The sequence below is a fragment of the Ursus arctos genome, unplaced genomic scaffold (genome assembly GCF_023065955.2).
Source record: "Ursus arctos isolate Adak ecotype North America unplaced genomic scaffold, UrsArc2.0 scaffold_12, whole genome shotgun sequence".
NCBI lineage: Eukaryota > Metazoa > Chordata > Mammalia > Carnivora > Ursidae > Ursus > Ursus arctos.
The window spans coordinates 11,013,868-11,085,544 of NW_026622786.1; the positions used below are offsets into that span (position 1 = coordinate 11,013,868).

A 71,677-nucleotide genomic window follows, 5' to 3' on the forward strand; every position below is an offset into this window, starting at 1 on the left:
CTACGTGGCCAGTCCACCGCCTCCGAGGAACTTAGGATGAGCGAGAGACTTACCTTTTAGTCTTCAGCCTCCTTATTCACAAACAGATGATACCTACCCATTGAGCCCGGAAGATGCCCTGCCCAGGACCGGAACCACAGCACGCACTCAAGAAACAGTGCGATTATTATGTTGGTGGCGGTGCTGTTATTGCAACTGGTGACCTTTAAGGAGAAAATAGCAGTTCGGTACTGGAAAGGGGAGGGGAGGGGAAGAAGATGGGAACCAGATTGCAGGAAGTCAAGGGGAGCCAAAGAAACGGTGGGTGTAGATCACTTTGCTGAGGAATTTGATAGTGGAAGGAAGTTGAGAAATCCGGTGACTGGGCAGCAGGAGGGCCGACAGTTTCTTTGAGAGAGAAGAGGCAAGCGAATGTTCATAAGTACCCTGTAGAGATGAAGACATGGAAGATCCTAGAGACACCAGGGGCAGGGCCCAGGAGCAGGCAGGGATGCCCCCCCCCCCCCCCCCCGCCACCATGAGAAGACAGAGACCCTGACTCTTGTCCGCACCCTGGGCTGCCTTTGTTCCCTCACCAGCCTCCCCACGAGGGCGGGGGGCAGAGATCTCTCGCCAGGCCTCTTTCAGAGAGGGTGGTAGAAAGCCAGAGCCAGGTTCCGGGCCTGACCCTGGCCATTTGTACTTGGCGGAGCCCTTGTCCCTCCCGGGGCCCCTGTGTTCTCCTGTATCAATGAGGCGGCAGGAGCGATCATCTCTGATTCTGTGGCCACGTCGTCTCAGTCAGCATTATAAAACGTTTTCTCTCCTGAAGTTTTTCTCCACTCTGATTAGAAGGAAGGAAAAAAAAAAAAACCCGACTTGGAGCTGCAGCTACCACTTCCCCCAGCAACTGGGACAATATTTCTGTTGCCCACGTCTTGCGAGCAGATTCGGCAATTCCATCAGTGCTGGCAGATCGCTGCCGAGCCTCCCGGTGTTTTAAATAGCCTGTGCACTTTGTCCTGGCTTCTGGAACGAAGCAAGGGAGAGGCAGGAGCTTCGTGCTCAGCTCAGTGTCGCTGTTGATGAGGCCTCGATGGCTGCAGCTTCCCGGAGCCTCAGAAATAACAATTGCTGCGCACCACAGTCTGTCCTCCGAGGCAGCAAATGCATCCACTGCTGGTTATTTTGATACCCTAGATAAAAAGCTCTTTCGAGAAAATCGAGTACAGAAAAACATTCTTATCCTCTGCTTGTCTGCACCATTCCTTCCACCCGCTGTCCCTTCAGCGGTTTTGCATTTCCTGTAGCGGGTCAGGCCTTCAAGTCCTTGTCTCAGTGACCCAAGAGAAGGACATTTCCTTGGGGGCCCTTCATGCAAGTGGAAGAGGCAAGAGAAGACACACCGGGTTGCGGCTTCTGGGCCAAGACCGGCCTGATCGGCAACCTGCCGGAAACCACTGCAGTGTGAACGGGTTGTCTGGCAGCCGCAGATAGCTCTGACCACTGTTGGATTCAGCAAGCATTTACTGAGCACCTACTGTGTGCCAGGAGCTGTGCTAGGACCTGGGGAGATTGTGATAAACACAGGTAGGGCCTAATAATCCAGCTCCCACAAGAGCACGAGCTCTGATCAGGGCGGTCTCACAGTCAGGGCATGGGACACAGTAGGCGCTCAAGAAGTAATCTTTGGAGTGTTTATTTGTTTGTCATTTCTGTGTTCTTATTTACTTGAGATCCTTAAAGTTCAGGGACAGAAACGGAGCTAGTCAGGGATGGAAAGAGCTCTTATTAAACCAACATGTGCCATCAGAATATAATCAACAATTTGGGGGGTAGGGCATCTAGGCTTATATTCTGCTTACATCATTTTACATTTCCCTCTTACACACCACATGAAAGAGAACCACAAGTGCCCCAAATCCCTTTGTCCTTCTGGGTGACGCCGCGAGTTTGCACACAAAAGCTCTGCGTTCAACAACCAAATTCTGTTATTCTACAATGTTCAACCTCATCCCTAAATTTGCAGGCAGCTATTAGGTAAGACTTAGGGCTGGTGCTTTCCAACAAGTTTCTACAGGACCCGATTGATGAATGAATTTGTCCTATTGTCTGGAAATCCCTTTGTTTATTTGACAATGCTAAATTTCCTCATGCATCACCCAGACTCTGATGCTACCTCTGCAGAAAGGCCATTTATGGTGTCCCCAGTTGTCAGCCCCCACCCTCGAAGTGTGTTCAGCCCCCAGTGTGTATCTGAACAACTCAGAAGCGGAAGAACCTTTGCTGGGAAATAACGAGGTCATCCCAAATCTAAGACTGACTTTCCATTCTGGGGCTTTCTTCCTACTTCATCCTTCTCAGTGCGCATCAATGGAGTGAACTTAGGTATCGGGGCAAAGGTACAAACAGAAAGAAGGGAAGGACTCAGGCCGATATGTCTCAAGTGAGTTGGAAGTGCCTAAGCAGAGCCTGACTTTGCTCAAGTGACCTGCACTGGGGGTAAAGGGCCACTCTTGGACTTAGAACAGGAAGTCCACCCCTGTGTCTCCCTAAATCCCAGTACCTGAAGGTGACCTTCACCTGAATTGTGCAGGCATGGTTTCATCAGAAAGGGGGTCTCTGCCTCTCTCTGTCTCTCTCCCTACATCTGTTCCTCCTTGTGGCATCGGAAACAGGGTAGGGGGTTCAGCATACAATTTATTCAAGGATGAAGTGAAGACATCTGAAGAGCTCCACCCCAGAGGGAGTTGAGGTGTGAATTTTCAAAGACCTACGGATCTCCCAGAACCTTACAATTAATGATGTGCACTTTTTTTTTAAGATTTTATTTATTTATTTGACAGAGACAGCCATCGAGAGAGGAAACACAAGCAGGGGGAGTGGGAGAGGAAGAAGCAGTCTCATAGCGGAGCCTGACATGGGGCTCTATCCCAGGACCCCAGGATCACGCCCTGAGCCGAAGGCAGACGCTTAAGGACTGAGCCACCCAGGCGCCCCTAATGATGTGCACTTGGTGAAAAATCTGCCTTGCTAGTTTGGGGCTGGGGTGGGAAAGGGCAGGCCACGGGTCCAGAGGAGCTTCCCTGTCAGGCTCTGAATCCAGGAACCCAAGAAATCTTGGAAAGACAGCCCAGAGATCCAGCTTGACTTGAAGTCTGCACTGTGAGGGTAAAAAGGAATTTGTTTAGGGCCTAAGGCAGGGCATCAGGCTCTTTCTGCCTAGATCAGTTTAGAGTGACAAACTCCTGCAAAACTGTAGAAAGCTGCAGACCCTCTACCCAGAAAAATGCACGCATCCAACACAGACATACAAATTCGCCTACAATGTCAGAGGGTCAGTGACCCGCAAGGAAGCTTCTGGAACCCAGGCCCTTAAGTTGAAGTCCTGAGTTTAGGTCCTGCCGCCTAAGTACTCCAGCTCTTGTCCCCGCATCTTGTCCCCGCATCAACTCGCTCCTGCCCCGGGGGCCTATTAGCTGGTTCTGGTTCTCAGAGCCGCCGCCTTCCCCTGAATTGGAGGAGACCCGGCACCTGCATCTCGCCAAGCTCCCCTGGGTGCTCTTTTCTCCCGGGGCGATGGGTGGCGTCCCAAGCCGAAAGCTCTCTAGGTCTTCTCTCTCGCTGCTAGGAGCGGAGGCACCCAAAGCCTTGGGCACCGAGCGTGACGTCGGGCGGACCCCCAAAGCGCTGGCTGCAGGCAACGCTCCAGGCAAGGGTAGGGAGGTGCGGGGAGCTCCGGACAACTCCTCCCACAACGGAGTCCGGAGCCCGCACCCCCTCCTGGTGCCCTAGAAAATCCCCGTCCAGGCTTTGCTCGCGCTGCCCCTCCGACCTCCGTGCGTTTGCCTTTGACCTCTGGAGGTTTGAACCCTCCCAATCCTCCCGGGAGCCATCGACCTCTAGCACCCAGGACCCCCTACAGCCGGGCATCTCCGCCCACCAGAGCAGGTGCGGGGCCGGGGCTGGGGAGGGTTGCAGTGGGGGGAAGGATTTGGAGTGAGTGACTCAGGAGTCCGGGAGGAGGGGCTAAGAATTCAAGAAGCTTGTGTTAGAGCAGCTCGGCGCTCATGCACAGCAGAGAGCGCTGGGAGCCGGAGGGGAGCGCAGCGGTGAGTCAGGCTACCCCGAGCCGAGCCCGGAGAGGGGCGCAGCGCGGGCAGGGGCGCGGGCTAGCGCGGCTGGGCTCCCTGGGAGAGAGTGCATGGATCCCGGTCTGGCGAGATCTCCGGGCACCCCTGAGTCTCCCGCGGGCTGAAGTGCAGCTGTGAGAGGAGTGTCCCGAATGGGTGCGGGAGCGCGGGAGCCTGGGCAGGCGGGCGAGTCGAGGGGAGCAGCGCTCTCTCTCTTTGGTCGCAGAGTTCCCGGTCTCCCGATGTCCCCAAGTCCGGGGAGGCAAACCTGGAGCCTGCAGTAGCCGCACGGCGCTGCCAGGGACTGCTAGTTCGAGGGCTGGAAGGGGACAGCGCGAGAGTAAGGGAGCGCGAAAGAGCTTGGAGAGAGGGATGCGCGGGCTGCGGGCGCGCCGGGGCGGGAGGAATGGTGGTCTGCACCGCGGAGGGCCAGCGCGCAGCGCGCTCGGGCTAGTGTGTGCGCCGAATCCGGAAAGTGCTACGCCGCCCCCAGGTAAGGGGAAGAACCCGGCAGGGTGCGCTAGAAGTGTTGCAGAGAATCGGGTAAGGGTCTTCGGGCCCCTCTGCGCGTTGCTGGAGGGCTGGGAGACTCGAGTGAGGGCCCAGGGACTCGACAGAGGAAGCCTGCGCACCAGGGGACCTCCAAGGAGCGGCGCTGGACCGAGGTCGCCAAGGCTCAGCCCTGCTACCTGGGTCACACGCCTCACCTCCAGCAGTCTGCTGCCAGGTGTAGGAGAAGCCGGCGTGGAGGGGTGGGGCGGGCAGCGCCATGTGTCCAGGCGGCAAGGATTGAGGCGAGGCAGAGAGAGGATCCAGGGGTCAGGAATGGGCATCTTTGAGCCAACGTAAACAAGTGGCTTAGCTCTGTTTGATTACAACTCTCCTTCTTTCAAAAAAATCTCTGAGATTCTCCTGGAAGGTGTTTTCTGCTTGAACTTTCTCTTCCCTTGTGACTTGAGAGATTAAAAAAGATCCTGCTTGCTGGGCTGGTTTTTCCAAGTTGTTCCAGGTTGGAAGTTGTAACAGTTTGAAGGATAATTTATGGGTGTTTCATGCATTAAAGTGTATTACAGCAAAGCCTTTTGGGTGCTGTGGGTATTAAGGAAAACTTAGTGCACGTTCCCAGCTGGAAACCAAAATAGTGCTCTCCTGGGTGTCTCTGCCCCATCTGTCATCCGAGGCCAATGGAAATCCTGGAGAAAAGGCACTTGATTAATTGTCCTGGCTCCATCCTCTGGGCGCACCCACTGCCAGTGCCAGCCCCTTCCTCCCCTACACGTGCATGGCCAGCTGCATTCTGCAAATTCAGACATAGTGGTGGAAGGCCCACCAGTAACATCTTTGCAGGGTCTTCAGACTCTGGAAGCTGTCAATTCAGCTGCTGGAGGGGAAATACTTCTCCCTCTCCGAGCAGTGCAGAAAGGGCAGTAGCACTTGGGTCCTGCCAGCCCTTCTTGCACAGTGTTTACAGTTTTGTTTTGGGTTTGTTTTTTTTTTTCTTACTGAGCGTCTGAAACTTTTTCCTTCTGCAGAGGAAAGTCTACATTAGATCTGGATGGGCTCCTTCTGTGGGTCTTATTCTGGAATAAGTCATATGTCAGCCTGGGCAACCCAAATGTCGATCCATGATGGGCAGTGTTCCCAGAGATTCAGAGGGGACTGCGGGACTGGGCAACGATGGTGGGGAGGAGTGATCTGGGGGCTGGGACTGGTGCTGCTGGCATTGACTCACAGAAGTGCGTGTTCCTGTATTTGGGTCCTTGGAGGGGGTGGGGTTAAGGTCACATGCTGCCAAACTCCTCCTCCTTTTCCCAACATTTTTATGCAGGTGAGAAAAAGGGCAGCCTTGAAGGGGAAAATGTTAGGAGGCACCACAACCGGGAAACCAAGGTCTCTGGGGCGTGGGGATACATGTCTTGGTGGAACTGTAGGAGCACCTCAGAGGATTTGTAACCAGCTGCTAGGACCACGCCTTCCCTGGGCAGCCATCTTACCCTGAAGCAGCCTAGGCCTGCTAGCGAATCGGGAAAACTGGGTCCATTCAGGACAGTCATCCTAGTCTTGGTGACTCTTTCTGTACCCTCAGCCTTTCTCAAAAGAGTGAGGTTCTTGCCTCCTCCTGTGGCCCACCCCACATCTTCCCCAGCTGGGGGGGGGGGGTGTCAGACGGAGGCCTGACACTCTTGTTCCATGGCGAAATCTGTGCTGTGGCCAGGAAGGGGGCCCCAGCTGCCGACATCAGCAGGGAGGGTAGGGCATGGCAGGGCAGGGCTGGAGCCTGAGGGAAGTTTCTCATCATTACTGAGATTAAATTGATGAGAAAATCTCACCTCTTCACTTGGAAACAAGTGCTGAGCACTACTGCAGAGCACTCACTGATGGCCCTGTTGCAGCCGTAACTGCATTGGAGCTGCAGAGAAATTACAGGGAGACAGGCTACTGCTCTCCCCACTGTGCCCGGAGCAGGGGCGAGGCCAGGGCCGCAAACAGACATCAGTGCAAGACCAGGGACCAGAGCCCCAGCCATTTATCTTCTCCCAGTAAGAACTTGGAAGGACTTCCGCGTCCCGAGCAGGCCTCAGAGACCTTTGCTGGCAGCAGATACTCTGCTCTCAGGGGCCAGTGGAAGGTTTGCTGAGGATTCCCTTAAAATCTCTGGGTATCTCTGAGCAAACAACCCCTGTTCCCAGAGGAGTTCTCTTTCTTTGATTGGCACTTCTGATCTTGCAAATCATCAGCTAAACCATCAGCTCTCAGGCTTAGCCAGTCTTGAGAAATCAACTCTGTGATGGACCAATTCCACTCAACAGTGTGTGGTGGCGCCAGGCAAATGAATGTAGATGGAAGACCCTTCCCCAACCCATTCCCAGGGACCTTGCTTGTTGACAGTGGGCAGACGGTTCACATTCTGACGTTAAAGGGCAGTAACACCGGGATGGTCCTGAGGCAGAAATGCAGCTGGAGAAGCCCAGGCATTGGCCATTCGGTTGGGTGTGCAGGAGGATGGAATTGTCCTTCCTCGGAGCCTAGGAGCCAAGGAGGAGGCTTGGAGCCAAGGAGGATAGACCTTCAGCCACAATGATTGGCCAAGACCAGAATAATGACAACATACAATAAAGAAGAGTTTCTCATGCTTCCTCGTGTTTTCATTATTCTTCTATTGGCTGCTTACATGTTTTTGAGGCGCTTCTATAGACTGCTGGCCTCAGACTTTGACATCGTAGAATTGGATCGAAGCATTGAGATGGTCCCTTACATTTTTCTGCTGTACTTTGGGCAAATGTTCCGTGGTAGTTTCCTGAGTTGAGAGACAGGAGAGAGAAAAATCTTCGTGACCTTGAACCAGTCGTTAAACTTGTCAGACTTCACTTTTCCAATCTATAGGACTGTTGTATTGAATTAATAGTGTTTTCCAATGCAGCTGTTGGCATTTGGGGGCAATTCTTGGTTAAGTGTGACCTACTTAACTAATGCAGGAAGTTTAATACCCCTACCTTGCCTCCTAAGTGCCAGAAAGCATGGTGATAACCAAAAATGCACCCCCTGCCCCCACACATGGCTAAATGCCTATTAAAAGGATAATGCTGTCCCCAGTCAAACCTCCTTTGGAAATTACCGATAAGGGCCTTTTTTCTAGGCCCTACTGTCAGGGCATCAATTATTGAATCATTGAAACGGGGCTTCAGAAGTCCAGCCCTGGGCTGCATCTCCAAGAACCAGCATACCAGGCTCCAGGAGGCCACTGGCAGGAACCTCAGTGCTGTGGTCCCGCCAGGCATCACTCTTTGCCTTTTGTCAATGGAGTGTGACTACCAATGACCCACATGAAAAGAAACCCAGAAAGAGTGGGAGGAAGGGACAGGTGGTATTAGAGCATGGCAGCTTTCTTTCTTGGCCATATGCTCTTAAAAACACCGGCAGACTGCTTGCCCCGGGTGTCCACAGCTCTGGGAGGGAATCCTTCCCTCCTTTACTAAATGGATCGCGCTTTGGCCCCGGGAGGTCCCTTCCCTGAATGAGAGCACGTAGAAGCAGAACTCTCTCCAGCACTGCCCTCACTTAAATCAACATGGGGACGTGTTGATATCAAATTAATACAACTGTGCCCAAGCTGTGAGAATAAATGGGAATCCGAAATGGGACATTTGATTGCAAAAAGCCAGCAAGCAGTGGGATGCGGGCAAGGTGGCTTGTGTACTGGATTTATTCTCAAGAACAGTTTACATCATACTTAACCCTGCCCCAAGCTCTCACCATAGGACAAAAGATGGAAGCGATTCATTATTCCTAGTGCCAAGGGCCAAGATGAGGGCTATCTTTGGAGGGTATTATAGAAACACCTGCCTGCTACACACCCCTAAGTAGCAGGAGAGAGAACACTCCCGAAGCCGGAGGGCTGGCAGAGTTCAGAGTTGATTCCTAATGAGGGGGAAGAAAAGGACATAGGAAACTTCAGGAGATTCCCTAACGAGGCTCAGAACAGTCTGGTGATGCAATCTGTCAGGTGGGACCAGCAACAGTGCTTTTGAAGTTGCCCAAGAGTTGGGCCAACCTCCTTCACGTGCAGAGAGGCTTTTCCTTTGTAGTAGCATTAGTCAGAGTCAGACAGTCAGGGTTTCCCTGAGAATTGACCACGAGGCTAAGCAGATGAGACGTTTTGGCACCACCCGGCATGGCTTGTGCAGGTGGAGAGCCCGCAAGTGCAAGGACCTGGCTCCCAAGTAAGTGGGAGTGAACGGCCCCAGCTGTACCCAGAAGCCATTCCACGTCGAGGGCAGTTACGATCCACGACTACTGGACTCGTTTCCTGATAACCACAAAGTATTTGCTCTTCGGTACAGATGGGCTGATTTTCCCATCCCATTTCCTTTGGCTGTTCCTTCAAGTAGCCCGGGTTGGTGACATTATCCTGTGTCTGCCTACCGCATGCTCTTCCCAAGTGAGCCCGAGGAGGACCGACCGTCTGGTGGAAGCCGTGAGAGCTCAGCCCAGGCTGGGGGGCGAGGGAGGGCCTGTGTCACCTCCTCCTGGATCTGAGGCACGGTTGAAGTGACTTGCATTTCAGTCTGGGGAATTGCTGTCCCGTGTTTGGCCCCGAGCACATCTGGCGCGGTGGCGGACGCACTGGGCTACCACCTCATCCATGTCAATAACCAGAGGTGGACCCCCTGCCGTGTGTGGGAGATGCCAGGAGATGCAGGGTCCCTTTTGGACAGTGATTTTGAAGTTGGAGCCATGCTGGGCTCTCACTGCCTAACAGATGCTGGGCTAGGTGGCTGAGGGGAAGGGGGTGATCACCCAGCAGGAGGGCATCTCTCGTATGGGCTCCTCCGCGGTGAAACAGGAGGAACAGGAGTACCTGCTGCGTTGGCTGTCGTGCGTGCTGAGTGGGACACACACCAGCACAGGCCTGGCACACAGGAGGCCCTCCGCAGGCGTGAGTTCCCCTTCTCGTGTTCTCCCTCAGTATGGGGAGGTCTCCCTTCATGCTTTTCCACTTCCGATCACACGATCTCATCTTTGCACTTTTTATATCTCTGCATATATAAAACTTGGCCTCACTGGGAGACGAAATCTTTTTGGTAGCATCAAAGGCTTCTCTAGGAATTTACCCACCTATACTTGGACCTTCTGTAATTAACATTCTCATTTTGATAGAATTTTAGCCAAACACTTCTTTTCCGAATGATCTTTGCCTCATAATATCTGGGTGAAAGGAGACGCGTGGAGAGTCTCCAGCGGCAAACTTCTCCTAAGACTTTTACTTCAGCAGTGTTATGCAGAGCTCTCTAAATAAGGCATTTCTTGAGAATGGCCATTTGTACTGGCAGCTTTAAGAGTGTTTTGGTTCCTTACCCCACATACCAACACCTCCTCCTCCAACCACTTGTGTCTTTAGGATTTCATGTATCTTATCAAGTTTACAAGAGAAGAAGGGGGAAGTGGATTTTCTATAACAGCAGGGCAGTTGTGCTCCCCGTACCCAGGGTCTGTGGCTGAGCAGCTTTGTCTGAACCACATATAACCTGCGGCTAAAGGGGGACAGTCCCCACCCCACTGGGGGAGGTAGGTCCCCCAGATATCAGGCCACCAGATTCATTTTCCTTCTCCCAAGTGAGCGTCTTTATTGACATGCTAGCCGGGGAACTGGGCACTGGGGTTGGGGGGAGTGGCTCATGACAAAGGTAGGTCATGATCCCACCCAAGGAGCTTGCTCAGGAGTCAAAATTAAAATGGCTTTACGGGCTCATCGGCTAATGTAAGTGGAGTAAGTGCAGAGGCTGGTGGGGACCACAGTAAACTACAGAGAGTATGCCCCATTGAAAGGGGACAGGCCACCTGTTGCTCTGCAGGATGATATGTCCAGTGTGGCCAGATCTCCCAACTTTTCAAGGAAAGTCAAAACTTGGAGCCTGAATGTGTGATTTCTCCACTTCACAAACATCCATGCAGACCAAACAGAATGTGTCCGCAGGCTTGTTTATCTTCTCGTTTAGATTAACACAGTTGGAGCAGTGGAGAGCAGCATCAGAAGGGGGACAAGTGGAAGAAGTGCTAATGTGGTGGCTGTAAGAGCCACAGGAAGGGAGAGGTCTGAGTGATGTGGTACACTCCAGGGAGGCTTCCTGGAGGTGGCATGTCCTGCAGGCGGGCAGGGTTTGTTAGAAGAAGCCCTGGCACAAAATCAGACAGCACTGGCTTCAGATCCATGCTCCACCTCTTCTTGGTTCTATGACCATGTTCCTTAATCCCTGTATGCCTCAGTTTCCTCATCTGTAAAAAGGAATCCTAATGTCAATCGCAGAGGGCAGTCGTGAGGTGAGAGAAGAGAATGCTGGAAAGTCCAAACTTAGCCCAGAACCTGTGAGTGTCCCGGAAGTCTGAGCTCTGCTCGTAATGCTGGGAGTGGGGTGTCGGGGTGGGGGATTGGGCCAGCCCAAAGGGCCTTCAGAATGCAGGGCCACAAGCATGAAGGAGAAGGATCCCTTGCTGAGCTCTATGGATGGTTGCTTTTCAAGAACTCGGATCTCATGTTGCTTTTTCTGCCCCAGGAAAGGGACAGAAGGTGTCGGTTATCTTTCTCCTCTTCTGCCCTCCTCCTCCTTCTCCCCAAGGCCTGTGGCCACGTGCCTACTTGTTCTCAGTCAGGATCCCACCCTTTTCAAAACCTGACCCGGGCCACAGCAGAAAAACACAACTCTACTCAGGAAGAAGGAAAAGTACTCCAGGAGGCTGTATAGACACGCACGGCAAATATTCAAGGAATTCTTAGGAATAAAAAAAAAAAAATTTGTAAATCTGGATTTTTGCATGAGGCCATCACAGGAACATGTTTTCTCAATTAGTGTGCACATTGCTCGGAGTGAAGTCACCGAGTCCACGGCTCGTCGGGGCTGACTCGCGCTGAGCCATCTGATCTGGACTTCGCTTTCCATGACCTAAATCTGATTCAACCAACCCTGTCACTCTCCCTAGCTGTCGAAACAGAATTGTCCCCGAAATCCTAAACCAGGGTGAAGACATGCACACTCCCCTAGAAAGCATTCTAATTTTAGATCCTAGGTGTATTCACAAAAACCTGAGCAAAGCAACAGTACTCTTGATGGTGGGTGAATGGATTCCGCACAACACCTTGCCTGTTTCCTTTCCTTTGACATTGTGAGATGGCCAGCGTGCATTGCCCCATGAGAGTGGATGAGTCCTTTAGGTTCTAAAAGCAGAGAAAAGAGTTTCTTTTGCAAACATGCATCAAATGCTTTTAAAATATTGTATTAGTTGGTGCTTGAGATCAGCGGTTATGTTTTCTGGATGGTTTCCTGGACTGACTCTTTTCCAAGCAAACGGCTTTGTCAGATATTTGTAATTTCTGAAATATTTGATTAATGATGACCCCTCCACCAGAGGGATGGTCCAGAGTACACAATTAGCAGCATGCCTCAGAAGCAAACATGCTGCCCAGCATCCAGCAAGATCAAGCAGGAAGTTGAAAAACATTTCAAGTCAACCGCCATAGAGTAGAGAAAAGGAAAGTGTTTTTCAAAGTACAGATTGAGACCCATTAGGGGAATGTGAAACTAATTTAGGGGTACAACTCTCTCTCTCTCTCTCTTTTAATGCAAGAGATTAGAATAAAATTGTTAAAAATCAGAATGCGTCGCATGTAGCAAAGGGAAAGTATTCATGAAACTTGTTTTCATTGTATATATGCTTACCCTGCATATGTGCAAACCGGATCATGATGGAAAATGAATTTTTTCACCGTGAGTCATTGAAAAAGGTTAAAAGCCTGGTATAGACGACAGCATGGTTTAGGAAAGGGCATAGCTCCAAAGCCAGACAAACTGGGAGTTCAGTTCCCAGTTGTGTGATCTTAGGTGACCTAAGTGCGCACAGCATCACTGTCCTTCTCCGTGAGGTCACATGGGTTCCGTCTTCACAGGGCCGTTGTGTAGATTAAATGACAAAGTTGTAGGAAGTGCCTGACACCGAAGGGGTCCTCTGTAGGTGAGAGCTGCTATTAGCATCTGCCTTCTCCTTCCTCCTCCTCCTTCACCTCCTCCTCCTCCTCCTTCTTAATCACTACTCAGCCTCATCAGAACTATGACTTCTTCCCTAAATGTGATTATCCCTGAGTTTTGCTGTTTCTCTGGCAAACCAAGCAAAGAGACAGCAACAATCATCTCCTGTCTTCGTTCCCAGCTCCTGTATCACCTTTCTCCCATTTCATGCTTGCAAAGTCATCTTCCGGTGATTCTGTTCCCCACTCGGGACCATGACATCATTGTCCGAGGGGCACAAGACATCCTTCTCTGTCACCAGGAACTGTCAGAGGGGTATCACTGCCTTGCCTGGCCTTGTGACCAAGATAAATGCTTTGGTCCTAGTGTGGGTGCAGTGACTCTGGAAGGAGCTTCTGTTCCCACAAATCACATCCTTCCCCTTTAGTATATTTTTATAAGGGCAGCAGAGCTAAGATGCCATTAAAATGTTGACATTGTCAAAATTCTAAAGAAGGTCCTGCCCAGAGCAGAGAGCCTAACATTTTCTCATGAGCGAGGCTCCAGGCTGGCCCAATGCGGGGGGTTAAACTTTGTCTCCTGGTATAAACAGCTTAAAGTCTCCTTATGTGGACACTGGAGTGGCCACCTTCAGGCAAACCAAACCCTAATCCTAACTCCACCCTCGCCCCAGCCCACAATCTGTCACTGACCCCAGACCTTCCCTTCCCAGCGGAGGCTACATGTACATGACGGTCCGTGACCCACACCACGATTCTGGTTTGGGGCCACAAAGTGACATGTCCCAATTTTCTTGAGAGCCTCGCTAAAGCAGCCCTGAGGACAGATCAGTGATGACAAACTGCCTGCCTCTTTGTTCACTTGGAACTTTCGCCTTCCCCCCTCATCTGTGTGTCTCCACGCTCCCCTGGGGCTCATTCCAATGCTCTCCTCATAAAATGCCCTCCCACTGGGCCCCATTTTCACCACTAAGACTCAGAGAGGATTATTAGTGACATCTCCTCAAATGCTGAGTTCCTGTCCAGACCAAAGATTTAACGTTCCTTTCTGGGCACTTAAGACATCTCTATTTGAGGTTTCAGGGCAGTGGGGCAGAAGGGGAGAAAAAGGACCTGGTTCTAGGGATAATTTTCATCTCTCTAAGAGTATTCTTCTCTCCTCTCCGCCACCCATTCTGCTATTCCCTATGAAATTAATGTCACCAGGTCAGTTGCACGTTGTAACTAACGTTTATAACAGAGGGACGTTTGTGCACCAAACCCAGCTCCCTTCCCCCAAGCAGGTGGGTTATCTTGAGCCAAGCGCTGGAGTTGAGAGGGCTGCAAGCAAGGCAGCCAAGAGCCCATTGAAATACATCACCGTTGCACCTGGTTTTGTTGTTGTCGTTTTCATTTTTGAGGAAAAATGCTGGCTGACTTTTTCTGTGCCCAAAAGGGGGGAAAAAGAGCATATTTCCACCCTTTCTGAAACTTGCAATGACAAATGGAATCAATTGTCCCAGGACATGACACACCACCAAGAATGTTTCTTAGGCATGAAATGAATTACCTTTCTTTTCATCTGGGTTCAAGAGCGTTGTGTCTGTCCTTTCCTGGGGAAAGTGTGAACACCCAGAAATGTTTTCATTTTCTTCTTTGAGGAGGTCAGACACCAAAGCCTGACTCCAGACTTCACGCCCACGTGTCAGCATCTCTGTATCTTGGAAATGAAAGAAAATATTTGGGAGGGGGAAGGGCTTTTAAGTGTTGTTGTTTTGAATTTTTCTGAAACAGAGCGGGACATGTCAGGAAGTGGAGGGCTTAATAAAGCAAAACTACGTTTCAGAGGTTCTTTTTAAAGGATCTTTACAGTTAAGCAAAAGAAGAATTCAAATTGGCTCGTACACAGAATGTCCACCTCCTAATCATTTCAACTTCTGAAACGATTATGGACCTATTACAGAATTCTGACTGGCAAACTCATGCTTGGGAAAATTCCACAAACCTGTCTGTCGTTTATTTCTTTCAGGGATTGGGAGAATTGTTATATAAGGAAGAAAAAATGGTTAAGTCGGACAGGAAAGACTTATTTCACCTCAGTCATACTGAGATTCAGGAGATCAGGGATTTACCCTTGGCTCGGCCTTCTCCTAGCTGTGTAACTTGGGCAAATCACAGAACCTCTCTGAGCCTCCAAGTCTTAATCTGATAAAATGAGAGTAATGATATTGCCCCTGTGTACCGGATAGGGCTGCGTTGAATATGGTTGCCCACTGGGGTAAGCACCTCGGCCATGGGGATAAAAGTTAAAACGTGAGACATAAAAGTAGCCCGAGAGTCCAGGTACCTGTGTTGGCTCTGCCCTTGGTTGGGTGGGGGGACCCTGCCAGTCACTTGCCCTGCGTGAGTGATCCTAGCTCCCTCCTGCCCATACCAAATGCAGCGGCAGACGTGAAAGCATTTCACATAAGCCTGGGCAAAAATGAGCTGTTCCTGCCACGATGGGAACAAAGCCCGTGCCAGGCATGGAGCGGGCCCCTCATGCAAGAGGCCAAGGGCACTGTGGAAAAAGTGTGAATGTGGAATCAGACTCTCCAGGGTTCCAGGTCCAGGAGTGGGGCTAAAAACATGTGTGATCGACGGTGACTTACTGTAGCTCTTCAATTTTCAGTTTCGTCTGCTGAAAATGGGACTAACAGCACTTCTTAGTAAGGATTAAACACGGTGACTTCTGCTGAGTTGTTTGCTTGCCCCAACCTGGGTTTGTAGGGGTCGTTGACACTGAACACAAATGGCTGTGTCTAAGGAGCTGCCCGACTGGTGACTGGGCCGATGGAGTTACCGGGCCAAATGCCTCAGGGACTTCATGTCCCTTCTCCTTTCTCTGTTGCCCTGGCTGGCTTTGCCTTCTCCTGACTCTAAATGTTGGAGTGCCCTGGAGCTCAGTCCAGGCTCCTTCCCGTTCTGTATCACTCTCTTCTGAGATATCTCATCCTCCCAGGTGTTAAATACCACTTCTGGGTGTCTGTTTCCAATGCAGACCTCTCCCCTGGGCTCCCAGCTCTTAGGGGCTACCGTCACGTCCTCTTGGATATCACAAACTTAGGTCTTACTTTAGTCTTCCCCATTTTAGATAATGACATCATTATCCCCACAGTTGTCTGGACCACAAATCTAGAAATCATCCTTGATTCTGTCTTCCTTGTCACCTTTCACTTCCCATGCACCAGCGAGTCTTGATTTCAACATAAATTCTAGATCCAAGCACTGCTCACCATCCCGCCACTGCCTGGTCGAGACTGCTGTCACCTTTCCCCCAGACTACTACAGGAACCTCCTTATGCAGCCCCTTGCCTCCATTCTTCTTCCTTCACAGCTTTTTAGCCCAGCTGTGGTCAGAGCACCCTTTTAAAGATGCCTGGGGTGCCTGGGTGGCTCAGTCAGTTAAGCATCCCACTCTTGGTTTCAGCTCAGGTCATGGTCTCTGGTCATAGGATGGAGCCCCACATTAGGCTCTGCACTCAGTGGGGAGTATGCTTGAGATTCTCTCCCTCTCCCTCTCCCTCTCCCCCTCCCCCTGCTCATGCTTTCTCTATAAAACAAACAAATAAAATCTTTAAAAAAATGGCGATGTCAATCACATTATTTCTCAAGCCTCAACCTTCCACTGGCTTCACACTATGGACTCATAGTCTTGCCATGGCCCTATTTCAGTGGTTCTTAATTGGGAGTGATTTCCCCTCAGGGGACATTTGGCAACATCTGGAGACAGATTTTAATTGTCACAAGGGAGGGTGGGGGTGTGACACTGGCATCTAGTGAGTGGAATCCCAGGATGCAGCTAAATATCCTACATTCACAGCATGGTCCCCCACAACAAAGAATTATCTGGCTCAAAATGTCAGTAGGGTTGAAACCCTAATGGGAGAAACCCTGCCTTCTTATGATCTGGATCCCGACCCTCTCTCTGACACCCTGCATCACTCCTCTCCTTGCCTGCTGTGTGGCAGCCACACTGACCTTCCTGCTATATCTTCAGCACGCTAATCTGGTTACTGCCTCAGGGCCTTTGCACTTGCTATTTCCTCTATTTGAATAACTTATGGCCACAGATCTTCTTTGCATGGTTCACTTTTCATAATTTAGGTCTGGTCAGATGTGACCTCTTCATTGCCCTAACTTATTATTTTTTTAAAGATTTTATGTATTTATTTATTTGACAGAGAGAGAGAGAGCATAAGCAGGGGGAGTGGCAGGCAGAGGGAGAAGCAGGCAGAGGGAGAAGCAGGTTCACTACTGAGCAGGGAGCCTGATGTAGGGCTTGATCCCAGGACCCTGGGATCATGACCCGAGCTGAAAGCAGATACTTAACTGACTGAGCTACCCCGACGCCCCTTGATTGCCCTAATTTAAAATCTATTTTACCCCCCACCAAACCCTGCCACCAGTAGGCTGTGGTCTCTTACCATGCTTTATTTATTTCCCAGTACTTAGTTCTAGTATTTGTTTGTGTCTGTATTATCAGCTTCCTCCACAGGAACATAAGAATGAGGGCAGGAACTTTGTTGAGTTCATCATGTGCGCCTCACATAATAGGAGCTCAATAGGTGTTTGTTGAGTGAATGAAGTTGATGAGTATGGCACAGACATGGATTATGACAGAAGGTTAGGAAAGGACATCAGTGGGATCCTGCATTTCAGGGAAGGCTTCCTGGAGGAGGCGTGACATGGGCTGCACTGCAAGTTTGTGGAGTCCCCTTCAGCTAAGGGGCCCCAGATGGAGCAGGGCTCTGGAGGCTTGGCCTCCTGTGGTAAATGTACAGGGGAGCTGTTGTAGTCCAGAGCTGGATGTGAACTTTAATATTCAATAGGACAGAGAGCAAGGCTGGAGGGCTCTGAGATGTGTAACTGAGGATAGGAATCAGGGAAGGGAGGTGAGTGGGAGAAAAACAGGAGCAAGAGGGAGAAATCTAAGCTCAAGTTGGTTCTGGTCAGAAGCAGAGCCCAGGATAGAGAGAGGGAAGAGTAGCCAACTCCAGGGAAAAATCTCTGGGTCAGCTCATCCTGAAGGGCCACTGGTCTTTCCTGGAGAAGGAACTGGGTTGGAGGGGGTCTTCTACCATCATTTTCCAGGGGCCCAGTGAGGGGCTGAGTAGGACCTAGAGCACTGGGAAGGCCAGTGAGGGGTGAAATCAAGCATCCCACACAGCCTGGCAGAGACTGGGACCTGAACAGACACACTGACCTGTGTTGAGTTGATACTACATGAGGGAATTATGCAAATTGTGGTTCCAAGATAGTCTTCAGTGTCAAACATCGGTCCTATGCTCCAGTTAAGAAAAGTAATTTCCATAATGTCACATGTGATGATGTAAAGTCAGTCTGTGTTTAGCACATGGCAAGTGATGAGTAGATGTTCCCCGCATCCCCAGATCAGCCCCCTGTGCCACCTCACAATAAGGATGTTGATGTCCAGTTCTTGAGGCAGGGGTGGGGGGTCAGTTCAGACCATGGATCACTTTCTAAGGTCTCAGAATGCCAAGGTAGTGGATCATGGAGTCTCCCGTGGGAGGGAAGTGCCTGGTCCCAAATATACAGCTCTGGTCGTCCCACCATCCCCAAGTGACACAGGATGGTCAGGGTCTGTGCCCTCACAGCTACCTCAGGACACTTACTCATAACTCTGGTTCCTTTTGCTGCCTGGATACTTCTGAGGATATGACTACAGGGGATTAGCTGGCCAACACCTCATTTTATTAGTCTGTTAAATGTAGGTTTAAAGTAATACACCTCAGATGGAGACAGCTTATTCCAGCCTACCGAAAATATCATTATGAACGTTTACAAGGTCTAAAGGATGATGTAATGGTGATGAAATTCAGATGTGTCGCATTACCCTAATGTCTAATTTAGCCCTGACTCAGTCCACAGAAATATGTATTTCCCCACAGACGTGGTCTCATAGCTTCCTTGTAGGGCGAAGGTGATGAGGTTGTCTGTCACATCGCCTCAGAAGTCGTGAAACAGCCGAGTGACCCTCCCTTCCTTGCTCCCTCAGAGAACCTGTCTGCCAACTTGTCACTGGGACCCCTTCCTTCATTAGGTCCCTTCCCGGTATACAGAGGTTTGACGCTTTCAGACTTCTCCATCAAAAGATGACCTCTGACCCTTCATCATACTGAGAAATACATGGTTGATAAGGGCTCAGACTGATGCTTATCCTAGGTGCAAATGCTTTTAGCAGCCATCACATTCACTCCATCAGAAGGCAGCCAGCCACTCACAGAACAACAGAGCGAGCAAAAGGCTGGCCTCGGGCCTTCCTTCCTAATTATTGTGTGACTTTATTTATTTTGTTTGTGTGATTTTAAGGACATCATATAAACTCCCTTTGATTCTCAGTTTCCTCAACTGTAAAATTGGGATAATAATAATAATAATAACAATACCTGCTCTATAAAGTAGTGGTTAAATGACAGAATGTATGTAACCACACAGTATTGGGCACATAAAAGCTTTTCAAACAGCAGATACTCTTTTTTTTTTTTTAAGATTTTATTTATTTATTTATTTATTTATTTATTTGAGAGAGCACAAGTGGGAGGCAGAGGCAGAGGGAGAAGTAGACTCCCTGCTGAGCAGGGAGCCCAACGGGGGTCTATCTCAGGACTCTGGGATCATGACCTGAGCCGAAGGCAGACGCTTAACCGACTGAGCCACCCAGGCGCCCCTCAAACAGCAGATATTCTCGTTGAATTATTAAAATCTTGGAAAGTTAAATTCCAGGTATCAGTCAGGGACTCCTGGAAATATTTTCGAGCTTAAGGTCTTTGTACAGTGAGAGAGAAAGGGAATGGAGTTTAAATCCCTTGACAAGGAAGACGACGGTGTCACAGTGTCAGTGTGATCTATCGCTCATTTGTAGCGTGAGCCTCAGTTAAGCCATCTGCGAGATGGGGGTAGTAATGCTTACAGAATGGCTAACAGAGCACCTGGCGCATAAGCCTCAAAGAGTTTAGTGCTGTTGTTATCGTAATCACAATCTGTTTTCCCCATACGACTTCCTCCACCAACGCTTTCCTCGGGTCCAGCTTCTACACACACAGGAACAGCCTGATTTCCTCAGCTCTATTCCAGAATTTAGACCAGGACAGCTCTCCCCCACCTCTCAGGGTCTGTTCCTGTCATGGGGCATTTGCAGCCAGCTAAAAATCACTCCCACAGATTTCTGGGATCCACTCCTCACTGCCTCCATGTGGCTTTGTCCCATGGAAAGGCAATGGCATGCTAGGTACAGACAGGGAACAACCCCTTTCCCTTCCTACCAAGGGCCTGGAGGTGGTCCTATCTGGCTCTCACCTCTCATTCCTGGGATGGTCACAAAAGCAAGGGAGCCTTGGCCCCTAAAATGAATGCATTCAGCAACTAGCAAAGGGAAAAGTGGCTCCGAACTTAGCTTTTGCCATCGGCTCCGCCAGAATGTGCTGGAGCCAGACAGAAAAGAAACCCCAGAGACAAGCGTCTTCTACGTTTCTTAGACTCTGGGGAGAAGTAAATTTTAAGTTGTCTCATTTATGATCAAAACTACCAAAATGAGTAAAATGTTCTGAAGATGTTTCTATCCATGTGTCCCTAAGCAAGCATGTCAACATGGAAGGAATTTTGTTCCCACCAAAACTGGTAATGAAGACTAATTCTTACGACCAAGGTGAGGTCTGTCTCGAAGCTAAGTATTCAGCAGGTGTCCATCCCTGAGCTCTCGCTGTGTGCCCTGTGCTGTTCTGGGCTTTTGTGGGCAGCAGGGATACTTACAACCGAGTCCTGCCCACAGGCACTTATGAGCTGATTGGCACTTCTTAGTTCCCTTTTTAATTCCAAGGAAGCTTTTAGCCTTTTGGGAAAAGAATGACAGAGATGAATCTAATACCACAGAGCTGGCTGTCAGACGGATTCTTCTATGACCCAGTAGCCTTGAACATGAAAAGGAAACAAAAACATTTCATCATAAGATTTTTTTTTCTTCCCTTCCTCTCTCTCTCTCTCTCTCACACACAGACACACACAGGCATGCACACACTCATGTGAACACGTATAGACACGTGCATACATCACACACACACACACACACACAAAGTGGACACATTGCTGAGATGGCTGCAAACATCTGAAAATGCACTACCCTTCTGAAGTCTTGCAGTGTTTGTTTTATATATATATATACACACATACATATAAAACATATCATATATATCAATATAAACATATCATTATAAATATATCATATATATGATATATATATGAATGGGAAAAAAAGGAAAGAAAACCAAAAGGCTAGAGAATGAATCCTCTAGAGGATGATCACAGTGGCTCGAGCAAAGCCTAGGTTGGGCCTCAGCTCCTTTCTTTCTTTCACTCGTCCGCAGCTGTTTCTTATGCGCTAACTTTGTGCCAGGCGCTGTGCTGGGCACTGGTGATCCAGGGGGGCACAATTGTACACAGTGCCCTCCCTCGCAGGGCTCACAGCCTAGCCAGGGAGACGGTGATCAACAGTCACACAAAGGAATGGGAGTTTCTACTCCGGTAAGAGATCCACATGCCATTAGAGAGGACGCCTTAGCAGGGCAGGAAAGGTTGCGGCAGGCATTTGGGTTCGTTTGAGATCTGCAAAGTAGGCAGGGGCTGAAGGGGAGATGCTCCCAAGATAAAGGACAGTCCTCTTGCCCTGTCCAGGAAAATTCTTCGATCCGTGGTATGGCTGGGGCTGGCTCACAACAGGCTCACACCTGCTCCCCAGTAAGCTTCTCTTCCTGGCTCACACTCAGTGAGGTCACACTGGTAGTTTCCAGTTGGCCCTGGTGGGAGTATTCACTCAACCGAAAGCAGTAGGTGCTACAAATCGGGACTCCGCTCCCTTCGGAGAGCCAATTTTACCAACAGACCATGGGCTCCGTATATCCCACCTGCTTCCTAGCTGTGGGTAGCACAGACCCTGCCCTTCTGGCCAAATGCCCGATCCCCTTCCTGAGAAACTCCTTGAAGAGCCTATTCCCAGAAAGGCACTGTCAACAAGTTACTTGGGCCTTAGGGCTGTTTACTTCAGACCCTGGGCCATCTGGCTTCTCCTGGGATCCAGGACATCCCAGCAAGTTAATAGCAAGCAAGTAGCAAGCAAGAAAGAGCCCATTCTTGCGGTCTTCGTCACCCCCCTGCCATCTAATGATATTTTATCAACCACCCACGCGGGCCCAGCACTGTATGAGACACTTGGCTGGGCAGATTTCAAGTCAGGCTTTGACCCCTCAGGAATTCGGAGCCTGGCTGAGGCTGCTGGGCTGACATTGTTCTTCCTTAACATAACTTGGGCTGCTCAGGGCACAAGAACCAGGGGCTGAAGGGGATTAGGGGATGGCACCACTGCTCCTTTTCCCAGTGTTTCTGGGCACAGGAAACACTGAGTGAGTGGAGGTCAGCGTTCACCATATATATGACTTAGTCAAGCTTCTAGAACAACCGATGCTGCTATCCTTGCACCCCCACTGCCAATTCTCTGAGGAGAGTGGCCAGAAGAAAAAGTGAGTTCTGGGTCCTTACAAAGACCAGCAGAAAGCAAGGACGGGTGGGCATCTCGGAGACAGGATTTGCAGGGGAAGCACCTCGTTTCCAGGGCACATGTGCATGTGCGCGCATGCACGTGTATGGCGTCCGCTGTGCAGACAGAACACGAGGGAGCAAGCAGTGGCTGTGGATGGTGGTGCAGGTGCACGTGAGGTAGGCAGGCAGGGCTGTGAGATGGAGAATCCCAAAGGAAGAGAGTAGCTGTGGGGTCTGGTTGGGGAAAGAAGCTGGGCACTGGAGATGGAGAGAATCCCTTTCCGGCTGCTCCCTTCCAGTTCCGGGGCAGGGGCCAGTGGCTACCACAGTTGGCCCCTGCTGGGGAAGCACCCCATATGCTATGGAAGTTCATTTATTTACCACCTGGACCTCCAATCTGCTTTGAAAGCTGGGCAACACCAGGAAGCCTCCCAGCCAGGATTCACTGTGAAATCTGGGCATGAATAGGCGTGATTCAGGGGGTCCTGTGAAGCCCCCCAGCATCATCTGCCCCTAGCCCCACTCCAGGCACCACCGCTTGGGTTGGCAGTGAGTCTCCAGGAGGCTTCTGTTAAAAGCAAAACCAAAAGTGATCACGGCAGCATTACCACCTACTAACGCCTAGTGTCAGAATCGCTTCTAGATCCTCCGGCTGCACGCCGAGGGTGGCGGGGAGGGATGTGCGGAGGGAGAGAGGTCTCCCAGGGAGAGAGGGTGTGGGTGGGAGGCCAGCAGGGGGGCTGCCGGGCTGGTGGGGAAGTGCTGCTGCCAGAGCCGTTGCGTTGGTCGGTGCTGTGTGTTCAGAGTACGAAGGAGACCATGAAGGGGAGGGTGGCCAGAGATCACAGAAACGGTGGGAAAGGAGGTTGGCTCCAGGGAAGCCGCCCCCAGTAATGCAGGAAAGTGGGGGGGCGGATGTGAAGCCCCCGGCTGCCCTGCAGAGAAGCTACATCCCCTTCCCTGTGCCTTTCGTGACACTGCCTTGGGTCCCCAGGGGCTCTACCGGCCTTCTGGCAATGTGCGGTAATCTGAGGGTCCCGGCCTGGGTGCTGTGAGTCAGTGAGAAAGTCCGCAGTGGACCCCTGACGAGTCATGGGTGGTGGGGACAGTGGACAGACTCTGGTGTGGTTGTGCAGGTTGTGTACTGGGGTGTCTAGCCATGGGGATGAGTGGGGGGGACTCTGCCAACGCAGCCTTCCCACTGGCAGGGGGCTGCGTCTGCCTGAGCGAAGGGCACCCTCGGCTAATGCACACAGCAGCTCCCTATGATCCGGCTGAGAAGAGGGAAGGCAGGAGGCATGGGGGACAGAGGAGAGGCCCCCTTTGTGAGAGGGAAAGGTGAGGACCAGTGTTGCCCACTTAATGACTCCTGGAGCCCACGCATGTTTTATCAGTTGACTCCCCCGAGATGCACACTGTCTAGAGGCGAAGGGAGTCTCTCCTTATTAACATCGAAGTAATTAACGTGTTGATGTTATGATGCTCATTGTCTAAATATTGTTAAATAAAACATCTTATTGCTGATAATTATCCAGAGATCACAGAGAACATGGGGCTCCTGCCAGCGGCAGGGATGCATTTCCAGCTATACAACGAGCACCGAGTGTTGGCTCTGCTGCCAGAGTCACCTGACTGGGGTCTCCTGACTGGCTCCGCTGGGTGGCAGCTCCTTGACAGTCCCAGGTGAAGAGTGCTCAGATAAAGTGCGAATTATTCTCCGTGGTCAGATCCCAAAGTATGTGGGTGACAAACACAGTGACATTGTTTCCTTGAGTGAGTCTTGTTTTCCATACGTGGGAGGAATTCCAGACTTGAGAATTCTGCATCCAGACTTCATAGATTTTTTTTTTCCTATTGAGACAACACAACTAATGATAAAGAGCAATACTAGCCTGGCTTCTGAGCTCCAGAAGGCTCTGGGTCAAAACCTGACCTCCACAGGGATTGGACCGGACCCAACAGCAACTACCGTCTTCTCTTGTCAAGCTGGACCACAGGCTCCACGAGACCAACTTTCCGTTGGCTTCTGGAGTGTGGAAATAGAGCAGATGTGCCTGCCTACTAATGTGCTGTAGGATGGAACCACTCTCCAGGCTTATTGAAATCAGATGTCCAGCCCTCAGAGCTGCCCTGCAAACAGATGGTGCCTCCACGCAAGCGCCATCATGTTGGAAAATTACAAGAGCCATGCCTCCCTCTCCTCACTGTCGTGTGAAACTCCGTTTTTACCAACTGGGCAAGAGAGAAGGGCCTTCTCTTCTCTGTTGCACACTCTGAGGGCACAAGTCTGGGTCGAAAAAAAGTACTTCTAGATAGCTAAAGTAGTACAAAAAAATTGAATACCACAGACAGTTCTAGAAGGATGTGCTCTAAATGTTAATATTAGTTATCTCTGAGTAGTTAGGATTAGAACAAAAAACAAGATGGCATATCTGGAATTTTGCATACTTGTTTGAGAAAATTCCACTCAATCCCCAAAGAATTTTCCAAGGTTTCCTGAGGTTATGAGGAAATCTTTTTCTTTAAATGCAATATCCTTCAAGATAAGTTTATCTTGAAATTCTAGCTAGGTAATAAACTATTTCAATTGCTCTAAGGTTTAGAAGTTTAATCTAAGTCGTATTGACTTTCTTTGAGATTTTCTGGGTTAAAATTATGTAATCTGGGTAGAACATTAAGTTGGTGTGAGTTTGTTGGTTAGCTGGTTGATTTTTGAGGTTTACCTTAGCAAATATATAATATATATGCAGCCTCAGTTTCCTCCTCTGTGAACAAAGCAGACAACTGCACCCATAGAACTCTTATGAGCATTAAGCGAGATCATCTATTTCAAGTATTTACAATCCACAGCATATACCAGATTTTTTATGAATTTTAGCTGTTGTTAGCCATTTATATGAAAATAAACAATTTATTTGAATGAAATGAATACACATATTTCACTTTCCTTTTCTTTTAAAGATAACACCAAGAACCACAGAAAATAAGTGGGCAAAAGAGCAGATATCGAGTGTCTTCTTTTCTGAATTCGTCTCATTTGAAATAGACGTGAGTGTAAACAAATATCCAGGGCCCAGCTCAAGCCCTCCAGCCTCATGTAATGCTTCATGTGGTGAGGCTGGTATTTAGCACCACAAGGAATCTTACAGATGATCAGTCCAGATCATTTTACAGATGAGGAAGCTGAGCCCAGAGGTGGGATGACTTACCTGACATCACAGACCGGACCCCGGGGCCCCGATGGTTGGTGCATCCCTCCCTCTAACAGACGGTCTCTCGGGTTCTCTACCGGCTGATCGTAGAATGACACTGACTCCGCCCTGTGCCTTATACCACTAGTAATATCACACAGTAGGCGCCACAGCTCTGGGCGTGTAGTAGGTACTTGGTAAATGCTTTGCTAATCCAATTCAATAATGGTTTTTGGCCTCTGATGTGCCAGGTACGTGCTCCGCAGTGTAAGGGATAGGAAGCTAAATAGACGGTCTCTGCTTTCAGGAAGCTTCCAGAGGCTTACCAGGGGAGGCAGGGCAGGGGTTAAGGAGGGTCTCAGAGAGGGGAGACTTGTTTAATTTCCTCTACAGAAGATTGAAGGTCAGAAGTCAAGTCACATAATAAACGTCAGTGAAGTAGTTCTTCAGGCTCCTTATCCCAGAAAGGTTCCAAAGCTAGATATTTCCAAAATGTATACTTACAGCACTTGACCTCCTCCTTTAACTCCAGATTTCTGTGTCAGCTGCCTACTCAGACGTTCCACTTGTGTGTTCCATAGGGATCTCAAATTTAACATGTCCAAACCTGAACTTTTGATTCTGCCCTTGAAACCTGCCCCTTCCCCTATATTCTGCACCCAGGTGGAAGCTAAAACCTTGGAGTCATCCTTGATTCTCCTCCACCTCACAGCCCAGTAGGGAATTTATTTGCCTCTCTCCTTCCATATATGTCGCTCAGAGTGTCCTCTCGTCTCCCATACATCGCTATCCTAGCCCTGACTGTCACCACCTCTCACCCAGATTATGACAGGTGCCACCTGAGCGGTCTTCCTGCTTCTGCTCTTGCTGTCCATGGTGCAGGCTCAGTGCTCCTTTAAAAATAAATCAGCTCTTGTTGCTTTCCTGCTCAAACTCTTCTAATGGGTCCTTTTTTCCTTTAGCATAAAGTCCAAAGCCTCACAAGTGTCCATAAAGTTCTAGGAAAGCTGGCCATGGTTGGGTCTCAGAGCTCATCCTCTGCACTCTCCTGGGCGAGCACTCTGCCCCAGCACGCTCACTGTTTTCTACCAAGCACACTCCTGCCTCAGGACCTTGACACTGGCCATCTTCTCTACCTAATGTTCTTCCCACATTTCTTCATAGCTCTCTCCCATACTTCACGCAGGCCTCTCTGTAAGAGAAAGACCTCATCAGGAAGACCTTCCCTTGACCAAACTAGCACTTCCCCGACTTACAGTTCCCAAGCCTTGCCACACTTTGCTTTTTCCAGCACTTACCACCGACTGACATATTCTTGGCTATTTTTTTTCCCTTAGTTCTCTGCCTAACCCTACTAGAATTTAAGCTCCCTGAGAGCAGAGAACTTTTCCACTCTGTTCACTACTGTATCCCCGTATCCGGAGCAGTGCCTTGCCACATATTAGGTGCTCATTATATATTTGCTGTGTAAGTGATTCAACAATATACTTGATTCTGTGTTTCTGTTTAGTTGTTTGCATACTTCTCTTACGACCCCGACTAGACCAGCCTTATTCCCCTCTGTTATTCCTGTAGTTCCAAGCATGGCGCACCTGCACGGAACAGGTGCTCATTACACATTTGTTGAATTAATTGAACAATTGCCAACCAACTAGCCACAAATTATGTGACTTAAATCCAGTTCGTGTCATCTACAAGAGGCTTTTTTGCCCAAAGGCTTTGTTCATTTTCCTGAGAGATGGTCCCAGTGTTTCATTAGAACTTGGGCAGCAACTCTGGGGGGAAGGCACACACAAACGGGGCTTTGTGTGATGGAGAAAACAGGGAGGTGCAGACACAGCCCAGCTCTCTGCAGCGACCTTTGGCCAGGCCCGTGCATTCAGAGCCAAGCTCTGGGGAAAGCAGCAGAAGCAAATGTGACCAAAGGGGCTGATTAGACCTGAGCCACGAGGGTCACGGGGTCCGTGTTGGAGGGGAAGGGTAAACCACACGGCCGCCGCAGCACCATGCAGACAGACCTCGGTGAGTCAGACGCACCAGGCTTTGCGCTCCTGTCTTATTCCGCTACCCTTCCACAGAAACTGACAACTTGGTTCCTGGGCTTTGAAGTCACGTGCGTTCCTTTGCGGGGAAGGGACGGGGGCCTTTCTGTAATGCCGCCCTCAGGACCCATACCCAGAGGCCCTCGTGTCGGTGAGGCTGTGCTAAGGCCCCTTCCCAACAACCAGAGCCTTTGGAAGGCATCCAGAAACAAAATTCAGGATTATACGTTGGGATAGAACATGACACAATGTACTAGGAATCATTTTACAAATTTATCTTAAAATCAAAGCTACTTGCGAAAATGGATTTCGCACTGCCTCAACTGTATCCTCAGGCTCAAATGTTTAAATAGAAATAATTCACAAAATGTGTCACTGTCTGCTTGTGTTTTCTCCTGGTGGGAGCAGAATGTTACTCAGCCCTCCGGTTCCCCATCAATTATTTTTAAACTGCTTTGTCTTTTAATAAAAACCCTTTGGGATCTGGACGGCTTGTTTCGAAAATTGACGAGAAAAGGAAAAACAACTATACATTTGAAAGGTATATGAAAGGGAAAAAAGGAAAATCTTTTAATAAGGTAAAGAAACTTAATATGCTATGTATTTTTACTTTTACCTTTTTAGTGGATTGGTGCCTGTAAGTGATCCTTATAATTGGAAACTGTGCAAGGAAACCCACCGAAATCAAAGCAAGTGCAGATTTGCAGGAAAACAAGCAGCAGCTGCTCCAGATCATCTCGGGCTCTGAGGCCAGCAATCTGCTGAGAATTTATCAAGCCCAATTGAGCAGTTCAGGGCAGAAGACATTTACAAAATAAAAGTACAAGCCCATTGGGAATATTAAGAATAGATTCATCCAAATTTTTGAAAAATGTGCATCCAGGGCTCAAGCCGTTAACAACAAACCAAAGCAGGACTCAAGAAACCAGGGCTGCTGAGGCCACTTACAAAAGCTCCTTAAGGGCAACATAAAAAATACCCTGGTCTACCCTTTACACAGGCCTGGCTTAGAGAGACAAGACTTCCTTTTTCCTCTCTCTAGAAAATCTCCAAATCCTAATTTTTGAGGTTCCATCGTACTAGTTATCAAAGCAGTGGGCAATTCAAGAAGCCATTTTCTTCGGATAGCGTAGACTGTTCTTGAAGTGGATTTTTTGGTCTATTGATCCAAAGTTATGTTACCAAATCTTCAGCTAAAAGAATGTTTCCATGATCAAGTAAGTTTGACCTCACATAAGTGAATCCTTCCAGAGATTCCCAGTGCATATTGGCACGTGGAATACTTTGATAAAGAAAGCTGTTTCCAGCCCAACAATTCTGAAATGCATTTGACCATGGAACCCTTGTTTGACCAAAACTCTTTGGACATCCTGGGGGTGGGAAACACTGGTTTAGACATTCCTGGGACTTCAAGGCCAAGGTTAAGGTCCGCTTCTTATTCAGATCATCCATTCGCTTCCTAAGCGTATGTTAATTTAGTGGATTCTCCAGGTCAGGCTCTGTCTGGACACTGAGACAGATACAGAGATGAAAGTGTCTAGGTCCCTCCACTCTGGTAGCTGTCAGTGTAATGGGAAAGATAAATATCAACAATTTCTTGTGATACAGTCTTCTCTGAACCGCATTGCTGTTGACAGTCTATCCAACACAATTTAGAACCCAAGTTACGCGCTAAAGATTTCCTGTGCACGGGTCTTATCTCCTCCCCTATGTTGTTTATTGTTTGAAGGCAAAGCTCATACTTTATCCTTGTCTAGTATTTGTGGTACTGAGCATGGAATTGGACACAGTAGACCCACTATTCAGTGAACACTAGTTAGTTGATTAAAGACTAAACCAAATGAAAACAACAAAGGCTAAACTAGATGATCCCTTAGTCCTTTTAAGTTTTGCAAAGTGTCTAAGAGTCTTTGTCAAATATTTGTACAACCCTATGTCTACAAAATTACGGTGAACCATAAGAATATTGAATAATTCATGGCTCTCGTTTTCCAGAAGCTGTCTTAATGCCGTAGAAGTAACAAAATTAATGTGCCCTACCCCTCCAAATACGCAAGCCACAGCAAACTAAAGCAATTTACTCTCGGCTTATATAGACATCGCTTAAGTGTTAAAATTTAGTGATTTGACCTTGTAATCGGAAAACAGCCAAGTTTCTGATTTTATGTATGGGAATCCTAAGACTCAAGTGAATGTGTAGCTATTCATCGTAGAATTTAATACAGATTAGGGTTAGCCACAATTGGTAACACTTGGGGAGCTGTTAATTTCTTGCTGGCAATTTCACTGTAAACTCCCTTCATAAATTTTAGATTTAAACTTGGCATTGTCGTCTAGATTTTATGCACATTTATTTGATTTACATATGCTGAGTGGTTCCTAATTGTATGATCAGTCAACAGACAGCCCCTCAGATGCTTTATGCATTTCAGAATTGTTTAGAACTCCAGAAATTTCATTTCATAAGTGAGCAAGGAAGTGAATGTAGTGGGGTAAGTTACATTGGCATCTATTAGGATACGGCACAGCGTCTCAACCTCAACACATTTTGGCCCAGATGATTCTTTGTTGTGGTAGGTGGTCTTGTGCATATAGGATGTGTAACAGCATTCATGGCCTCTACCCACGAGATGTCAGTAGCAACCTCCCCCCTTCCCCCATTATGACACCAGAAATATCTCCCTGGGTTGCCAAATGCCCCCTGGGTGTGGGGTTGTGGGGTCAAAACCATCCCTGCTTGAGAACCACGGATGATAAAAGGATCCCCAGTTGTTAAAATCAGTTCTAGATGTTTTTTTAATTCTGTGGATTATCAATTAGGATGTGCCCAGAGAATGGAAGCTAATGCTCCCTGTGCTTTGGAACTAGATAATTCTTTTTTCTAGCCTGTGTGGCTTAGGACAAGTTACCTAACCTCTCTGAGTCTCAGTTCCCTTGTCTGTCTGATGAGTGTAAGTGAGCAGCCACCGAAAAGCCCCCAGTATAATACCTAGCAAGTGGCAGGTTTATTAAATGTTAGTAGCTCCCTTCCTCTTCCAGCCACTGCTCCTCCTCCTCCTCCTCTTACCCCAAGCCTAGGGTGAACACAACCAAATGGTGCGTACAACAAATAGCTTGGTGGTTTGTTTCCAGTTTTTTCCTTCCATAGAACAGATAATCAGGAGCTGACACTTTATCCAAACCTTATGTGAGCCTCGGAGGATGGAACCGCCTAAGTCAACAATAACTAAAGGAGAATCTGAGTCCTCAACCCTTTGCATTCATGCCCAAGAACCGCCAAATATAGGGAGTGTGTCCACACACATTGGAACCATTCATGTGTTTCTTATTCTCTGTTCAACGTGATAAAACTATAGCTTGAGTAAAGAAAGAGGCTGCTCTTGGGTTGAGCATGCCCCCGACCGACGCCCACCTACCCAAAGCCATAGAATGAGCCTGGGGCCTTAGTCAGCGACACTGACTGGACCACTGCACGATGAAGAAGCCCAAATTAGGCACCACGGGGGCAACACTGACATGGGAGCGTGTCTGCTATTGCCTAACACCTGAGGGGTTCACAGAAAGAACATATGGAAAGGTTTATGGACTTTCTTTTCATTATAAAGGCATTAAAACAACATTACAAACCATTTGCAATATGGGGGAGAAAAGAAGGAGATCACCCAGAGTTCTAACACTCAGTACAACTGTTTTCATTTTATGTATTTACTTCCAGGCCTGGTCTGTCCACATGGGATTTCCCTTGGATGCAGTGATTTCATGCACTGCCTTCTCTAACCTGCCCCCCTCATTTCACACTAGATACCCAAACGTCCCCTCTGTTCTTATTGTCTTCACAGTTCTCCTAGATACTGACTACAGAGAAATTCTTGAAAAAAGATTCTGCACAATGTAGCTAATTACCCCATTACCGAAGAATACTTCGCTTCTGATTCTGCAGTTATAAATCATTTAGAAAAAAAAAGTTATGAATATAGCTTTTTCCCTTTCAGGATCACTTTCTTAGGATCAAGTTTCAAAAGTGGGGTTTCATGGGTAAAATCTCTGAACACTTCTACAGCTTTAAATGTAATATTGTCAAAGTTTTGCAATACATCATTCTGATTATAAAAGTGATCAGCGACTCACTGCAAAATATTTAGAAAACGTAGGAAAGTATAAAAAATAAAAATCGCACGTAATCCCTTTAACTCAACCGCTGCTCACATGTGCTGGATTTCCTTCTAGCGGTTTTTCCCGTGTCTGTCTTTAACATGTGCGTCTATTTAAAATTAGTTTTATTATAATAACAAAACCGGGCTTTCTAGAGGAGCAGTTACATATGTTACTAGCCTCAACTAAGACAGATGAGTAATTCAAGTGTATATGGAAGGGGTCTTGTCTGAGTGTGAAGGAAGCTCAGGGGCTACCCTAATTGCTTCAGTACACCTGAAGACTTCCCCCCATCACCCACCTTCTGTTAAAGGCCATCTCTCTGCCCTTCCTGCCAACAGGACCCTTTTCTAGCATTCCTCATTCCTATCAGAGCCTGGCTGCTTTCATGCGGGGGCTGTGTTCTAAAGTCAGCATGCAAGAGATCTGTGAAGTGTGGCCAGATGGACTTTCAAAAACCCCTAAGGAAGGCACCTGACTGGCTCAGTCAATTGGTGACTGCCTTCAGCTCAGGTCATGATCTCAGAGTCCTGGGACTGAGCCCCATGTTGGGCTCCCAACTCAGTGGGGACTCTGCTTCTCTCTCTCCCCCTGCTCATACTCTCTCTCTCTCAGATAAATAAATGAAATCTTAAAAAAAAAAAAAACCCTAAGGAAGACCCCACGTTGGAGAATAACATAATGCCCCCAATAAGTACAACCAGCTAGTTTTTCTCCAGTGTGAGAACAGATGGGTCTTTCTCTGGTTGAGCACCAGGTGAAGTCGTGGGCTTGCAAAGGGGACATGCCATTTAAAACATACCAAACCCTGACAGTAAATTCACGCACAGGCTCACAGAATGAAAGGTCAGTGGGAACTAATGCTGGTAGAAGAATGGTCTCCATCTCGTGTGCTCACCTGGTGGAATGATGTGAAGAATCACCGTCACTATTAAATCGTTATCCATTCTCTCTCCTTCTTTCCTTCCTCCTCCCTCCCTCCCTCTTGTAGTCATTCAGATTGCTTATAACGAAATCCACACAGGTTTAATGCTTTTGTAAGGAGAAGCCATTACAGTTATTCAGCCTGACTTGAACATGGGATTCTAGCTCAGTGGGCCACCCATCCCTTTGTCTGGCTGTCAGGAGCAACCTCGCGTGGAGGTAGGACCTGCTTCTCCTCCAGTTCTGCCCATTCATCCCAACTGTGTCTCCTGGAGCAATGGAGAGCAGCTCTTCTCCCTCTCCCCTCGAAAGCCTTCCTGAATTTGTAATATCTCCCATTCATCCAGTCACTTTTGTTCTGGAGTGGTTTCCAGATGCCTCGCCTTCCTGGTTTGCCTTTAATGCTTACCGTGTGGAGAAGGGAAGGGCTGCGGTCCCCTCCATTCGCAGACTGCCTGAGCCCAGAAACAGGGAAACAGCAGGGCACCAGCGGAATGGTGGAAGCACACCCCCAAGCCAGTCTCTTCTGCAGCTCGAGCTCCAGCAGCCTGCCTTCCAGATTTATGGATGGCACCTGGGGAAGCAATGATGCAAGCCAATGTGAAATCCAAGTACATCATCATTTATCTGTGTTTGGATTTGGTTTGGGGTTTTATTAATGACAGAGGATTTGATTAAACAAAGTTTACACTATAACCAACTCCAGCTGGATCTAAGCATCAATGGGAAGCCCCAATTCCCCTGATATTGTCCTTTTGTCCTTTTCCCTCACAATTTCTCTTCCAAGTCATTTTCTCTGAATCTGATAATGGTGAGGTCATTCAATCTCATTTATTTTAAGGGCCAGTCTGGCACTCCCAGCACGGCAGCTCTGTGATGAAGGATTTTGTGTTGAAGATGTTGTGTACCCTGGGATGTGGCCTTATCCTAACCTATGGAATGAAATCACTGTGTCATTCTGCCAAGGCAATGTTATCACTGGGTTTGGGCTCAAATTTGGGATTTTTCCAGCAAAAATCATATTCTAATGGACTGTTGATTGAAACATCGTCGGGATTATATTGTAAGGTTACCAGAAGCCAGTTCAGTGAAATCTGGGTTCTTTGGGGCGGGGGGGACTTGCTAATTATAAATGGCTCTGATTACCTGTTGCCTGGGCTTTTTCTCTAGGCTGAGGAGTGAAAGTCTGTTTGCGATTATAGGCAGGGATTCCTTCCACCTCACGACAGCTGAGGCTGAGGCCATCTTCAGAATGTTCCGTCAATCTGTCTCTTTCTTCTATCGCCTGCTCTCTCTGGTTCCTCTCCAGGCCACTCTCCATCTCCTTTCTATTGTTCATTTGCCCTGTGGGTCTCTCTCTTGACCCTCCTTCTGCTTTACCCACTCCCTTCCTCTCTCGATTGCTTCTTACAATACCATTGACCTTTGAACTGCACAGGTCCGCCTGCATGTGGACTTTTCTCCATAAACACCGTGCAGCACTATGAACATATTTTCTCTTCCCTCTGATTTTCTTAACTACATTCTCTTTTCTCTAGCTCACTTTATTTTAAGAATACCGTTTGTGATACATGTAACATACAAGATGTGTGTTAATCTACTGTTGATGGTATTGGTAAGGGTTCTGGTCAACAGTAGGCTATCAGTAGTTAAGTTCTGGGGGAGTCAAAATTTCGTGTGGATCTTCAACTGCACAAGGGTGGGTGCCCTTAACCCCCACGTTGTTCAAAGGTCAGCTGTGGCTCCATCTTTCTCACTCTGCTTCTTCAGTTTCCCTCGATAATGACATCAGGTTTCCCAAGGGTGGGGCGAATCCCAGCTCACTTAGTTTGTCCTGCAGGTGTTTGACTGGTCTGATACCATCTGTCCAGGACTCATCTATTCATGCCACAAACACCCCCTCAGGCTCCCAGCTGATGGGAAATGAGAAAGGCGTTTTCTCCCTCTGTCCCTGACCTGGGCTCGGCCCCAGGCTGGCCCCTAATTGGAAACAGCAGGTCCAGCACCAGAGCCAGGCCCATCCTGGTGCCAGCATTATTCAGATCCCCCATGGTGCCCTGTGGGGATTAGGCCAAGCCACTTAATTCATGGCCAGTGTGCCCTTCTGATGTGTCTGCCAAAATGTCACTGTCAGCCTGTAGGTGACAGCCATTGCTCACTGCTGAAGAGCCTTCCTGTGATTTGTACTTTCCTGCTCACGCTATTCTTGAGATGTTAAAAGAAGACAGAGACCCTGTGTCTTTTAAAGAGAGTTTCTGGAGGCTGTGGGCCGGTGGGCTAAAGAAACTGTCAGATTTTCACCCCAGAGCTTCCGATGGAAACCCCTGATCTGGTGCACACATAGCAGCACGAATCCTCATAGGTATTCTCTTTTCCATAAAGGGAGTTTCTCATTCATCTCAGAAAAAACCATTTCACCTGCTAACAAGGAAAACAACCATGTCTGCCTAAAAAAACAAACAAACAAAAAAAAACAGAAAAAAAAAATCAAAAAACACTGGTAGTAATTCAACTCCTCTTCTTTGCCTTTTGATTGACTTCGGTTGTGTGAAGTACTCACTGCTGAGAGCATGCGGCCTGGACAACTGAGCCCTGATTGAGTAATTCACACGCAGTTCTGGGAAATAAAGTCAACAATTCACAGACTGAATCCACTTCTGAACGCTCATCCTCCAAGGACCCTTGATATTCGATCTCTTTGCATTTCTGTTCAGTGTTTATTACTTTCTACCCATCCCTCAAACCAAAGTCATAGCTTGGTAATTTCTTGTTTTAGAAAGTGACAAACAGAGCAGGCAGAGAAAACACTGTATATTTTGGACTAAAAATGAAATCATTAGGGTAAGTTTCTATTCTTAGTGACTGGAATTTTACTCTGGTTCTGATTAAGCTCAACAACGATATTATATTCGATGTTTTCCTGTAAATGTATGAGATGGTTTTCTATTGCATGTCCATGAATGGAAATATTAACAGACTCCACTTGGCTCCATCAGCCCCTGGCTTGGTCTTCACACCCAAAAAGCCAACCGGCAGAGAATCACATCCCAGCCCAGAGTGAGTAGTTCCTGTCTTGCCTGTGGCTTTTGTTCATGGTCTCACAATTAAGAGTAAATCGTATCCAGAAAATGTATGAAAGTAAGTGGAATGGCTACATTCCAATGTCTATAAATTACTCAGGAAGAAAACAACTGCAGATTCTAAGCATCCATCTTCTCTGCCTCCATTTCTTTTTTTTTTTAAGATATATTTATCTTATTTTGAGAGGGAGAGAGCAGAGGTAGGGACAGAGGGAGAGAGGGAGAGAGAATCTGGAGCAGACCCTGCGCTCCAGATGGGGAACACAATCTCACAACCCTGAGATCATGACCTGAGGTGAAACCAAGAGTTGGATGCTTAACCGACTGCCCCACCCCTGTGCCTGCCTTTCTGTCAGAATAGCTGGTCTTTCCAGAGTCCATTTCATGGTGGTTAGAGTATTTCGGCGAGGGCAGAGTACGGTCTGTGGGTTCCCTCAAGGTTGTAAACAAGGAGAGTCTCCTGACAGGCAAGTGGAGACGTCTAGGTATTTTATAATTAGAAAATTATAGATGTCAGCACTAGATTTTCAAAAGCAGTTAGGTAAATTCAGAAATTAAAAAAAAATACATGAGAAGTAATGGAATAGCTACATTCCACCTGTCCATTACCCACATCACAGAAGGAGAAATCAATACTCAATACAAAACCCAGAGGATGAAGCTCTCGCTCCTTTGAATGGTCCGATTTGTGAGCAATCTAGAATAGGGTGTGGAGGAGGGCACCACAGAGCAAGAGGCCTGGGCCCTTGTGCATCACACCGTCCACTAAGCAGTGTCACCTTGTGCTTTTCCACCTCATGCGGAGTTGAAGTTTCCTTATCTGTAAAATGGGGATCATACTGATCTCAGAGATTTCTAGTAAGTATTTTAAAAGATAATATATGGAAAGCCCTCAGTAGAGTGTCTGGCACATAATACACAATAAATGTTCCATATTATTAGTGGTGGCAGGCGTATTCACTTCTAACCCACAGTTTATGAGAGTAAAGTACTTAACCTACTTTAATACATTGTATTACATTACATTTAATTTTACACCTAACACAGAGCTAATTCTATCTTTATTAACGCCTCTCAGACAGACTACTGGAGAGGCCTAAGGGGAATCTTTGGGGTATTTCTATGCCACCCCTGCCTTTTCTCCCACCCACCCCCTCCAAGCACAAACTCAAATTTCCAGTGCTGATGTACTCACCCCTGTGGCTGAGGACGAAGTATGCCAGGGAGTTGGCCAAGCCTCCCCCTGGGACAGCTGGCGGGCCCCTTCTCCTGCTGGCACGGAAGGCAGGGAGAGAGCCATACGCGGGCTCACAGGAAACTCCCCACTTACAAGTGGGAGCCAATCACTGCTACGGAATTAGACTAGTCTGAGGAGTACCTCCTTCTGGAGGTTGAAGGGAGGGGTCAGGAAGAGATTTCTGTCCCTTCAGGAGCCTAAACACAAAATCCACTTGTCTTCAGATGTGAGGACATAGAAATCCTTAAAGGTATTGGCAAAAATTGTACACTTATCCTTAATACGATGCATTAGGCATATGGAAGAACCTGCCTCATTTTGGAGGACCAAGGTACATAATTCCTTATTTACCTTTGTGAATGTGTGTGTGTCTGTATATAATGTCCTTGGGACCATCATAGATATTCCTCTTTTGAGGTGATTTTATCAAGGTTGAAACTGAATAATGTTGTTGTCTACATTATTGGCCGTACAAAGATAACAGCAACAACAAAACAACAAAATCTCAGGAGAAAGAAGGGGGGAAAGCAGCTTTCAAAATCGGTGCTGGGAAACGTATAATGGAACAGACAGGAAAGCAGGAATACTGATTTCTAGACCCGGCTCTATTCACCACTCCTTCGGAAGTTATATGGACCTAAACAATTCATTTAACTACTCTGGAGAGAATAAATGACCTCCAGGTGTGGCTCTCTTCTGGTTCCTCTGATTCTATTAAAAGCCTAAGAGGAGATGTTGGGGAACATTGGCCAGACTTCCCTGACTCCAGAAGGTTCTTTAAGCCTTTGGTGGTGGTGGTGGTGGTGGTCATGGTGGCAGTGGTGGTAGTCATGGTGATGGAGGAGGCGGTGGTCATGCTGGCAGTGGTGGTGGTCATGGTGATGGAGGAGGCGGTGGTCATGCTGGCAGTGGTCTTGGTCATGGTGATGGAGGAGGCAGTGGTCATGGTGGTGGTGGTGGCAGAGGGGATTGAGAAGACGCTGCCATGCTCCACGGGTCTGAATAATAGACATGACTGGGACAAATGCTGTGATGGGTTTGAGAAGTGGACAGAGAGAAGTGGGCAATGACGCACTAGGACTTAATGCGCTCAAGTGCACAGGTCCAAGCCTGTAACTGCAGCCCGTGCCTTTCGAGATGATTCCTCTCTCGGGGACGACTCAAGCAAAACAGACATGCTGAGGCAGATAGATACACACTGTTCTACTGGTTGTGACTTTGGGGGGGTTTGTTTGTTGAAAATTTTTGTTTTATTTTTACATTTTTATTTATTTATTTATTTTTACCCTAAAAATAGTTTGAGTCTGTATTTTGGGAATATGGAGATGAGGTCTGAGGAGAGAAGGAAAAGTTGAAGCAGTTAAATAGAAAGCCAGGACTGCACGTGGACGCAGTGTAGGCACAGAGGAGAGCCCTTCTTGCACAGAGCAGACCACAGTCTGGCTCAGGCGGTGTTTCAAAGCAGCTGAAGTTAATGCACAGTTCCACAGGCTGGGAGGTGCCCTGGGGCAGAGGTGAGAGCTGCAGCCAGGCCTAGTGGCTGGGGCCCAGAAGGAGCTGGGGCAGCCAGTCCAAGTGCCCTCCCTCCTGAGGACAAAGGGCAGCACTCTAGACTAGACTAGACTGGACGTCCGCCATGGGGGCTCATGGCGGACGAGTCCCCGGAAGGCCTGAGAGGTGCAGCTCCCTGCACAGACAGAGGCCTGGCGCCAGGAACCCGGCGGATTCACAGAGAAAGGAGCGAAGTACTAACAAATGGTTTTCATTATCATCACACAGCCTCCACCCTCGTTCTGTATGTGTGTGCTCTGGTTTTTTCTCTTTTTTTCATCTTTTCCTGGGTTGTAACTAAACAATGAGGTGATTACCATCCCACTAGATTGCACAATAGAACCAGTGGCTGGGTTGGAGCATAGCTTTCCCCAAATAAATTCTGGACAAGAGAAATGAGGGAGCTGGAAATCAGGAGTTTGCTCTGCACCACACCTGTGTGTGCTTTTTAGCGCACAGGAGGCGGGATGAGGGTCCTCAGAGAGCTAAGACACTTAGTTCCTCAGCACTGCACCTGTCAGCCCACCAGTGGGGCATTCTCCTTCTTCAGTGAAGCTTCCACCACCAGTTATCCAGGAATATAAACTGGGACCACTTGTTATTTCCCAATATAATAGGAAACAAGGATTTACTTTGAATAAACCGGTGCGGCTGTGGGAAAAGAGTTTTCAATTCTGTTCAATATTCATTCATCAAGTGCCTACTCTGGGACAGCCTGTGGTTAGAAAAACTCTGAAGATCTCAAGAAGTCAACAATCAGGATTTGTTCCAAATCCCTTGGATACCTGAGCATTAATTTCACCACGAGGATACCTCCGCGTTGTAGTCTCCTTGTGATTCACTTTCTCTGCAAGGCAGCGATGACCCTAAGCAAAGATGCTATCAACTCTACAGGGCCTGGCAACGTTTTTGTGATGGCCAAAGAGCGCCGTGCTCCCCAAACCATAGTCATAGCTGGGGCAGCTTCCTCCCTCTGACTGCCACGTGGCTGAAGAGAACGGATCATTCCAAAAACAAACGTTTCAGTTCGTTACTCAGCATTTTTGTTGGAAAATGATTGCAGATAATCATCTTGCAGCTGCAGACGGAACGTTCTACACTTGCTCAGACGGGGCCACTGAGCATGTGCCTGGCCAGCCATTCCAACCAAGACTGGGACAAACAGCAGGATCCTTCCTGCCAGAGACAGCCAGGCATGGGACATAAGATGGACACAAGGCATTGCTTTCCGTTCTACACCCAGCCTGCTAGTAACCCACTGCTTGATTCTAGCTGGATGTCTTTAACGATAGTCATTAGAATAGCTGATATTTACGTAGCATCAACTAGGTGCTAGGCACTGGGCTAAATGCTCATTCTATTTAATCCTCTCAATAGCCCAATGTGCAAGATAGAATTATTGTGGTGTTTGAGGGGAGATACTGAGGCACAGAGAGGTTAAGGCACTTGTTAAAGGTCACACAGCTGATAAGGGGTAGGGCTGAAATGCAAGCACCTGCAGGCCTCAGTATGTCAGCAGGCCAGTTTGTCAAGAGAAGCACCCAGACTGCAGAATTAGCGGTGACCCTTTCTTTACAGTCTGTCGTTATATAAAATCACAACTGAGATTCTAAAATAAATTAGTTTGTAGTTCTTCAGATTTTAAATCTAAATTGACCTCTTTAGAAATAGGATGAGCGGCTGGGGTGTGGGTGTGTGCGTGTGCGCACGCGCATGCATGCATGTGTGCACGTGCGTGGTGATCGAGTGGGTGAAACTGCCCTCATCTTTGGAATTTCCAATTACCCACAGTGTTCTGGGTCCCCAGAGACAGATGTGTGCTGTGAGTCTCTTGTTAGCCCTGGACTGAATTGCAGCAGTGCCGAGTTTTTCTTTTGTTCATGATGTCATGGTCAAATAAAACCTAAAAGAAGAAACACTAGAAGATTGGGAATGTTCTGGAATATAATTATATGCAAATCAAGGGACTTTCAAAGGGACAGCAGGTTTTCATCTCCCCTGACCTTTCTCCTAAGATAATGAAAGAGCTAGATGAAACTCCTTCAAGTAAGCTGGAAAATGCCCGTCAAATAGCCCCTCATTATAGTTAACCACTCCAGTGACGCTCCGACGTCCCCCATCAGGGATATACCTTACCGTGTGGTAGGAACCCATTTGGGACTGGGATGGTTAAAGCCGTACACAGGAAGTAGCTAAAACAGCATAAAGCCCCCTGACAAACACACACATGGAAATAAATTCTTCATTTCCAGCTCTTATCTTAGCCTCGGGTTACCTAGGATTTGCATGTGCTGCGTGCCTGGGCAAAGCTGGGCTGAGTTATCTCTTTATGCCTTGAGTCAGATTTTCTGGGTGTGAAGTCAGCAGACAAGCCAGGAAATGTCAGTGCGGAAGAGCAAGGGAGCTGGAGACAAGGTGGCAGCTGTCACTCCAGAGTGGTGTGGTATGGGAAGGCATCCGACCCATCTTTGGGACTCAGTTTCCCCTTGTGATGTGTTTGGTGCTGGCTACCGTGATCCAGGTTTTCATGGATGCAGGGTGGTTGAGTTGCGGCCGTGTTTGCAGAGACTGAGGTCCAGCTGCTCAAACAGAAATGGCCCTGACTCATGGACAAGTGTGTCTCACGGACACGCATGGGTGTCTCACGGACAAGTGAGTGTGTCTCACAAGACAAGTGAGTGTAATTCACGGGCAAATGTGGGTGTCTCACGGACAAGTGAATGTGTCTCATGGACAACTGTGGGTTTCTCATGGATGAGTGTGTCTCATGGACAAGTGTGTCTCACAAACCAGTGTGGATGTCTCACAGACAAGTATGAGTGTCTCACGGACCAGTGAGTGCATCTCACGGACAAGTGTGGGTGTCTCACGGACAAGTATGGGGGTCTCACAGACAAGTGAGTGTGTTTCATGAACAAGTGTGGGTGTGTCATGGGCAAGTGTGTCTCATGGACGAGTGTGTCTCACAAACAAGTGTGGATGTCTCACAGACAATTGCGGGTGTCTCATGGACAAGTGCGGGTATCTCACAAACGAATGAGTGTCTCACAGACAAGTGTGTGTGTCTCATGGGCGAGTGTGTGTCATGGACCAGTGAGGGTGACATTTTACTGGGATCCTTACATTCAAGTCCTATAGCTTGTGCCTTATCCCTCACCAATTGCCTTTTGAAAAGCCCTAGAGCACTGTTAGGCCAGGACTTTTCTCGGTCTGTCTCAGAACTGTAGACCTTTAGCTTGTCTTTATTTCTGAAGCAACATCTGAATTGCATTATAGACTTACGTGCTTTTACGTTGCTTGACCTATTGCTTGGAAAACATACCACACACTGAGAGGAAAAGGCTAGCTCAAGAGGAGCTGAGGACATTTAATCCTATAAAGCAAGTAGAAGGAAGGGCTTCGATCCGAGTTAGCATTCACCAGCAGGGTTTTGTTTTCATTCATGCGTTCCTTCCCAGGTGGTCACCCGAGGTCTGCACCGAGTTAGAAACCTCGCTAGGTGCTGGTATTATCGAAAACAACCTTTGACTCCAACCAACCTGAGAGTCCTTTTCCCCCAATACTTCTGTCTGCTCTTAGTCCCAAGTATGGGAACGGGAGGCAGGGAAAGGCCAAAAGCAGAGCTGAAATAGATCTTTTTCTTGTGGTTTAAGGATCAGCCAGTTGGAACCAAGGAGATGTTTTCTTAGGGTTGCAAAGAAGTTTGAAAAACGATTGGATTGTTTTTGGCACTGAAATGTCGATTATAGATATATCATTAGTCTTACTAAGCCGATGGGCTATAGTACGAGGACTGTTATTTAGCAGTACATTCTTGCAAAAGGGCACTGCCCTCAGCTCTGTAATGGAAGGCTGCGGTGTGTTTAAATGTCTTATCTCCTACCACCACGTTGATGTTCTAATTACCCACGCTTTGAAAGCCTCTCTGCGGTGTTGGCATTGCACAGCTCATGAATTCAGCCAGGTAAATACCATGCTGCTTGTGGCCAGCAACACACACCAAGAGGCCATGCACATTTGTAGCAAATGCTCCTTGATTCTGAAGCTCAAGGTCAGCCAACCTCGGTGGTTTCTTCCTTAAGCTGCCTGACTCTCTGGAGAAATGCTGGGGTTTTGTAATTTACCTCAGAGTCTCCCAAAGAGCCAGAGGACCATTTATCTTTTAGAGAAACGTGGCAGGACACTTTAGAATTGTTAGCATTGAAACTTTCGGTCAAAAAGAATAGCAGTTTTGCTGAGCCTTGATGTCTCCCTAAGCCCTTGGTGCCAGATGCGCCATTTTCCTATTGGACTTGCGAAAACCACTAAATAGTTAAAACACATCAAATCATCTCTAAGTGGCCAAAATTGAATCCCCCCCCCCAAAAAAGAGCTTCTAGTCAGCAAACCTCGCGGTCATGTTCCATTCTAGAAAATTTCTGATTAGGCTAAAAATTAGGAGAACAGACTTACAACATGAAAGACTTCAAATTTCATTTTTGCATACAGGCTCAGAGTAAGAACTACCAGAGAAAAGAGAGAACCAAGGGGGGAATGATCACAGCAGTGAAAATCACAGCAAGAGCACCAACTATTATTATTATTATTATTATACCCTCAACTACACATCCTTAATGCCCAACATCCCCAGTGAGCTTTCCCAGCACAGAACTCTGGCAGGTGGAAGCTAGGAGAAAGGAAGCTGCAGTTCACGCCAGTTGCTTTGGCATCTTTGATGTGCTCAAGCTGCTCTTGGGACTAGCCATTCATTGCTTCCGAGCACGTGCGAGGAATGGTCCAAGAGGTTTTTTTGGTCAAGCATCCCCGAATCTTTGGTATTAAAATTGCCAGCACATAATCCCTGGGCTTAATAATAAGCTACCCATAGCTCCAACCACCAAACAACATTTTAAGTGGCATGCAAGGAGTAAAAAGAAAACCTTTCAATTCATGAACATCAATTATATCTAGACAGTTGGCCGGGCAGAGGGTGGAGAGTCTGGAAGCTGTATTCTTGTTGCCTAAATGTGACCAGGTCTGCACTTTCCGTTTTCTGAGATATATTAATTTCTTGATAATTTCTCTTAATTGCTAGCTCAATCAAAGGCAATGTCAAGCTTCCTGTTCATCCTGTATAGCAATTGTCCTCGGCCCTGGCTTTTTCCTTGGGATCATCTCAAGAGCTTTATAAAATACTAATCCCCAGGCAGCACTCCACAACAGTGAAGCTGGAATCTCTGGAGATGGGACAGCTGTCAGGAGTTTGGAAAGCTCCTCGGGTGATTCCGGGGATCAGCTGGGGTGGAGAGCCACTGCAGTAGAGGATTTGGGGGGAGGAGGGCTGCGAAAAGGGGAAGCTAGGAGGCAGGTGAAATCTTCCACAAAGTTCGAGCATGGAGGACTTCGCAGGATGTTGATTGACAGTTAGCAGGTTGCAATTGCTGCAGCTGATGCCGCTCACTCCCTGATAACTCTCCCGCAGAGGCTTAGTTTCCTCAAACTGTATATTAAGTTGGATTTTCAACAGTTTGCCATTGTCTAAGCTTCTTAACTGAAATTGACCAAAAGGTCGCATTGAGACCTTAAAAAAGTGAAGGGGATACGGAGGCAGGCAACAGCAGAGAGATATTCAAGTAGGCTTAACCTCAGGCTGTCCTCAGAAGGACCTCTAGTTCTAACTGACTCAAGGCTGGTTGGTCCGGGGTTCTGGGGTCATGGTCTAGACATAAGATGGACAATAATATGGAAAATTCCAATCAAGCAGGCCGTCCACAGTAGTAGACTGACTCTGGGTTGACCTTCTTGCTTGACCCTGGATCCCTCACCCCATGGGGAGCTTGCAGACAGAGGAGAGCCAGAGTAGACCCTCTAAAGCAATGATTCTCAAGCTTAGGTGTGCACAGAATCACCTGAGGGATTGCTAAAACACGGGGTCTCACTCAGCATTGCTAGGTCTATGGTGGAGCCTAAGCATTTGCATTTCTAATAAGTTCTGGGTTATTGCTGATACTTCTACGGCCCACACTTTGAGAATCACTGCCTTAAACATGAGACCCTGACAGACTAGGGTTGTCCTGATCTAGAAGAGATACACCAGACTTCAAGAGTATTCCACCAAGTGCTGGAAGTAGGAATAGAACATGGGTCTGCAATGAGCTTGGCTTTATTTTCATGCACTTGTAAAAGGGTGAGAGCCATCTGATTAAGTGATTACCTCATGAGAACAGACAGGGTTTTAAAATAGATAGGCATTTGGGTTGCTTTCCCTCATATCTTTGCATTAGAAATTGGTAGTATTTAAATCAGATTTAATTTTAGAGCCCCAACCTTCACTAGCATAAGACGAAACACAATGACAGCAGCATCTATGAAAATCATTTGGTGTTTCAGTATTATTCTCTCCAGCAGCAAACCATCTATTTGGTCGAAGGCATAGGAGATGCTAGACAGTGTCTCAAATATAGCTCTCAGGCGTCTAGAGTGGCAGGTGATTCTGGTGCACCAAAGTGGCTTGGCCCAGTTTGCATTATAGGGCCAGGGAACTTTTTGTGATAGGTCTAGAGCAAACCCCCAAGAAGACAGTTCTGCCTAGAAGTTGTGGGATTTTTTTATTTGAGGTCGACCTTCTCTCTCCTTATCATCGAAACTGGAGGCCATCCTGGCGTGTAATGGAATATCCAGAATATTTCTAAAGAATTCATTTTTACTTCCCCAGTTGTTCCATAGAGGTAAAGTGGAGGCCTTTTATGTCACACAGGAAATAACAGTCAGTGGGCAGGCCACTGCAGTGAGCTCCGCAAGCTCATAAGCACCTACTACGATAAATAGTATGGGTATAAGACACATCACTGTTCCTTTCCCCAAGCCCCCTTTGAGCTGCGTTGAACCTCTAGCCAATTCTTGACCTCTGGGGGCTCTGTGATGCCTTTCCTTCCTTCCTTTCTTCCCTGGTGAACTTCTATTCATCCTTAAGAACCCTGCTCAGATGTTACATCCTTCATGAACCTATGTCTCCCATTTATCTGGCCAGATAATACTAGTTCCTCCTTCGATTAGGTTTCCATATCGTGTCAAATAGACATCGTACTTATCACACTGCACTTTAAATGCATGTTCATGTGTTTGCCTTTCCTCACTTCTAGATTATTTGCTCTCGGAAATTAAATATTGTGTTATATTCTTCTTTGTGTCCTTAGCACCTAACGTAGTGGCTGGCACAGGGCCTGCAAATTTTACCATTTAATTAATGAAAAGAAATGAATTCTAGTGTTTGGGTGGGAGAAAGCATCCATTAGGGATACAGGCCAGAAAATATGAATTGACCTTGTAGAATCACAGGTGATCAGAACTGGAGACCTTAGCTATCATCATAGCAGTTCCTTGTCCTGTGGAGGAGGAAGCTCAGAGATGCTTAAAGATACTAAGTGATTTACCCAAGAATCAGAGTGAATTGGACCAGGATGCAGCTCTGTGGGTTCCAGTCTAATGGTCAGTCAGTCTTGGCCAAATGCCCAGATGAAGAATTTGTGGACTGGATCCAGACCCTCTTTCCCAGGGGCCCACCTGTTACCCTGGGGACATGCCATCCTTCCTCTCCAGTGCTAACCCCAACCCCCAGAGAGTATGACAGTGTATTTTGCCACAGAATCCAACATTTTTAAAGCGTGTTTAGGTAAATTTCCATCTCTAGACTTGAATCCCAATTGATTATTGGAAGGTTTTTCTGGTGCTTCTGAGGCAAAAAGGGTATTTTGAGTGGAGCGGGTGAGGAAGAAGAATGGAAACACCCCAGTCCTTAATTTCATAGTTTCTAACAGCAGGAAAACCACCCAGATGCTCTTTCTACCTCCCTGTCCTCTACCTCCTCTGTGTGATTAGGGACTTGGTGGCTTCATTGACGTTTGCTTCTGTAGTACAAGATGAGAGGGCATTGAAGGAAGAAAAGTGGTGGGGGTCCATACTGGAAAAAATACTTGATGTGGAAAGGGGTTTTTAGAATTGGAAAGAAAATATAAACAGGAAGGATCAGATGTCATTCTAGAATTTTTTGGGGGGGGGCAGGGGATTCAATCTTTCACAAGTTCTACAATAGACATAATAGTTCATTCATTCATTCATTCATTAAAAATGTCATGTCATTCTTTTGCTTAGAGCCCTCCACTCCCTTCCTGTTTCCCTTAGGATAAAACCGTAGCTCCAGCTATGTCCTTGTAGACCTGGTTCCCTCTACCTCTCCATTTCATTTCTCTACATTTTCAGCAACTTTGACTTGTTTCTACCTCAGGGCCTTTGCACTGGCTGTTCCTTTTGCCTGGAAAGTTCTCTCCCTCATTCCTTTTCATCCTTCAGATCTCAACCTGAAGACCACTTCCTCCAAGAACTCTTCACTGAGCAATGTGTCTACAGGATCCCCTCGCTACACCCCGCAGTCACCCTGTATCATCATACCTTGTTTATTTCCTTCATGACATGTAAAGAGTCAGAAAATCTGTTGTTTATTTATGTAAGACTGTACGCTCCATAAGAGAAGAGACCCTGTCTGTCTTATTCACTGCTGGGTCCCCAGCACCCAGATCAGCGCTTAACAAATAGCAGGTGCTCAGGAAAGATTGTTGAATGAATGAAGGAAGTACTTACATATACAAGGTTTATAGAAGGGGGAGGAGAATAGAAAACTTCCATTGCTTCTAGGAACTACAACCTAAACTTGAATAGTTTTTTTTTTCTTATTGTACCATATATATAAATATATGAAAGTCATATAAAATGTGACTTTTGGTATGGTTCTCTAAGAGTCACAACCCAATTCTATAAGAGTTTTTTGTTATCTATCAAGTGGTCAGGTTGTCATATTTGCCACCAAAACTCATCAGGATTTTTATCAAAGTACCAACTTGTTCTCAATTGTCAGGACTTTTTCTTCTGTATAATTTATCTTAAGTTAGGCTGGTCCCAAGTTGGGTTTACTACATCTGCATGTGTGTAATGTACAGAATAATTTCCATTTTGGTGCTGGGTTAGGGGTCTGCTGGAGCAGGACTCTGGGGTGGGACTGGAAGCCCTCACTGGGACCCATGGACTGCATCCAGGCAGAAACCAAGTGCTTTGGCACAAGAATGGGAGGCAGGTGCCACCGTAGGTCCGTGCAAGATCAGCCCCTGGCAATTTCGGTAGCTAGACTCTAGGTCCTTTCCAGGTGCTGATTCCCAGAACTCAGGGAATGGGGTTTGTCCTATTGGCACATCCGTCCTCTCCTGCCTGCAGTACAGCTATCCACCTGCTAGAGAATATGGTGAAGCACCCATTTAATGCCAGCTGTCTCATCCTACAGAGTCCTGGCCCGTGGTCGTGCAGTCCAGGGGGCTGGATGGCATGCTGCACCCAAGCTCAGCTCAGCGTCCGGGCCCAATAACGGCTTTTCCAAGGGAGCAGCTTTCTGTCCTGGCCACACCGAGGTAAGCAATTGAGGGGCTTCTGCCTCACCAAGGGTCCTGGCTCTGGAGCCTCCGGGACAGCTGGAAATGAGCCCCAGGCCAAAGTAGGGGAGTCACATCACCTGCTAACCAGCAGGGGTCTGGGATGGGTCCTAGTGACCCAGCACATGTGGTCCTCCCTAGTCCGACTGGAAAAGAATTCCCCCATGCTTTCAGCTGGCCCCGCAGCTTCCAGGGACATGTAGAGTCTGAGCTGCCCCCCTCTGAAGTAGCAGAACACAGGGCCTCAAATAGACAGAGAGCATCAGTCAGACCCTCCACACAGCTCCTGGTCTGAGCAGGCAACCTCGTGAGACGAAGCATCCTCGATCACTCTTATGCCCTGGGCCATGGAGCAGAGGGTGGGGAGAAGTCCAGATCTGGGGACAGAGGCCAGCACTGAGTTCCACTGCCTCCGGGTATGTGCCCACATCGGGGTACTCACTCTTACCGCCTCTCTGTTTCCTCCTCTGTACAACGGGAATAATAAGGCCTCCTCCCAGGTTTGTTGTGATGGTTAGTGAGGTACTTATGCCCAATAAACCATAACGATGGTAATTACGATCTCCCATCATTCATTTTAAGATGTGTGTCTAAGACTTCAGACCTGTAGATCCCATTCCCAGTAAAGCCGCAGGTGCCTCTAGAGCTTTCTGGCTGCATATTTCTATCATGGGCACGTGAAGTGCTTTTGGACCAAATCTACCTGATGCCCAGAATGATAAACCAAATATGAAAATAATCGAATATCCAGGTATTCCCCAGTGTCCAGATTTGTGGCACGAGGAAGGTAAACCTTACGGTCTGTTGAATGGAATTCTCATTTTGATGTTGGTGACTGAGTGTAGCCGTGGGTTCCAACGTGTGCGGCCTCAGGGCTCTCTCCTCGGGAAGGTGCTGAGGCTGAGCGAGGCCCAGCGCCCACACGCGGAGCCTGCCACTCACTAGCCGCAGAGCCCTAGGTCACTCAGACTCGCCAACACCCATGTCTCTCCTCTGTCAAGTTCAAGGATTGGACTAGATCACTAGTTCTTAAAATGCAGTCCCCGGCCCAGCAGCATCAGTATCACCTGGGAGCTTGTCGGAAACAGATTCTTGGACCCCACCCTACACCTACTGAGTCAGAAACTCTGGGAGTGGGGCCCAGGAATCTGCAGTTTAGCAGACCCTCCAGGTGATTCTTGATGCCCAGAACCTCTGAACTCGATCATCTCTGATGTCCCTTCCAGTCCAAGCTCCCCATCCCCCCACCCTGCCCCACCACCTCTCCCCCACCCTCCCCCAGGAGATGCCAGCAGAGGCACTCACTGGTTTCTATCCTGGCGATGCTGTTCTCTGTTTTGGCCTCAGGGGTAGCTCCCTGGGGAGTTGAGAAGCCACAGAATGCCTCTCACACTCCACACAGGCCCTGACAACCGGGGGTGTCCCAGGCTTTACAACTGAAGACAGCAGTGTGTTTACATTTAGAACAAGGCCAAGTGTACGTCGAAAATGACCCCCGACACACTCCCATAATGTGGCAAGTAGAATAGAGGAGGAGGAAGAGGAGGCTGGATTTCCTCAGCCACAGGAACTTGGCCTCACAAACACTAATGACCTCGGTTCCCTGATCCGATCTCTGGCCCCAGAATCACTAACAGCTCTAGGCAGCCCTGGCCCGAGGCAGGAATCATCACACTCCCTGGACAGTGAACCTCCACGGGCACGGCCTCCAGGCGCTATCAGCCCTCCGAGCCACAAGGATGCAGGCCAGTTGCTCAGCTCCGTCCAGCAGCTTCGTCATCTCACCAGGTGCAGCCCGAGTCTGTGTGATGATCACTCACCTGGTGCAGGAAATGTCTGTTATCATTGGAGCATAGGAACCACTGGAAATCCACAGAATGTACCACTGGTCCAAGACAGGGCACAAAAGTTGGGGAGTCCTGGATAAAAGGCACCCCCCCAACACACACACACATACACACTCTCTTAATCACTTATTCTCCACTCAGGCTAGGAGCGGGACGAATACAGAACATTGAGCCGTGACACAGAACATGTTCCCACATGCGAGCCCCTAACGGCGTCATCCCCAGCTGATCGTCCAGCTTACAGGGCTCTGCTTAGTGGAGCCTCGGCGAGGACTGTCATGTCTTTGGGAGAAAGGCTTCAAAGGTTGTTCTTAAGAATAAATAAATAAAACTCACTCCCTGGTTCACATCAACCAAGGAGAGAATGTTCCTTTAATTGTGCTTTGTTCATTATATCACTAGAACAGAAATCACACTTGTTTTTCTTTTCTTTATTTCTCCATTGATGACTTTTAAAAAGGAAGACTTATTTAATTCAAAAAGAAATAGCTGAGGGGGATTAAAGAGTATACTTATGATGAGCCCTGAGCAATGTATAGAATTGTTGAATCACTGTATTATACACCTGAAACTCATATAACACTGTGAACTTTACTGGAACTAAAATAAGAAACTTAATGAAAATGAATAAATAAAATTAAAAATATTTGATATTGTCACTGCATTATGAGAAAATGTCAGACATGGCAATATTCTCACTTTAAAAAAAGCTAGGAAGTATATTTTAAATATAAAAAATAAAGTTTTAAAAAAGATTATGGGGCGCGTGCTATTATGGGTGAGGCAATTAAAAAAAAACTTTTATGAGAGATATATTTGCAACATTTTCAAAAATCTTAATGAAACTATCTGTCCCTGATGCAAATCTCCACTGTAATTAAACGCCTTCCGCTACCATGCGTTATTCTGACAGTGAATCGAGAAGTCACATTTGACGTGAAGAACTCTGTGAAGTCAATCCAGCAGAGCCTGCAGAGTGCTCCGCAGAGCAGCAACCCATACGGCTGCTTAAACTCGAAGCATGTCCAAGCCGGAAGATTCCTTAAGAATCGGCAGTCACATGGGGAAGTGAAGGAGCAGTGGAGGTGGTACTTAAGTTGGGTGCTTAAAGATAACGGGAAGGACTCCAACCAACAGAGGTGGGGAGCAGAAAAGGCACAGGGAGGGTGAGGGGGAGCATTCCTGCATAGAAGACTCAGAACCAAGGGCAATGGTGGGGAAGCACAGAGCAGTCACTGCCGTTCGCCTGGAATGCAAGCCATGGGAGGAGAGAAGAAGGAGGGCATGATCTGCCAGGTTCCTGGCTCCCCAGAAAACCACCCACCCCTGGACCCTCAGGGCAGGGTGAGGTGATCAGAGCGGTGCTAGGGAGAGTAGGCACTGGAAGAAAAGAGATGGGGGTCCAGAGCATCCATTGGGAGACTGTTCTGTGACCTGAACTAGGAACAGGAGGTGAGAATAGAAGGTACGATTTCAAGAGTTGCTACCGGAACAGAACGCAAAGGGCTGGGGGGAGGGCCAGAGGAAGCAGCAGAGGCCGGCTATGAGCAGAGGTTTGGAGCTGGGGAAAAAGGGGATGGTGGTTCCAGTGTCAGAATGAAGGAAAAGCTTGGAGAAACCCATTTAGGAGGGTGGAATGCGGGGAGATGTTCACAAGAGATAGCAGCTGGGGGAACACCGTCCTAAACCATCGAGCGGCCCGCAATGGGGCTGCTGCCGTGGAGTACAGGGAGGGCGGGGAGTGAGCATCCTAATGAGGAGTGGGGGTGTGAAGATTTTTGCTTGGGATGCCTTGCATTTAAAATGTCAGTATCCCTGGAGACTTGCTGGAGGTTCAGAACTGGCTTTCAAAAGAGCAGTTGGGCTGTAGATCCCCGTATGGGCATCAATCCCACAGAAGCCTCGGCGGACTCCTTGGAGCTTACCGAAGGGGAGACTGGAGGAGGACGTGGACATCTCTGGTCATGGGAAATAGGGAGCAGTATGTCCCTTATTACCATCAAAACTCTCAATTTTAGTGGTTTTCTTTTTCCATTTCCCCACCCAAATTCTAAGTGTTACGAATTTGGATAGAAACGGATGAATTCCGGTTTCGTTTCTTCTCCCTTCTTCTATCTGATGAGAGATACCATGTATTGAGAAGAAAGAAAAGGAGCAAACCAAGGGGCTTGACTTAGCTGCCAACCAACCGTAGCGACCCACTGTAGCAGTTGGCTGGACAATTACCTGCCAAACTGTTAGCCAGCAGAACCAGCTGTGGTCAAAACCCCGATGTGCCACGACCTCCTCTGCGTGGCCAGCTGGAGGACTGGAGTAAACACCAGTGTTTTTCAAAGTAACCCAAGAGAAAAGAATTTGGTGGTTTTATTCTTGGTATCTTACCAAAGACCTGCCTATTTCCAGCTGGAAAAAAAAAAAAAAGCACAGTATTGAAGAGAAGAATGCATCACTTGGAAACAGATTAGGAATGCAGCATGCAGCCATCTCCCCAAAATCCAAAAGAAAGCATGGGCCACAGCGAAAAGAAGGCAGACAGTGAGCTTCTCGGGCCATCCCCGTTCACTGCTTCATTCATTCTCCTTATATTTTTTGAGGACCGACTGTATGCCAGCACTGCACATGGCCCCAGAAATACACAACTTCCAATGGCACAGCTTCTAAAGTGCTCTCAGGAGATAGACATGTACTTGATCATCCACCGCACTAGGAAAAGTGATGGGGTTATGCACAAGCCGCCATGGAGGACAAGAGAGGTGCACACTGAGGATGGAGTGACTAGGGCAGGTGGACCTTGCAGCCAGTGGGGAGATAGGCTCAAATCATTGGGCTTGAAAAGAAGCCCAATCGAGGTAATGAGTGTGCTAGGAAAAGGCGTAAAAGGAGTAAGCTCAGTGAACAAGCAGCAGTGTGACCGAAGAAGACAAAGTCCTTGACCACAGGACATTGGAATGACTCAGAATCAAGTAGATGTGGGGGTACCTTTCAATCCTAGCAACAGCCCTGTGAAACAGTGGTGACTGCCCGCTTTTTACCAATGAGGAAATTAAGGCTCAGAAAGATTACGTGACTTCCCTCTGCTAGCAAGTAGCCGTGCTGGGAATCCAAACAAGGTTTTCTAACCCCAGATCCAGTACAGAATGACCTGTGGGAATGGGGAGGAGGAAAAGGGAAGGGATGGAATAGGAAGTTGGATCACCCTTTCTAGGGGATGCCCCTAACCCTACCAAGATTTAGGGAAGCTTCACAGGGAAGGTGACATTTGATATCCATCCACAGGTGTGACTTGGCCCTCCATAGTTAGCTGCCCTGGAGGGTGGTCACTGGTGGGCAATTCTGGTGCAGTGTGGAGCTCTTTCTGGCCCATACTCTAAAAGGGCTTGCACTGCCTCTTGGGCACAGATGGATTTCTGCCATTTGGTCTATTCTCATATAGGAGTAAATAATAAAAAGAAAAGGCATGTTTAAGAATGAAAGACAAAGGTAGGGGCGCCAGCGGTTAAGCGTCTGCCTTCGGCTCAGGGCATGATCCCGGCGTTACGGGATCGAGCCCCACGTCAGGCTCCTCCACTATGAGCCTGCTTCCTCTCCCACTCCCCCTGCTTGTTTTCCCTCTCTCGCTGGCTGTCTCTATCTCTGTCAAATAAATAAATAAAATCTTTAAAAAAAAAAAAAAGAATGAAAGACAAGGGGATGCCTGGGTGGCTCAGTCAGTTAAGTGTCTGCCTTCAGCTCAGGTCATGATCCCAGGTCCTGGGATCGAGCCCCACATCAGGATACTTGCTCAGCGGGGATTCTGCTGCTCCCTCTGCCCCTCCCCCTCCCCCTGCTTGTGCTCTCTCTCTCTCTTCCTCTCTTGCTCTCTCAAATGAATAAATAAAATCTTAAAAAAAAAAAGAATGAAAGACAAAGTGAGGGGGAAGGAAGGAAGGGTAGACTGGCTTCGAAAGGGGTCAGCTTTGGGTTCTGTTCCTAGTCTAGGTTGTGCTGATGACTTTAAGCCTGTTGGTTAATTTTCCGTGGATCGCTTTCCTTGTATATGAAAGAAAATGATAAATCCTAACCTAAGTCACAGACTAATGAGAAATTAGAAATGAATGCACTTGAAAAGTTTTAAAATGTCCCACAACAAGGAGCTATTATCAGCATCGATATTTCTTCTTTTTTTTTTTTAAGATTTTATTTATTTATTTAACAGAGACAGAGACAGCCAGCGAGAGAGGGAACACAAGCAGGGGGAGTGGGAAAGGAAGAAGCAGGCTCACAGTGGAGGAGCCTGATGTGGGGCTCGATCCCATAACGCCGGGATCACGCCCTGAGCCGAAGGCAGACGCTAACCGCTGTGCCACCCAGGCGCCCCAGCATCGATATTTCTAAGTGCTGGCTGGTGGCTGAACAGGGTGGCAATATTGGTCCCAGAGCTATATACTTTTTCGCCGAACATGATGCTTTGTGCATTTGTAACAAGGGTTCCAGGTCACCAGATCTCCGAGCTGACCCAGGGCTGCTGTCTGAAGACGGTATATTCAGGGCTGAGGCTTCAAGACAAGTCCCCACAATCCTTCCCACTGCCTTCCCAGGGAAGTCAAGCCGTTGGGCACAACATAGTGCTAAGGACAGGTGTCAGAGCCATACTGCCCGCCACAGCTGCCGCAAGCTGGCAGGCACAGCCCTCAAGGGACCCTGTATGCGGTGCTGCCAAGTTCGCATGGTGCCACAAGGCAGAATTTCAGGTTCTCTGTCCTTCCCTGAAAAAGCCCGCCCCCTTGATGACGTGACCATACCTCCAGGTCATCTGAGCCAGCCCTGTTTGTCCTATGTCATTGTGGCCAGCAGCCCCTTTCACTTTCACCAGCCTCTCGGTTTGCATGGTGAATTCCAGGGTCACCTTGCCTTTAGACTCCCGGGTGAAACAAACCTCCTTGTGATCCCCTTGGGAGGTCAAGATCCAGACGCTGCCTTGGTACAGAACTCAGCGCCCCGTGGGCTAATCTCCGTTTCTGTTTCCTTCCAGGTGCATAGCGTAATGTCCATGTTGTTCCATACTCTGATCACAGCTCTTTTGATCGGCATCCAGGCAGAACCCCATCCCGAGAGCCATGTCCCAGCAGGACACGCCATCCCCCAAGCCCACTGGACTAAGCTTCAGCATTCCCTTGACACAGCCCTCCGCAGAGCCCGCAGCGCCCCGGCGGGGGCGATAGCTGCCAGGGTGGCAGGGCAGACCCGCAACATCACTGTGGACCCCAAACTCTTTAAAAAGCGGCGACTGCGCTCACCCCGCGTGCTGTTCAGCACGCACCCCCCACCTGTGGCTACAGATACTCAGGATCTGGACTTGGAGGCCGGCAGTGCCTCGGTCAACAGGACTCACAGGAGCAAGCGGTCGTCATCCCACCCTGTCTTCCACCGGGGGGAGTTCTCGGTGTGCGACAGCGTCAGCGTGTGGGTGGGGGACAAGACCACCGCCACGGACATCAAGGGCAAGGAGGTGATGGTGCTGGGAGAGGTGAACATTAACAACAGTGTGTTCAAACAGTACTTTTTTGAGACCAAGTGCCGGGACCCCACTCCCGTGGACAGCGGGTGCAGGGGCATTGACTCGAAGCACTGGAACTCATACTGTACCACGACCCATACCTTCGTCAAGGCGCTGACCATGGACGGCAAGCAGGCTGCCTGGCGGTTTATCCGGATCGACACAGCCTGTGTGTGCGTGCTCAGCAGGAAGGCTGGGAGAAGAGCCTGACCTGCAGGACGGCCCCCACCCTCCCCGAGCTCCCCCTCCACACCCTCCTGGGCCTCTCCCTACCTCAACCTGTAAATTATTTTAAATTATAAGGACTGCATGGTAATTTATAGTTTATACAGTTTTAAAAAATCATTATTTATTAAATTTTTGGAAGCATCCCGTGTGCCGGCACTCCAGTCATTTTCCCCAGGGTGACCATCTGCAAGTCTTGCAGGGTGAATTACCCACAGCGTCCCCTGGCTGTCACCCTCACCCTACCCCAGCTGGCTCTGCAAACATCAGGGAAGGCTGACTGGGTTCACAGATTCACCTAAGCTGGACCTGATTAGAAAGGGGAGTCTGCTGGATTGCAAATTTGCTCTGCATTCCAGAGCCAAAGCTACCTAATCCTTGGATTACCTGGCCCACCACCCCAAAGCATGGGCCTCAGGGAAGTTTATGGAGCCTCAGCAGAAGCAGGTCCCCCACCTCAGAGTCCCGGAGGGACTCACCATATAGTAGGGTGAGACTTGCACCAAAGGCCTATGAGCCTGGCTAGTTTTTATGGGGAGAACTGTTTTTGGCTGAAATGCTGTGTGGAAGAATGGTAATGAAATAATCTCATGAGAGCTGTCATAGTAGATCTGATTGCATGTTAAGATTGCCGTAGGACCAATGGTGGCTCCTCCAGAGGCTTCCTGCAGAAAGACTTCATTACCTGAGAAAACATGAGGGCCTCCAACACTCTTGCCACCCACTGATGGCCCCACAGCAGCTTCCATTGCCCCAATGTTGGCCCAGAATCAGAGAGGCCAGAGATCTTCCCAGAAAGAATTAATTGGGGGATTTCCCCAAGTGACCGAAGGTGGGAGGGGTCAGGGAGCTGCAGACTAGCTGGTGGGGGGGAGAAGAGAGCTAAACAGAGTGAGAACCGACACAAAGGCCAGGGAAGTGCAGAGGAAAGGTGAGCCAAGCCAGAAGGGAACAATGACTTCCTGCCCCTCCCTGACTGAGGAGGGGGCGCCAGGGCAGAAAGAGGAGGAAGGTGTGTTGTGTCTACCCGCATCCGTATCCCGGGCCTCCAGGAACCCCAACACCCTGAGTAGTCGTTTTGGGGGGATTGTACTCATCAACACTAAGTAGTACTTAAAGAGGTCTTGGCCAGAAATGGGGGTGACAGAGAGACTCCAGAGGACAGCCTGGAGCAGGGCCCCACCCATCCTCAAGCTGCCACCTTCCCCTGTAACATTTTTATTTTTTCCCTGAAGGCACATTTCCGCCCCCCCCCCCCCCCCCCCCCCGCAGCGGAGCACTTAACATTGAAATGGAATTTCTGCTTTCCTAGCCAACCCTTCCTGCCCAGAGTGAAAGGCCTACTCTAGTTTTTAGACTCAAATGGTCCCTTGGATTAAAAAAAAAAAAAAAAGCAAATGGTTATGTGCACTCCTCTGTAACTTCATCTGTCCCACCCGCCCCCAACCCAATCCAAAGAGGGCAAATGGGAAACGTAGAGCACTTTGGCAAGGGAGACATTTGATTGGGGTGAAAGCATGAAGAAATGTGCCCTGTTTCTCCTATCAAAGCTACTGCAATTGGAGTAAAGATTTATGTTCAAGAAACATCAAGCAGAACATTGCGTGCGGAGATACTCGGTCAGATAAAGGCTGGGGCCAGGGAGCCCTCCCACTGGCCTGTGTCTGTGGCTTTTTCCCTGGGCTCCAGTGCCTGTGGCCTCAGCCCTCCTGGCTTCGCCGGCAGACCATTCCTGGGGGCCTTCCTCCTGGGGCTGGCAGGCCTGCGGGGTCCTGGCTGTGGGGAGGGCAGGCTGTGAGGGAGGCATTTCGGAAGCTCCCAGCCCCGAAGCTTTGTTTGTGAGCAGCTACTAGGGCGTGAAGAGTCTGGGGAGCTTGTCCCGGCACTGCAGGCCGCTGGGACATCTAAAATACATATTCTGGACTCTCCCGGCCTGCCTGGAGGGAAGGCAGCGTCTAAGCCTCCGAGGAAGGACGGAGGGCGAGGGTCAGGTAAGAGGAGGGCCCCCTCACCCCACTAACGCCAAGGCCTTCCCCAAAGGCACAGAGCTGGAGGCCCAGCCCCCGAGTCGCCGTGTGGGAGGCAGTGTTTGCACACCATGCGCGGGGATATCAGCGCGGCCCAAGAGAGCGGGAGCAGTCCAAAAACAACCCCGAGCCTGGGGGTGGTGCGGCTTGGACTCTGCCCCCACGTCCGGGGGGAGCTCTGGCCTCCGGCTGCCCCTGAGAGGCTGGCCCAGGTCATCGGGCGCCCAGCGCTTGAACACATTGAAACAATAGCTCAAAACCACCCATTGTGTCCCACGGAGGGCGGCAGCTGCGGACCCCACCAGCCCTTCCTTCGCTCGCCACGCTATTTCCCGCCCAGTTCCCCCAGTTCCCGGGAGTCAGAGCAGACACCCTCCCCTGGCAGCTTCCTCCGCCGGAAGGCTTCCTTCTAGCATGCCAAAGAAAATGAGAGGAGACCCGGGCTCATCCTCAGCCTGACACAGCCCAGCCCTCCAGGCAAAGCGGAACTCCTGGCTCTGGAAGACGAGAGCAGCTATGGTGCTTGGCTCTGGTTTATATTCCAAGTCTGTCCCTCGGACCTCCCCTCCCCCAGCCAGGGCGCTAGCCAGCCCTAGAGCTGCTTCGGGCACTCGCAAAACACCTACCACAGACAGACAGATTTTCAGCAGCCAGCAAACGGCTAGTTTTATCCCCATGAGATACGGGAATGTTCTTCTTCAAAGTCTCACCCCTTTCTTCTATATAATCTGTATTATGGGAGAAGAGTCCACCCCAAACCTGGGGGACAGAGGACAGAGGGGCAGGATCTGCCCCTCCCAGGCCACGTGTTCTCTGCTCCTTAGAGAAAAGGGGGTGTTAGGAATGGGGGTGCAGAAGTGAGTGCAGGTGTGGGCTATGAAGATCACAGGAGCCCAGCTCGGCGGTGTCCTCGGGCCTTCTTCCACGGGCCTGAATGGAAGAGTGGGAGCCCCCAGGCCCCTGGCACTGAGGAAGCAGCCGGGTGTGATGCCACCAACAGGGAGCCCGGTGTCAGCAGCGCTAGGTTCTAGGCCCCGCTCCCCCATTCCTATCTGTGAGCCTTGGCAAGCCACAGCTCCTCTTAGGTCTCAGATCCTGCAGCCATGAGATGAAAGTAATCATGCCTATCTCCCAGAGTTGTGACCATGAAGCAGAACCTCGTATTTGAAAGTAAACAGCCACGTCCCATGCAAGTGTAAGGCAAAGTAATTTATCCTCAACGGAACAACTCCTGTGCTGATTGTAGGAAAGTAACAACTATACTGGTACTCACGAAACATTGGTTTATTGGTGGAGGTATAAACCGGGTAAAGGAAACCATCTGGGCCATGGACGTCATGGAATATGAGTATGGGGATAGCACAGCCAGGCCCAGAAGGTCAAGAGCAAGAACAGCAGTTCTTCAGGTTCAGATTCTGTTTGAATCCGGGCTCGGGAAGGCCACTTACATTCTAGAGGTTCTAGCGTCACAGGGAAGGGCGTGGGCTCTGGAGTCAGACAAGCCAGGGGCTTCTACTTCAGCTGTGTGACCTTACGCAAGTTGCTTCGCTTCTCTGAGTTTCCATTTCTCTATCTGTGAAATGGGGGATAAGAGTAGCACTGTTCTCAGAGATGATTCTAGGAGACAGTATATAAATACACACAAGCACCTGGCCCTTCAGAAGCATGTAGTACATTTCAGTTGTGAGAAGCGAGTGGGCTGTGGAAAGCTAGAAGGATGTTAGAAGGGGGTGGAGCAGCTTTCAACAAGGCGAGGAGGTGCGTGAACGGACAGTTTCGTGGATGCATCATGGGTTTACTCTGTGACAGGCAATATTCACAGTGACAGTTAGCAATGACTGAGAGCTTGCTATGTGCCTGCACAGAACTCGGCAGTAAGCAGTTCACGTGGCCAAGCTCCGAGCAAGCCTCTGGGTTCTAAAACTAAGAGCACCTTAAGGCGAGTGCCGGAAGTCTGGGCTTTCTGTTTGCATGCATCACGGTCAGAGGACCACTCCACAGTTCTCCGGGACGTGTTTACTCCTCCAGCCTTTGGCAAGTTTATAAACCATTGGTTCTGAGCGTTTCCATGTGCCAAGCACGTGGGATCTGTGTTGTTCCAGTTCACTTGGGTCTGCAACCAAAAAAGCTGTGACCTTCTCGGCATTCACCTGAGTTTGTGAAGACAGCTCAGGAGGTCCAGGGCCAAGATCAAATTCCCGCAGCAGAAGCCTGAAGAGACTCCCTCTGACCACGGGCTGCTCCTTAAAATCCAAGATGCGTTCCATCCGTGTTCCCCTTGGCATCCGGCATGGGATAGGCACTCAATCAATGTCTTAGAGCAGGTAAGACAGCATTTAATTCCCATCTTCTTCTGTACCACCTCCACCACCCCTGACCTGTCTGTGCCTACCCTGTGTCAGCAATAAATGGGTTAAGGGGTTAAAGACAAGGTCCTTCCTGAGGCCACGGAGTGAGAGTCATCCAAAAAGCTTCCAGAGGTTGGTGTCATGGCAACGATCATATTCAGACTGCCACAGTCGAATCCTGGCCTCACCGCAAGCTTGGCTGAGTGATATCAGACAAATGACCTTAGTTCTCTGCACTTCAGTTTTCTTATATGGAAAATGTGGGTGATAACAATAGAACCTACTTTGTTGAGTTGTCCGGGCCTGGCACACTGGAAATTATTGTATATAAGCCACGCGTAAATATGCACACGACTGTATGTACGTATATGCCCACTTATAGACACAACACACAAATACATATACAAAGAGAGCCCCCGAGAGCTACGAAGCAGCCGGGAAGTGCACCTGCTACACTCCCATGCACCCACACACTGACTTAAAAACACAGAGGGACATACAAATCAGTGCAGGTAAACGTTCGAAACGACAGCGACAGTGATAAGAAGCAATTGGTGCAAAGAGTAAATCAGGGAAGACTTCCTGAAGGAAACAACTTCAAAACCTTTGGAAAAAGTCTTTGAATGAAATTATCGTTTGCTCTGGGACTCTTCCCAGATTTACGCACCATGTAAAGCCCACCCAAGAGGTTGCCCAGCGCCTAGACAGGAGAGACAGGAGCGCCGCCTCATTCTGAGCTACAGGCTGGCAAAGGAACTAGCTTCTCCTGCAAATACAGACCCTGGGAAATCCAGGGAAGAGCCGTGTGAAATCCTGCGGATGAACACAAGGTCCTGGTATGCCGGCCACAAAATCTTCGTCCTCAGCCCAAATGCCAAAGAGCTGGTCAGATGGCTTTTTGAAGATGCGACTTCCTCCAGCCTTATCAGCCAGCTTTCTTAATGCCCAAACTAAGTAGGAAAAAGACTGGCCCTCCGAGTGGGCACCACAAGCCCCTGGCTTCAGGGAAGGCCTCGGGTTGGAGGCCCGCTAGCCGTGGGGGCTGACATTCGCGAGCACAGCTCAGTGTCGTCTCAGGCCGGCGGTCTCTCCCCCTTTATCTCTCCCTCGCTATTCTTTTCACTTTGACATAATGAAAGTGCAACTTGCACGCTGTCTCAAGATTGCATATGATAATTGGAAACATGTGTCCGGGCTGGCATCCCTTCAAAGGACTTGGGAGCTCTGACTTGGGCCGTCTTCTGATTGCAATAGCAATCCCCTGAGCAGGCTCCAGGGCCTTCACATTCCTTCGGCTGCACCTTAGCGCTAACTCTTGCCAGAGAAGGCAGTTGCCAGCGGAGCTCATTCCTGAGGTTCTGCAGAGGTGGGCACTAAGGAGCCCCCAGCCCCTTGCACGGCAGGGCTCTGGATCCAGCAGCTAGGCACCAGCTCTCTCGGCAATAAGAGCAAGAACTTAGCAGGTCCATTTTCCGTTGCGCAGAGGTGGCCCGTGGACGGGTCGACACCCGGCTGGGAGCCTGGGTCTTCTGGCCGCTGCCTGGGCTTTCAAGGGCTCTGATGCTGGACCCTCTCTGATCCAGCTGGGTGGTTTCTGCTAAAGAAAATACCAAAATGTCCTTATCTTACCGGGAGACCCCGGAGGGAAATGCAAACTCGCTGGCGACTTGCCACCCTGATTCTCCCAGGCCTTGTGACTGACAGGAGAGGCTAAGGGGACCGATTTCGTTGGGCAGACAACTCAGCTGCCCGTCTCTGCTGTGTAAGTGCCATGCGAGGCCCTGAGGAGACAGAGGGTAAGCTAGGTCCCTATCCTCCAGACCCCTACATTCAAGGAGGAAGCTGAATAGAGCTTTTAGTCTGGATATATCCCCATGCCCCACACCAAAACGCAAGAGGCAGGCTCAAGCACCCCCTGGTGTTGGCAGTAACCACCCTGCTACTCGCCTTGCCCCCCCCCAGACCCCCCTGCTTGTCCTGACCTGCTCTCATGCCCATCTCGCCCCTACTGAGTTCCAAACTCCGGCCCATGCCCCTGACCTTGACCCTGCCCTGGGAAGTACTTCTCAAGCTTTAATGTGGACCTGAATCACCTGGGGATCTGACTCAGCACAGTTGCCCACCCTTGATGGGGAGACATCAGCAAGAGGCAGACTTGACTTATACATAGAATCCTGGGAAGAAAGCAAGGGAGGCTCCAACCAAGTCCTGAAGACGTAGGAACTCGTCCCAAAGGGAAGCCAGAGGCCAAGGCAGGGTCGAAAGAGTCAGGTCTCAAAGGGGTATTTAACAGCGAGGCAGGAAAAGGGGCATCTGCCCCACAGTACCGAGCTCCGTCCTACTTGCAGAAACAGTCAGTGACAAGCAAAGCACCACAACAGAGTCTCTCCCTCTCAAGATAAATCTGAGCAAGCTCCCATCCTTTTCTGACCCTCAGTTTCTTCGTCTGGATAACAGAGGGATGAAAAGTCATCCTCAACAGTGTGAGACGTTCTGGTCTGTCCTAAAATTTCCCCGAGGGGCTGTTTTTACTGTTTTCCCTGGGACAGTTTACATAACACTCGATATAGCTATCGGCAATGGTTGTAAAAATGAAAAATGTCGCAGTTAAGTGTGTACAACAAGGAGCTCCCATCGGTCTCAGAATTTGTCTCCCTTCAGCTTTAAATAGATTAATTCCATAGCCCAACCATGTCAGGAGGCACTCAAAGCATTTGAAAACCCCAAACCAGATCTCTTGATGGCCATATGTGGAGTTTCCACCTCTGGCTCTCACCCTTAAAGGGCAATATACAGTTTATTTACGTCTGGTCTTATTTGAAGACTATTATTTAAAAATGACAGCGGGTCTATTCTTCTCTCTTTAGGTGGCTCCTTTCTGGATCTATGACAGTTGCTGCTGGAATTACAATCTCTTTTTTACCCGTTGAGTAAAAATACCACGATTTTGAGTAAAATATCATGAACACACAAAGAAATGAGGCTTTCAATGGCCCTACGAGGAGCTTTGCTGGAAAAAATTGCAAAGAATTCAAGCCACCTCAAGTTTATCACAACAGATGGCCAGTTAGTTCTCTCTGAATTAATAGTTGCTGGAAGCAATAAAATCAAAGAAAACGTTGTATGTGTATACCAGAAATCGTACCTTCAGATAACTCAGTGAACCTCTTGCTATTGGTACTTACAGCCTCAGGTGGTAAATATAAATTTATCTCTGGAAAGAATTTTGTTTCAGACACTGTTTGAAGGGTGGTTTGTATTTTTGTGTTTTTTTTTTTCCACAACATGATTCTACACAGAACAAGAGCCAGAAGACAAAAATGTGGGCAAAACTCCCTCTAAATCAGTCTTGCTCACTTATTCCAGCAGCCCCTGGATTCAGCACAGGCAAGGATTCCAGCTGGGAAAGCTATCCATGTGCTGCTGATTTTCTTCTTCTAGTCTTACCTTCCATTTGGGTCACTTTCCTGGTTTTTCTCCACATGTTCCAGGAAGCCTTCCCTCTGCGCCTCCTATTAGACAAGACTTCTTCTCCACTGAGAAATCACACGAGCCTAAGATTCATGGCTGGGGAAAGTGATGATAGGACAGAGGTCTATGAGCAAGAGGGCCCAACATACATCAAAGGGTTTGGATGACTTGTGGTAAAAGCACGCAAAACTCTTCTCATTGAGAGATTTATTCGACATAGACTCTAATCGTGGCTTTATTGAGTTGTGGTTTGAGTGTATTTGGTGAGTCATAGAGGATTTTAGGAGGAAAGAGCTTTTCAATTGTCTTACTCATTATAAAGGACTTCGTCCCACGTAAAGCAATAAAGACACAATTAGAACAGAGTACCCAGATCCCTGTGGCATCAGGGGAGAGTGTCAGAGAAAGAAGGCAATATTTACATCAGAATCCTGGCCGTGCCACTAAATAAAGTAGGCTCAGCCTGGTGACACGTGCAGACCATCTGGACCATGGGGTGGATCTGAGTACTGTTTTCTTTTAACAAAGACACTGTGCACAGTTCAGGTAGAAGAAGTGACAAGTCCAGAAGCACACACCGAGCAACGCTGCCCTCAACACATTCACACAAGCTACATATTTATTTCTGCCATGTACCTCTGCCCCCTGGTCACCGGGAAAAAAACATCCTACTCCATTAGTCCACTTAGGTCCTAACCCCTAATCTGCCTGGTTTGTTTTTTGTTTTTTCATGCATTTCTGTTTTGGTAGAAAAAAGGCAAGTATAGCAGGATGGCTAGAATAGGCTATTAAAGTAGAATTTCTGGGTTCAAATCCTGACTCTCCCATTTACTGACTGAATTGGTCAGCTTGGGCTGCCTTAACAAAATACCGTTGACTGGATGGCTTAAACAACACAAATTAATTTTTCTCAGTTTTGGAGGCTGGGAAGTCCAAGATCAGTGTGCTGGCTGATTTGGTTTTTGGTATGGACTTTCTTCCTGGCTTATAGATGTTGCCTTGTCACTGTGTCCTCCCATGGAGGGAAGAGGAAGAGAGAGAGAGGAGGGGCATAAGGGGGAGGAAAAGGAAGAGGTCTTATAAGGACACTAGCCGTATTGGATCAGAGCCCTACCCTTAAGACTTCGTTTAACTTTAATTTTTTCCCTGGAGGCCCCATTTCCAAATACAGTTACATTGAGAGTTAGGGCTTCAATATCTGAATTTTAGGGGTACATTATTCAGTCCACAGCACTAGGTATGTGACTTTGAACAAGCTATCTAAGCTTTGTTTCTTCCTCTATAAAATGGAATGATGACTATATTTATTCCATACTAATTTAAGCAATCAGTATCACCACTATAAAGTACTTAGCAGAGTGTCAGTTGTCAATATTACCATTTCTCTCACACAAAAGTAAATTCTAAGTCTTCATTCCATCATCACCAAGAAGAATCAAGGATTTGAGATCGTTAGGAGGAAAAGAGAACCTGCAAACCAGTTCTTGGAAAGAGAGGCAGAAAAGGAGACAAGAAGGGGAAGTGCTACGAAAAGAGAACACCCAGTCCACCGTTGGACAGCCTGGATGCTAGAAAGTTTCTCCCCGTGTCAAACTAAAAATCTTTGCCCAACATCTCCACCAGTTCACCCAAGTGCTATCCCTGAGAAGTGTTCTCTGTAACAACACATGTAGTTGGCCCATGCCCTTTCTGTATGACAAATCTTTGAAAATAGCTATTATGTCTCCCACCTAAGTCTTTTATTTCCCAGCCTAAACATTCCCAGGTCCTTCAATTATCTGTGTATGATAGGGTTTCCAGCCCCCTTACCATCCTGGGCAGCCCTAACTAGACACACTCTAATTTGTCCATGTTTCTCTTTAGATGTGGTGTCCAGAAGGAAACACAATATTCCAGATGTGGACTGACCAGCACTAATTACAGTGGGACTATTAACTCCTTTGATCCACATAGTATATTTCTATTAATGGAGCCTAAAATTACAAAAACTTTTTCAGCTGCCACATCACTCTAGATTTTCATCTTGAGTTTATGGTAAATTATAATTCCTTGGGTTTTTGTTGTGTTTTGTTTTCTTACTATTATTAAACCAGAACTCCTCCATCTTGCATTTCTGCCAGTGATTATTTAGGTTAAACATAGGAGTGTGGCTGACTAAACGGTGAGATCGAAAGCCTCTGTGGGTAGGAACTATGTCTAACCCGTCATGGTGTGCAGAGCCTAACAAGGTGCCTGGCTCACTGACGTGTTAGCTATGTCTTGTAACAGCTGCTTCTCATCATGATGACAGCTTAAGTCATAAAGGTACCAAGAATGCACCAGGCAAAAGCTTGATCTTTACTCCTAAGTATAGCATTGCCCCCCTCCCCATCCCTATAATGTCTCCCACCCTGGTAACCTGGACTGGAGCACCTCCGACTGTTGTAGAACTTGTGTGAACTCATCCAAACAAGCCCATCTGATGACAAACACAGCAGGGAAGAAAAAGAAAAGAAACCAAGAACAAAAGAAAACTGTGGAACGGAGTGAATAAAAGAGGATTTGCTGGGTCCAGCTCCACTTATAATTGCATTATTCTTCCCACTAGGAGCCCCACCCCTACTACTTTGGTCACCTGGTGAGAGGAGGAGAAGCCTAGAGCTCCCCCTAGAGGTTAGAATGTAGGACTGATAAGAGATGCTCAATGATTTGAACCATCATTGATCTTGTGTTCTTTCTGAAATCCTGCCTGATCTGGTGATCCAACGTACTGATCAATTCTCTCAACCTCCAGAGAGCTGAGACTTGAAGAATCAGGCCAACCTGGAACTTTAAAAGAAATGCCAACATATGTGACCTTGGTCCAAGGAATTCACTGCAAACTCACTTTGTCTGGACATATTTGTTTGCTTGTTCCTGTCAGTTTTGGACCCCAGGCAGCCTCTCACATACCTTCAGGTCTTGCATTTGCTTAACTTGGACTGTAGCTTTCCTATTCATTCATTTGTTCATCCAAGCCAAGAGCTGTACAGGAACTGAGAATGCACCAGTAAGAAAAATCAGACATGGGAAAAGAAACATCTCCTTAGAGTCTAGTGAAGAAGAAAGATAACCCCCAAATAAATAAAGTTGCAGCCATGAGGAGTGCTACAAATAGAAATAGGAGGGGCCACTGAGCGTCATAACAAAGGGGTTTGACCCAGTTGGGGAGAAGGAACTCATGTGTGAGGTGAGGGATACGTGGGACCAACCAGGTGAGGATGAAAGTAAAGAAGTTTCCAGGCAGAGGCAAAGGCCTTCTGCAAAAGGTCGAGTGGTGAAGAGAGTCCAAAAAGTACGGGAAGCTGAAAAGAGGCCAGCATGGCTGGAACGGAATGCAGAACAGGGAGCCTAAAGGAAGATGAGGCCATGGGAGAGAGCCACTTGGCTTGTCACCAAGACCTGCCTCCAGATTAGTTTCAATCTATAACCAGTGCTCCTTAAACTCGATTGTCATAAACCTTTAATCTGCTTTCCCCATCCTGTCTGCAAGGATTTCGTGAGCTACATTGTCAAATGCCTTGAGGAAGTCAAAATACTTTGTGTGTATCATGACCCTGAGAAGTTTCATCATGGGTATTAGAAGTGGAACTTCAGGCGTGATTAGAGGTTACTTGTTTTCTTCTCTTGTTTAACATGGAATGTATGAACACACTTTAAAGCATAGGGAAGAAGTCAAAGAGGGAGAAGCTATGGAAGCTAGAGAAGCTTTGATATGGGTGAAAAACAAAGTCCTTCCTGAGGAAACACTAAGTGCCTGCCTGATACCTTTCTCTAAAGGGTTTCACTACTCCGTAAGGATCACATCATTCCGCAATGCTTTCCACTTGTTTAATGTTTTTCCTTGTTGGTAAGAAATATCAGCTGGTGACCAAGCAATTTGAAGCTCATTTTCCTTCATTCCTGGACTATTGAACACAAGCTGCAAATCTGTCCAGGCAGCAACGTTCTCTACTTTTATTGTTCTTTCACTTAATCATCTATTCTCTCAACAAACATGTATTAAGTTTCTACTATGTGCTAGACATTGGAGGGAAAATATGAATAAGACAAAGTATTTGCCCTCAGAGGGCCCACAGTCTAGTGAGAAAACCAGACACAATCCAGTTACTGAGTAATAGAATAGATGTGAATGTGACAAAAGGTAACATGAGGTAAAAGAAAGCTTTTAACTCTGCTTAAGGAAGCCAGGAAGGCATTTGACAAGAGGGGCAATTTGAGCTGAGGCTCAGATGATGAGTAGGAGCACACTAGAAGGACAAAAGGAAGTCCCAGGCACAGGAAACGGCATTTACAAAGGCAGGGAGGCAAAGGGAAGCATGGGATTCTGGGTAACTGGAGGAATGGAGTCCAAGATATCCTTAGGAGTCAGGAAAGAGATGATGCTGGGAAAGCAGTTACTCGTGATGAGCCTTGAACATTGTTCTCCAGAATCTAGATTTTATCCCATAGGCAATGGCTATCCCATGAAGCCCCTTTTGCACTTTAGAAGATTGACCTGGCAGCCATGTAGAGACATAACTTGTAATCTTGAAAAGTCACGGAGAATTTTAACTCATCTGACACCAGTGACTGGTTGGCCCATATACATTCGGTGGTTCGCATGTGGTATTATCTTGATTTATTTAACAGAAAATCTTAATGTTAATGACGATCACAGGATCTCTGAAAAGACAGCTAGAGGTGGCTCAGTTCTTCCCAGAGTGTGTTCTACAAGATACTTGCTCTGTGGGGTATTACTAGGTGTTAAATAGTAAGGGCAGGGGGAATATTTGTCAATTATGTTTTAGGATATGATACTTTAGGTTACTACCCATAGGGAGTAGAGGGGCCTGATAGGTAACCCAAAGGAGATCAAGCAAAGAAAGTGCCTCTGCGCTTCTTCAGAAACCATCAAAGAAGACATAAGGCAGAGAGCTGCAGACACAGACGTAGCCACTTGCTTCTCTTTCTGTGATTGCTTTCCTTGGACTGGTGCTAAAATGGGATGATATTGGTACTCTCCAAGCATACAGCTGCTCATGGTAGGAAAGGCTGTTCTGGAGACACAGCAACATGGAGAGACTTCCACATGCTCTCTCCCAAGGTCTTTTCCTCAGAAGCTCTATTAGTTCCATGTCAGGGAGGCTGTCCAGGGAACCCTCTGCTCATGGACACTCCCTGTCCTGCTCAAAGACAAACAATGATAAAAGTCACACCTCATAATGTCTGAAGAAGAATTTACAAGAACAGGCTTGCACATTTTCCAGCTTCAGATGGTGGAGACACTTATTGCCTAATGTCCTCAGTCCAACATTAGTACTCAGGTCTGGCTGGGAAGAGGGCTTTTCAGTTTTGCTCTCTTCTCTAAAGTCAATCTCCCTTCCAACTTAACAAACGTTAATCAGACAGTGACCCCTATGCCACGTGCAAGATCCTGGGATCACACAGAGAAACCAGACACTGTGGTCTTGTGGTCAAGGCACTGGCAGCCCTCAGACTTCACATCTGCACATTTTGGCCTCTCCTCAGGGGATCTAGAGCCCAAGGGGTATGGGTGGTGGCTTCAAATCAATCCACTGATAAGTATTCATGGCGCTATGTTATTCATCCCTGGTTCCAACGAACACAGGTACCCTCCTCTCATCCCTTTGCATCCTCAGAAACTTCATTCCATTGTATTCTTTCCCTCTGGCCTTAGGTGAAGTCTGTCATCTCCTGAGGATACCACCCCAACATCACCCACTCCAGGTTTTCTCAGGCTAAGGTGGGAGCAGAGAAGGAGCAGTATTGGGCTCCCCCTACTATCGCTGCTTCCAAAGATACCGTTGCTTTGCCATGGTGCCTCACTCCCTGTGGACTGCTAAGGTAGTGAAGAGAATTTAAGCAACCTTAAGATACAGCTCAGAATCAACAATCATCCTGCCAGTTTTAGCTTCTGGTTTTTTCAAACCTGTTCCCTCTCTCCCAGCAATTACTGCCCTGTGGTAAGCCTCATTATCTCTTGCCTGGAATATTTCAATTGCTTCCTCCCTGATGTGTCTGCCTCCAGTCTCGTTGCCCTCATAGCTGCCCCCTCCCTCTCCCAGCTCACACTATTTAAGCTACAAATGTTACTGTCATACTTTCCAAGTGCTTGTGACCTCATAGATGTAGATAACATTTATTGAGGGCTTATACTGTGCCAGACCCTGGATGAAGGGCTTCACATGTTACTACTACTGTCACCATTTTACAGAAAAGGAAACCGCAGTTGAGAGAGACTAACTCAGTCAGGATTACATGGCAAGTATGTGTCTTAGATGGAGTTCAAAGGTATAACTGTCCAACTGCAGAGTCTCCCCACATAACCACTTGCCACTGAAGAAGACACAGTTAGTGTTCACCATTATTTCCAGTTCCCTACTCCCTCCAGGTGCAAGGGAGGATTACAGTGCCCAGCCTCTATAAAGTTAGGAGTGGCCACTTTACTTGCTTTGGTCAATGAGAAATGAGTGGAAGTGATGTGAGTCATGTTTTGGCAGGAGTATCCAAACACCAGGGTGCAGCTCTCCACACTCTTCTTCCCTGCTGCAGTGAACTCGAGAGCTTTCTGTACACATGGTGGAATCATAAGAGGGCAGGGCCCTTGTCAGCCTGGTTCCTGAGTGACCAAGCTGAGCTGAGTTTTCCCATCAACCTACAGGGTTGAAGCCTGAGTAAGAAATAGACCTTTGAGGGGCCACCTGTGGCTCAGTTGGTTAAGCATCTGACTCTTGATTTCAGCTCAGGTCATGAATGATCTCAGAGTCATGAGATGGAGCCCCGCATCGGGCTCCATGGTGTGTGTGTAGCCTGCTTAAGATTCTCTTTCTCACTCAGCCCCTCTCCCGCACCCTGTGCTAATCTCTAGCTCTCTCTTAAAGAAAAAGAGAAAGAAGAAAGAAAGAAAGAAAGAAAGAAAGAAAGAAAGAAAGAAAGAAAGAAAGAAAGAAAGAAAGAAAGAAAGAAAGAAAGAAACCTTTGGTTTACGGACTTTTCAATCACTGAGATTTGGAGATGCTATAGAAACGTGCACACACACACATATCTTGATGAATACAGGTATACTGCCTCACCCCATTATAATAACCAGGTTCTTGTCTTCTTGCAAAATCCTCTTACTCCCCAGTTTTAGTTCATTGCCTTTACTAGCTATGCAAACTCAAACATGTCACTTACCTCTCTGATTCTCAGTTTCTTCATTTATCCGGGAGTTAAAGGACAAATTAAATTTTATTCAACAAACACCTACTGAGATTGTGGTAGGTTCCAGGCACCATGCTGAGTGTCTCCCTGACATGAAAAGCTCCTTCTCTGCTATTATTTCCTCTGCTGAGCTTTCCTAACCAGCTGCGTAAGACTGTTCTCTAGAACTTAACTGCTGAACATAAACCTGGGACCAAGCCCTGGCTCTGCCACTCACTAAATATGAGATGAGGAGCAGGCTATTATTTTATCTCTGCCTCCGTTTCCTCATTTAGTAAAATGACAATATGATTTCCCACATCCTAGGTCTGTTTGGTGGGTTAAATAAGGTGTGTGTACATAACTCTACAGTTAAATCCATTGGTGATAGAAACAGATCTGGTACTAGTGATGGTGTCACCTCTTACCTGCTCCGTGACCTTGAGCATTTACTTAGACACTTTATGCCTCAGTTTCTCCATCTATAAAGGGAGAAGAGTAGTGATATCTCTACTTTCATTGGATTTATTGAGAAATATTGAACTCTTGACACATAGTGGCACTCAACCAATGTGAATTATTCCTAAGAAAGCCACTCTAGGGCTATAAATCTATAACAAATATATTTAATATTTAGTAACAAATATACGATATATTAATATATAATGAATAATATCTATGTATCAAAACACAATTATTTATTGAATGGGTATTTCTTCCACCTTGAAGACAGGGACTGAGTCTTATTCCTCTTCACATTTCCAGTGCCTGGGAAGTTGACAGGTTAGGTCATTGTTTGGGGGAGGAACTGAATAAATTCCTCACATTTTCTATTCTCTTCTTTCTAGTGTCCTGAAGAAAACTCAATCTCTTGGTCTCAGAAAGTCACACGCTTTTCTGGGGACTGTGCAACTGTCAAAGGAGTTGCACGCCACCCGCTTTCAATGTGACCCTGCCCCATGCCTCCTGGAGTGAACAAGCAGAGGGAAAGGCTGAGGGAAGGGCAGAAAGGAGGACCAGGCTCCCCACCTTGCCTGAGTCTCTGGGTCGTGTTTCTCCATAGTCTGAGAGGTTGTGTTTTTGATTTAAAGAAACAAAACAGTTTCCAAGGAAAACTCATTTTGTTATGGTTCAAAGCCATTTAATTTGTGATATTATTTCCTCTGCTCAGCTTTCAACTTTCTAAAC

General features: G+C 48.0%; 1 protein-coding gene across 1 annotated transcript; it reads left to right on the forward strand.

Annotated features, from left to right (window-relative positions):
* The first annotated feature begins 4,020 nt into the window (after positions 1-4,020).
* Positions 4,021-55,578, forward strand: NGF (nerve growth factor). Its single transcript, XM_044378632.3, has 3 exons — positions 4,021-4,091; positions 47,688-47,811; positions 54,691-55,578. Exon 3 carries the CDS (start codon positions 54,703-54,705, stop codon positions 55,423-55,425), a length of 723 nt encoding a protein of 240 aa, XP_044234567.1. The 5' UTR covers positions 4,021-4,091; positions 47,688-47,811; positions 54,691-54,702; the 3' UTR covers positions 55,426-55,578.
* The last annotated feature ends 16,099 nt before the right edge of the window (positions 55,579-71,677 follow it).

Coding starts and splice junctions, on each gene's coding strand:
- NGF (XM_044378632.3), top strand. CDS start 54,703: ATGTCCATGTTGTTCCATACTCTGATCACAGCTCTTTTGATCGGCATC.